Raw genomic sequence first — 71327 nt, 5'->3', positions numbered from 1 at the left:
TACAGATTGAATAGTTATGGTGAAAGAATACAACCCTGACGCACACCTTTCCTGACTTTAAACCAACCAGTATCCCCTTGTTCTGTCCGAACAACTGCCTCTTTATCTATGTAAAGTTTCCCCATGAGCACAATTAAGTGTTCTGGGATTCCCATTCTAGCTCAATTTATACACAGTCAAATATAACCACTGGGTGGTTTAGGTCCAATAACTTGGATTTGAATGATAACCCATTGATTTGCTTAAACCTTAGAGATAAGTATTTCACTTGTACCTTGAAAAGTTATCATTAATATTCTTTAGAAACGGTGTCTGCTTGTCCTTTATCTTCATGACCTACGTAATGTTAGCCTCTGTCGTAGTTACCTAGTGCTACTATAACAGAAATACCACAAGTGAATGGCTTTAAAAAACAGAAATTTATTCTCTCACATTTTAGGTGGCCAGAAGTTCGAACTCAGGGCACCAGCTCCAAGGGAAGGCTTTCTCTCTCTGCCGGCTTTGGAGGAACATCCTTGTCTCTTCTGAGCTTCTGCTCCTGCTCAACATTCACGTGGCTTGGCCTCTCTCTTCCCCCATCTCTGCTTCTTTCATTAGCTTGTTTATTCTCTTTTCTGTCTCAAAAGAGATTGACTTACACACCCTACACTAATCCTGCCTCATTAGCATAACAAAGACAACCCACTCCCAAACAGGGTTATAACCACAAGCACAGAGGTTAGGATTTACAACACATATTTTGGGGGGACACAATCAATCCCTAACAGCCACCTTTAACATTCTGTTAAGAAGATGGTGGTTCATTTACTTATCACCATTAAGACAGTAAAGATCACCTCTTTGGGAATGATCTTTAGAAACTAAAGTAAAATCGTTTACAGAGTTGAGGCTTTGTGTCACTGTTTACCAAACAAATGCCATTTCATGCATCTTGAAAGTTGTCCATATAATTAGCAATTGGAAAACCAATATTATATGGGCCAGATGCATACCAATTTTAACTTTTTAAGTGTTTTTTTGTTTGTTTGTTTGCTTTTTCCTGGGATATTATCAGTAGATCACACAGTAGGAATTTGGACTTGCCCACTTGCAGAAAAAAAAAATTGATAACCATGAACTGGTGGTATTTTCTGTGCCATATTATTTTATAATGTTAAGTTTCTATTTTTTTTGGAGCATGGCTTAACAAAGTCGAGACAGGATAAGTAACGCAAGACACTAGTTTTACAAGAAAGAGTCATTGTCACCCAAGGTGTGTGTGAAGGTATACAGAGTCACCTGGAGTATTTAGGAAAGTTAGAATAGCCATTCACGAAAAACTAGAAGAAAGTGGGAAATATGAAAGGGGAAATTAGCAGCCTGGTGACATAGCACCAACAATCATTATAAGCATCCCTAATTTCTACCCTAGGAAAAACAATTTTGATTTAGTATGAAAACAAAATGATTTATAAGCTCTAAAACCCAAAACCCACTGTTGTCAAGTGGATTCTGACTCAGAACTGTCCCATAGGGTTTCCAAGGAGCGGCTGGTGGATTCAAACTGCCAACCTTTTGGTTAGCAGCCAGGCTCCTAACCGGTACACCACCAGGGCTCCTTGTAAGTTATATTCTCTGTATATTAACACACCTTAGGAGCAGCCTTAATTCCTAGTGTCATAAGCGGTCTCTTTCTCAGCACTTGACCAGGCAGAGCCACCACCTGAAACTAAGAGAATGTTTATTGCACAGGTCTTCAGTTTCAATTTCTGAGATCTAAATCTTTCTGCTTAGTAACTAATTTTCTGGTTTCTATTCTAAAATGGTTCCCTTTTTATTAGCAATGAGATGAGAAATAATTTTCATTCTTTACATTTTGGTTCTATTCAGTGTTTAAATTGTTGATATTGTATTGTCAGTATGTGGTTTATAACTTAGATTATATACTTAAGCTCTTTCTATACCTACAAACCATTTACATTTTCTAGGTAAGTTTGTTCAGAAAGGGCTTGTTTGTTTTTGAAAAGAGTTTGTTCTACCTTCTCGAGGGTTAGTTTTATGTGTCAGCTTGGCTAGCCTAGCCATTTAGTCAAACACTAAGCCAGAGTGGCTGTGAACGTATTGTGTACCTGTGACTAAGGTCTACCATCCATTACCCTCAATGATGTGGGTGGGCCTCATTCAATCAGTTGGAAGGCCTTAAGAGCAAATATTGAGGTTTCCCAGAGAACAATTTCAGATTTGAGATCACAGTGCCAACTCCTATAGTGTTTCCAGGGTGCTGCCTGCCCTGCAGGTTTTGGACTTGTTAGCACCCACCAACACTTGAATCAATTCCTTAAAATAAATCTCTGAAGACATAGTAATGAGATGTTATTCATAGAGATAGAGGTGAGAGATAAAAGATAGAGATGATAGAGTTAGAGACAAAGATGATAGAGATAGAGATAGAGATAGAGATAGAGATAGAGATAGAGATAGAGATAGAGATAGAGATAGAGATAGAGATAGAGATAGAGATAGAGATAGAGATAGAGATAGAGATAGAGATAGAGATAGAGATAGAGATAGAGATAGAGATAGAGATAGAGATAGAGATAGAGATAGAGATCGGTCAAGAAAGCAAGAAAGAGGGAGAGAGATGCTATTGGTTCTGTTTCTTTAGAGAATTCTGACTGATACAACCTGCTTTAAAAAACCAAGATTAACAAAGTCAAAATTTCTTCTCTAGAAAAACACTAAATAGACAAAAGATAAGAGGTAACTTTGGTGAAGGGTAAGACAGTCCACAATACTGAGGAAGCCATCACAACTTGTCCAAGGCAAGGTCATGGGAGCTCCATAGATACATCCAAACTCCTGAAGGACCGAATTTCTGGGCTGAGGGGTATGGGGACCATGGTCTTGGGGAATATCTAGCTCAATTGGCATAACACAGTTTATAAAGAAAATGTTCTACATTCTACTTTGGTGAGTAGCATCCAGGGTCTTAAATGTTTATAAGCAGCCATCTAAGATACTCCACCGGTCTCACCCCATCTAGAGCAAGGGAGAATGAAGAAAACCAAAAACACAAGGGAAAGATTGGTCCAAAAGACTAATGGACCACAACTACCACGGCCTCCACCAGACTGAACCCAGCACAACTAGATGGTGCCCAGCTACCACCACTGACTACTCTGACAGGGATCACAATAGAGGGTCCCGGACAGACAGAGCTAGAGAAAAATGTAGAACAAAATCCTAATTCAAAGAAAAAAAACAGACTTACTGGTCTGACAGAAACTAGAGAAACCCCAAGTGTATGGTCCCTGGACACCCTTTTAGCTCAGTACCGAAATCATTCCTGAGGTTCACTCTTCAGCCAAAGATAAGACAGGCCCATAAAACAAAATGAGACTAAATGGGCACACCAGCCCAGGGACAAGGATGAAAAGGCAGGAGGGGACAGGAAAGCTGGTAACGGGGAACCTAAGGTCGAAAAGGGGAGAGTGTTGACATGTCGTGGGGTTGGCAACCAATGTCATAAAACAATATTTTGTTTTAAAACAGTAATTTTTTAATGAGAAGCTAATTTTGCTCTGTGAAGCTTCACCTAAAGTACAATAAAATAAATAAATACATAAAATAAAATAATAAAGTATGGAGCTATAACACACCCCATGGAAAAATTAAGTAAAATAAAATGTGCCAAAAAAAAAAAAAAAGTCTTCCCTAACTAGTTAATGAGTATGTACTAGATAGTGTCCTCTTCGCTCTCTCTCTCTTCTTTCTCTCTCTCTGCATCCACCCAGATAACACCCCTCAGATCTTAAGGAAGTTCTCCATGGGGAAGTCCCTTCCTTCCAGAAAGGAGCAAAGGCTGGGGCGCAGCTGGCCCCTCTCCCCATTTTCTAACAGCCAGGATGTGGGCACGTGACCCAGACTTTGCCACTCACATGCTTCTGTCCATGGCTTTGAAATGTTAGGCAGTGACCATAAGAAGCAGATACACCTCAAGGTCACTTAGCACAATGGCAGCCCAGTTAAGGTCTAAGAGTGGTGATGGGCTGTGCACAGTGGGGGAAGTGCCAAGGGTAGCCCGGCACACCTCCCTGTGGCGTGATCTTTTGTTCCTACCTTCCCATGCCTGAAATTCTTGCGCACTTTCCAAGACTGTTTTACCAGCCTCCTCATCGGTTCTGTGAACTGTTGATGCCCTGTCAGTAAATCCCTGCCCTCTTAAGTTAATCAGAACCAATTTCTGTTGTTGATAATCAGAAATCTTGATTGACACCGTGTGTGTCTCAGCTCAAACTTGAAATACAAATAGTGAATTTCTCAGTGATCGTGTCTATTAATAGGGAGCAAATTTGAAATTCAAATTCAGTAAATATTTGTTGAGGAACTGTTAGGTTGAAGGCATTATTCTGAGGAAGAAAGGCAAAATCTAGCATAGACACATTAACATCGCACTGCAAGGCAAATGACACAAAATGCCACAACTGAGGCATGAACCCAGAATGCTGGGCCTCTAAACAAAAACAAAGGAGGTCTGGTGGCTCAATGGTGAAGTGCTTGGCTGCTAATTGAAAGGTCAGTGGTTCAAACCCACCAGGTACTCCACAGAAGAAAAGACCTAGTGATCTGCTCCCATAAAGACTACACCCTAGGAAACCCTCTGGGGCACCTCTACTCTGTCATATAGGGTCGCTATGAGTCAGAATCGACTCGATGGCACACAACAACAGCAAAAAAGTTACCACTGAGTCAATTTCAACTCATAGCGACTCCATGGGTACAGAGTAGAACTGCTCCATAGGGTTTTCAAGACCATGAACTTTTGGGATCAGATCACTGGACCTTTCTTCAGAGGTGCTTCTGGGACATTCGAACCACTTAAGGGTTAGTAGTTGAATGTTTAACTGTTTGCACCCACCCAGGGACTCCTATGGGCCTCTAAGAAAGGGGGGGAAAGTCACTCTGACTTGACTGATCCAGAAGGATCTCTGGACCAGATGAGGTGTGAATGGGGCCATATCTCTCCAGGTTTGTCAGAAGGTGTCTTCACATTTTCATGTCTACTACAACAATGAGCTGAGAACTCACGTAGTGTTAAAAAGAAATATTGTCTTGATGTTATAGACTAGTAGTAGATCAGATAACTCTTGAGCTGACATGCTGAGTCTCACCCAAAAGTCACTAACCAATTGCCATTGAGTCAATTCTGGTGTCAGAGTAGAACTATGCTTTATGGGGTTTTCAATGATTTATCTTTTAAAAGGAGAGTGCCAGGCCTTTCCTCTGAGGTGCCTCTGGGTGAATTCAAACCTCCATCCTTTCAGTTGTCAGCTGAGCATGTTAACCATTTGTACCACCCAGGAAAACTGGAAGTCACTAGGAACAGGATCATACCTGCTGCGTGGTAGGTGCCACTGTCCCATGGGGGTGTGTCCGCCCATAAATGCTCCCCAGTATTCAGTTCTGTGCCTTTCCCAAGCTGACCGCAGACGTGACAAGACCAGAACCAGGTGTCCTATGCCATCACGTGAGGAGAGGAACCTTCTTTTCGTGGGAAGACAAGGTGAAGTTATGCAAATGTAGGCGGTTTTAGAAAAATATTTTGTTGATTTAAATGTAAAAAGTTTTCAGGATGGACTTTGAGATTGAGTTCACCATTCTTGTGCCATTCCTTTTTTCTGGAATCACTGACCTTATTTTCAAAGTTCTCAGAATCCCCCAGAAACCTAAATATTCCTTTGTCTTGTTTTACTTGCTCTAAAAAAATTACAGACATAAATGAAAGAATTGGAAATATGGAGCGTGAGCAGCTGTTTTGGTTACAGCTGGAGCCTCCTGGGTCATATATATCTCATTTCAACTGACCGTTTTATATTTGAGCTTGGTAAAGAATGAAGCCATTTCTCAACTCTAATTTACTATAGCAAGGGATAGAAATGCTTTGGAATCATTTGGAAATTATTACTATATGTAAGACAGACCAAAATGAGGTCTATCATCTTTGATATTCTGTACTTAAAAATTTGATAGTCTGCATTTAAAATTTATTTGCTTGGGAAACCTGGGCCTTCTTTTGCATGCCTAAAGGAAAAATTTAAATGCTTGCTTTCAAGAGATGCCTTCAATGGGGACCATGTGCCTACAACTTAGACACAGAAGGGCTGTGGGGGAGTTAGCAGGAAAAATGGTGGTGAGCAGGCACTCAGGAGCCACAGAGTCCTGGATCCCAACCCAGGCGTCTCCTCTTACTCACTTTACGGATGTCAAAGCTGAGACCCAGAGACTTAGGTGACCCTTAGCTGGCAGAAGGAGGGACCCAGCAGAAACCAAGGCAGCTGGCCTCTCATCCCATGGCTTCACCCTCCGATGTCCATGCCAGGCAGGATCGTACATGGACAGTGGGGGCTCCTGTTGGGCTTAAGGGGTAAAGGGACATTGCCCCTAGGAGCTTTTACTTGATGTTACTGGAAGAAACGAGCCACTTAATTAGGGGGAGGGACTAGTCCTACTCGTTCCCCCCCCCCAACTTGGCCCCTCAGTCCTTCCTAACTCAGTACCTGGCACTGCCAGTAGCACAAGCCAGATCCCTGCATTGCCCAGATGCTTCCCTCACAGCCAGGGCAGCCATGTCCAGGTGTTCAGGCAATGCACTGCACCACATCTAAAGTAGCACCATTCACGTCGTAGATTAACGTCCGTGAGAGCACACAGGGGCACAGAGATTCAGGGCTTCCTCAAAAAATCCTGGAGCAGCCCACATCTGCCCACAGCACCCTGTACACCCTAGGGAGCACATACACACGTGCACTGTCTGAAACACACATATACAGGAGGCTGCTGCCCCACCCCCACCCTCACCTGACTCTGAACCTGCCTTGGTTACCCCTGAGGAAGAAAGAGGGAAGGAACCAGGTTAAGCAAGAACTATGAATGCTGCCCCTTCTTTCTTCTTGTTCCTAAACACACACACACACACACACACACACACACACACACACACACTGAGTCCTCCAGACCTCAGGGCCCTCAGCCCCACTATCTTCTCTCCTGAAAACTGTTCTTCCTGCTGGCCAGGTGGCTGAATGCTTTTAATTCCTCAGATCTCATGTAAGATGTCAGTCACCTGCTCGGGTAACTGAGTCAACCCATCTAGGTCACAATCTGCATCTCCCTTCATCTCATCCTGCCCACAGTCATCCTCGGTTTCTTCACCTTTTTCCTACCTCTCATGACTATCACACTTTGTAATTAACAACCACTTTTCTCTTTAAGAACTTTTCTGTCCTACCAGAGGGTAAATTCCCTGAGGTCAGGTGATCCTTAAACTCTCCAGTTGACGCATAATAGGTACAAAAAAAAAAAAAAAAAATTGCTGTAGAGTCAATTCTGACTCATGGCAACACCATGTGCTACAGACAGAGTAGAGCTGTTCCATAGGACTTCCTTGGCTGAGTCTTAGGGAAGCAGATCACCACTGCGTGGGTTCAAATCACCAAACGTTTAATAGTCCAGCGCAACCCATTCATGCCACCCGGGGATCTACATAGTAGGTACTCAGTAAATACTGGCTGATTGAACAGGGTGGTTATCTTAGGAAATTAGAAAACTCCAGACAAACCAACTCTTCAGAGATTCTTCCTACCTCTTCAGAACTTTGTAATTCTTCCAAAGAAGTCTGCTTTTGAAAAAGAAAGAGTAATGGGTGCCCTCTTCACACAGAAAAGGTGTTTATAATGACAGCAAAGTTGAATAACGCTAATATCAGGACTTTCATAAAGCCTCCCTCACATAAATCCATTAGTGTCTCCTCTCTTCCGTAAGCATGATGGCTCTGTGTCTCTGGTTTTCCCCTTTTGAAGCATTATTGCTAAAAAGTAAAATGCCCCCTTTCCACCCTGGAAGAGAAAGCTAAAATGGAATTTTTCACACAAGTGTTTTAAACAAGTGAGATGGAAATTGTTGCAAGCCACTAAGTGTGAATCAGTCTTAATTATTTAGGGTTCTGTTTTTCTGTTCTAATACCTTCTCGCTGAAAACCATACGTCAAAGTGAAAAATGCATCATATGATCCCTTCAGGCTCTGTGGGTTCGAAAGGGATGGAACAAGTGAAGGCACCCAGGTCTTTTCATGCCCAGACATCCACATCTTTCACATAGCGATTTTAAGAAATTCAGTATTCCAAAATTACCCAAAATGTCTTGTGTGTACTTAGAGAAGAAATGAAACCATTTTCAAAATTGTAGGTGAATACAGAGTCCGGTTTTTCATTAGGGCTTTACAATGGAGGCTGCTTATCAAAAAGATCTTAAAATGCATTCCACAGCATCCTGTTAAAGTTAGGAGTGCCCTCCTCTAGTTCCCAGGGAACTGCCAGATGGGGTTAGGCAATTGACTGCATTTTCCTGTGATACTATTGCTGGTTTAAATGATTGACAGCCTGGCCATGAGTCATTTGTTGTGGTCAAGATAACTTTCTGCAATACAAACGTTGGGTCCAGTTTTGTTATTATGGAAAACTTCTTTGAAACTCTATTGCCAGTGTTACTATGAGTCACCCAAGTTGGATACTTTATTTCAGTAAGTACTGTGAGTCATTTGAAATTATGTATCATTCATAAGCAGAAAACTTTTTAAATTCTGTTGTATCCCACCTACCTGTGACATTTTCATTCTCTAGCAAGCGAATAAGAAAAAAAAAAAAAAACAGTATACATTGTAATTTGGTGTCTATTTTTCAGGTAATTGACTTATTAAGTTGAAATGAAATCATGCACCGCCCGCTTTGCCTAAGAGATGTAGAATTAAGCATTAACTTTCTGAAACTGGCATCGAAGTTCAGCGTGGTAATTCTGAAAGTTGGTTTTTTTTTTTTTTCTTGGTGTGTAAAAGTTGGGAAGATAGGACTATAGCTGGTAGGTTTTTCTGTCTCAGCCCAGCGACTGAGCTGATCAGAGTGAAGTAGGTATTATACATTTATATTTAATTTTAATCATAAAAATCATTAAGTAAAATACATTCTGAGTGTCAAGTAAGTGATGGGCATTTTATGTGACCCTTCATTTTAACCCATTTCCAGTTTCCTTACAAGATGCATGGATGTACCAGATCACTGAAAGGCACTTGACTTTGATTCTTATTTTTAAGAATTCCTGGGATAAATAACGATGCCCTCTAGGTAGAAGAAGGAGCCCTGGTGGCACAGTAGATAAGCACTCAGCTGCTAACTGAAAGGTCTGTGGTTTGGACCTACCAGCTGCTCCATAGGAGAAAGATGTGGCAGTTGGCTTCTGTAAAGATTACAGCCTTGAAAACCCTATGGGGCAGTAGTTCTGCTCTGTCCTGTAGGGTCACTATGAGTTAGAAAAGGTTTAGTTTGGGTTTTTAGATAGGGATCAAGAGGAAAGGGACCCCACATTTTCAGAAAAGTATTTCTGAACTGATCTTAACTGCCCTTTATTTGTTTCTGAGAGGCAGAACGATGCATACATTACTTTCATGTAATCTGCATTACCTACGGACTTGTTTGTATTTAGTGCCTGTATATGTCATCATTGTCATTACCAAGTCCTAAAATCTCTCCCATGCCTCCTCCTATCCATAACTTAAGGTATTAATCCCTGGAGCCTCCCTCTTGCTCCTTTACAAACTTATGTTTATCCTTGATGGAGGAATTTTATTTCCGAAGCCCATCTTTCCCTGCCGTTGTCACCCCCACCAATCTTCCCAATAACAGAGGCTTATGTACTCCTGATAGCAGTTTCACATACTCAACAAATTGCTGTAAACTCCATCTTTTCCCCATTTTTCTAAATGGCAGCAATATGAAAGATCAGACCCTATGTGACCAAATGATAAGAAAGTCCTGAAAGTCTAAGAACATCCTGTTCGGAAGACACTACTAAATAAAATCAGAGGAAGATAAATTAATCTTCTTTCAGTCAGGAAGCATTCATTGTTCTGTACCAGGAACTAGGCTTGGCCATACATGGACAAACAGAGGGACCTGTGGTGTCAAGGAAGAAGGGATCTGGAATCAGTACACTTTTGACTAGGGGGCAGTCGTGTTTCAGTAATAGAAGTCTCACCTTCCATGCAGGAGCCCGGGGATCCATTCCCAGCCAATGCATCTCATGTGCAGCAACCACCCATCTGTTAGTGGAGGCTTGCATGTTGCTATGGAAACCCTGATTGCATAGTGGTTAAGAGCCACAGGTGCTAACGAAAAGGTCAGCAGTTTGAATCCACCAGCTGCTCCTTGTAAACCCTATGGGGCAGTTCTCCTTTGTCCTATGAGTCGGAATTGACTTTACAGCAATGGGTTTGGTTTGGTTTGGTTTGGTTTGGTTTGGTTTGGTTTGGTTTGGTTTGGTTTGGTTCTGTTTTGGCATGCTGCTATGATGCTGAACAGGTTTCAGCAGAGCTTCCAGACTAGAAAGAAAGACCTGGCAATCTACTTCGAAAATCAGATAGTGAAAACCCTGTGAATCACAACAATTCAATCTGCACCTGATCGTGGGGATACCACAGGACCAGGTGGTTTTTTGTTCAGCTGTGCCTGGGGTCGCCAGAAGTCAGGGGCCAACTTGGCAACAGCTAACAACAATCTTGTCACTATCATTAACGCAGTCAGTCAGCAGGCTTGAGCCCCAGCTCTGTGTCAAGCCCAGCACCCAGTGTTAGTGACAAGCAAACACGACATAGCTCCTGCCCTCAGGAAGCCGGCCGTCTGTCTTAGTCTCCGAGTGCTGCTGTAACACAAATACCACAGTGAGTGCCTTGAAAGGACAGGAATTTACTTTCTCACAGTTCAGCAGGCTAGAAGGCTGAATTTAGGGCACCAGCTCTTGGGGAGTGGGGGGCCAGGGTGGACCCCTCCTTGTCAATAGCCCCAGCAGCTCCTTTCATTTTCCTTGGAATCTGTCTTTCGCCTTGTGTGTCTCTGTGTCTAATCTGTTCTTTTTGTAACTCAGAAGTGGTTAGGTTTAGGATCCACCCTACCCGGATATGGCCTCATTAGCATAACAAATAAAACAACTATTTCCAAACAGGATCACATCCAGAGGTATAGGGGTTAGGATGCCAACGCATAGTCAGGGAAACACAACTCAATCCATAAGGAACCCTGATGGGGCAACAGTTAAGGGATCAGCTGCTAACCAAGAAGTTGGCGGTTCAAATCCACTCAGGAGCTCTGAGGGATAAAAACCTGGTGATCTACTTCTGTAAGGATTACAGCCTAGGAAACCCTGTGGGGCAGTTCTACCCTGTCATATGGGGTCACTATGAGTCGAAAGTTGACTCTACAGCACCTATAGACAACAACAACAATTCAGTCCACAACACTGTACCCTGCACTCTGAGTCGAGGCTCCCATTGTGGACCCACCCAGAAGTTTTCTCTGCCCTCTTTATTCTATTCAAACCATCCTCCTTCTCATAGGTACAGCTCAACTGACATCCATCTCCTCCCGTGTGGCTTTGCGATGCTGCCAGGACCTTCACCCCCCCTGAACATGGACTGCACGCCTGAGCCTGGCCATCCACCTAGCCCTTGGCTCTAGAACTTCCTCAGCTTTGCAAGCAGGCTAACAATGAGTTCCATAAATTCACTGAGGTCAAAGTTATGTCTCGGTATATTTGTGTCCCCTTAGCACCAGAATCAGAAACTTCTCATCCAATTCCTGTTGTGTTTGATCAGGAATTGATGCTTTGTGCAATAGATGTGTTCTAGAACAATGTCCAACAATCAGATGTTTATAAGCCAAATCATTTCCAAAGGAACCCCAAAGCCCTGTTAAAGGGAATCATCACCCCAGGTTAGCGTTTCCCTACATGTAGATCTTCGTGCTGTGTTATGTCAGCCGGTGGCACCTGTGTGGAATGACTTCTACACACGGTTGGACCAGTTACTGGTGAGTCATCACCGACTCAAGGCAACTCCCTGCGTGTCGGGGTAGGACCCTGCTCCGTAGGGTTTTCAATGACTGATTGTTCAGAGGTAGATTGCCAGGCCTTTCTTCTGAGGCATCTCTGGGTGGGCTTGAACCACTGGCCTTTCAGTTAGCAGATGAGGGTGTTAACCGTTTATGCCACACAGGACTCCACAAATGGTTCTGGCACTTTAAAACTGTAACCAATCATAGAATGCAGATCAGGAGAATTATATTATTTTTTCTCAAATGGTAATTTGCTTTCATCAAATATTTTAACTGAATCCTCTTTTGAAAGTGGATTTGGAGTCTTAAAATGTTTCATTTTGTTTTTTTTAAAATGAGCCCAAAACATTTAGTTCCTTCCTCTTACTATTCGGGGTGTCAAAATGAGAGGCTAGAGGTATCTCTACATTCTGGCGCCCTCTTGGAAAGTCCACCAGTGGATGGCCTTAAAATATTAGAAGGCAGAACATCAGAAGGAACCATCCTTTTTTCTTTTTTTTAAAGTAAAGCCTCTTTTAAAAAATCAAAAATTTTGAATCAGGAGACTCTGAGAAGTTGGTTCAAGTGGGAGTTTGATTGACAGTTCTTGATTCGTTTTCTATCAGGAAAATTAGGATGCATCACGTCACCGTGGGGATTTGTAGGGTGCAGAGAGAGACAGCCATTACTGAGATCGCCCTATTACCAAGACAGAGCCCAGCTACCCCCAGTGCTCTGTCTCCAGGTGTCAGTGGGAGGAATCCGGAGAAACGTCTGGGGCATTTGTTGAAGCCAAAGATCTGAAAAGGGCATTAATACCTTTCAGTGGTAGTACCTGGGCTTTTTCACTTTAGATCAGAGGTGGGCAAACTTCTATAAAGGGCCAGGTAGTAAATATGTTCAGCTTTGGGTAGGTCTCTGTCAAAAAAGACTCAACTCTGCCATTGTAGCACTAAAGCAGCCATGTTGTCGTTGTTCTTAGCTGCTGACGAGTTGACCCCTTATTCATGGCAACCCCATGCACAGCAGAACAAAGTGCTGCCCAGTCCTGTGCCATCCCCAATATTGGAGGTAGATCAGACCATTGTAACCCATAAGGTTTCCATTGGCTGATTTCCAGAGGTAGATTGCCGGGCCCTTCTTCCTAGCCTTAGTTTGGATGTCCCATTGAAAAGTGTTCAGCATCATAGCAACGTGTAAGCCTCCACTGACAGACGGGTGGTGGCTGCATTTGAGATGCACTGGACAGGAATCAAACCCAGGTCTCTCAAGTGAAAGGTGAGAATTCTACCACTGAACTACCACTGCCACCATGATAGATAAGCCGATGGGTCTGGTTATGTTCCAGTAAAACTTCATTTCCGGAGAGTGAAAATTTGAATTTTATGTAGTTTTCGTGTGTCACAAAATATAATTCTTCTGATTTTTTTTTCCCAGCCATTTAACATGTAAAAATGGTTCTTAGCTTGGGGGCTATAAAAAAATGGGCAGCTGGCCGGTTTTGGCCCCGGGAATTTAAAGGATAGGTTTGTGTTCTTCTCTCAGCATTTCTATGCGGGGAGGTATATCGACTCCAAAACTTGCCTACAGCAAATAGGGAGGCAGGAATCCTAGCCGTGTCTATTGTGAGCCGGCAGAACAATTTGCAGAGATTCATCGTCTCAGGACTCCCACAGCCCTGGCGACCTTGACTTTGAAAGGAAAATAAGTCCACAGGAGCCTCTGAATGGTCGGAAAATTGAAACGCTGAAGACAGTGTAGAAACCTGGGGAAATAAACGCCCCCTTCCACTTAAAAGGCTAGGCTATCATATTTTCACATCAGGTAGCTGAAAAGGTTTGGAGGGGAAAATACATGATATCTTCCATCTGAATGCTGCTTTCAGAGAGCTGTGTCTGAAACGAACAGGAAATTCAGCAAGTGAAATAGCCATCAGGAATCTTTTATGTGAGCTTTTTTGCAAGTGTGATATCCTGCATTTTGAGTCTCTAATGAAAGCAATAAAGGGAAGAGCTTCACTGTTCTCTGGTTACAGGGGTGAGAGATAAAGACACCCCCTGTCTGGGTTTGAAGGCTTTTTTTTTCTCCCTTCTCCGTCCCTGTCTGGGCTGATAGATGAGATGGAGTCAGACAGTTCCTACTGCTGCCCTCACTCCTGCCCTGCTCCCATTTTCAGTCACTACAATTATTTAACTGGTTGCTGACACATGCAACAGCCTGGGCTCCTAGCAGGAATCTTAACAAATCCATGCTAATCAATCCATCAGGGTGTCTCACTGAATAGTTACCTTTGACCAATGTTTGGCATCATGATGAGACCAGAAATCAACTGCCAAATTTTCAAACAGCAGGATTTCAACAAAAGTATCTTGACCAGAATAACTTTGTGTCCATTTTGGGGTCCTCAGCAATTGTTTTCCTGTTTGATTTATAGCTAACATCAAAGATAATTTAGGGAGATGATCCGGGTCCTAAAACTGCATTTCTCAGTAACTGAAAAGAGATTAGATTAAACATTTTAGCATTTTTTAAAACTAAAAGACAATGTTAGACCCCTTTGGAACAGTTTAACACTCAACTAAAAATATCTTCCAAGATTTTATTTGACTTTTCTTTTCTTATTGAGGTATTACTTACATACAGTACAATGCTCAAGTAACCATCACCCCATCAAGATATAGGACATTTCCAACACCCCGGAAAATTTCCTCATGCTTTCTCCCATGGTCTCTGTAAACCTGGCTTCTTCTAGCACTATAGACTAAGTTTGATGGTTTTTGAACGTCACATAAATGGAGTTGTACAGTATATTCTCACTTGTGTCTGACTCCTTTCATTCAACAGTCTATATATAAGGTTCACCCATGTGATGGCATATATCAGTAGTTGGCTCTTTTTCATTGCTTTATAATATTCTTTCATCTACATGTGTGTTCAAGGAGCCCTGATGGTATAGCGGTTAAGCACTCAACTGCTAACCAAAAGGTTGGCAGTTCAGACCTACCCAGAGGAGAAAGGCCTGGTGGTCTGGTTCTGTGAAGATCACAGCCTAAAAAACCCTACGGGGCAGTTCTACTGTGTCACATGGGGTCATTACGAGTTGGAATTGACTTGACAGCACCCAACAATAACAACAACAACTAACCTTTAGGTTGGCAGGTAGAACCCACCTGGCAGCACCACAGAAGAAAGGCCTGGTGATTGATTCCATTATAACCAAGAAAACACAATGTTGTTGTTGTTGTTCTTAGGTACCATCGAGCCGGTTCTGACCCATACAGACCCTATTTACAACAAAACGAAACACTGCCCAGTCCTGTACCATCCTCACAATCATTGCTATATTTGAGCCCACTGCTGCAGCTTCTGTGTCAATCCATCTCATTAAGGACCTTCCTCCTAGAAAATCCTACGAAGCAGATGGTTACTACGTGTCTGAATAGACTCGACAGTGCCTAACAGTGTGTGTGTGTGTGTGTGTGTGTGTGTGTGTGTTGACAGTTCATTTACTCGTTCTTCTATGGATGGAAATTTGTATCGTTTCCAGTTTGGGGCTACTACAAATAAAGCTGATATGAACATTTGATTCTTTGTCTTTTGGAAACATAAGCACTCATTCCTGTAAATTTAGTTTACCAGTTTACACACACACATACATACACAGTCATTCACACACACCTGCTGAGATTTTCATTTAATCTATAAACTAAGGGGAAAATTGACACCTTAGCAGCCTTACAATCCATGAACAAGTTATATCATGCATTTATTTATGTCATATTTAAATTATCTTAGTAATACTGTACAGTGTTCAGGCACATCTTTATGTTTAGTCCTAAGCATTTGATTTTTTTTTATGCTATTATAAAAGATTGTGTTCTTAATTTCATCTTCCAATTGTTTGTTGTTATATGCAGAAAGAAATTGATTTTTGTATATTAACCTTGTGTCTAGCAACCTGGCTAAGTTATTACTTAATAGTTTATCAATTCTTTTGTGTGTACAGCCGTATCATTTGTGAGCAGTAACACCTTTATCTGTTATTTTCCAGTCTAATTCCTAGCTGTTTTGTTTTTCCTTGTAGCACTGGGTAGGCCCTCTAGTACAATGTTGACTAAAGTGGTGATGATTCATATCTTGTTCCTGACCTCAGGAATGATGTTAGCTAAAGGGTTTTTGTAGTTCATCTTTATAAGATTAGGAAAGGCCCCTTCTAATCCTAGTTTGCTGAGGGTTGTGGGGTTTTGTGGGTTTTGTTGTTGTTTTGTTTCTAAATCATGAACAGGTCTTGAATTCTTCAAATGACTCCTCTGTGTCCTCTACGCGGTAATGTGGTAAATCAACATTTGATTTTTAAAAGTTTAATCAACCTTGAATGTCTGGAATAAATCTCATCACTTCTTTATGATATATTACGATTTACATACACTTTGGATTTTATCTACGATTATTTTGTTTAGGATTATGTAAATAACCTTGAGTTTGAAGTCTGCTGGAGACAAATTCTCTTGGCTTTTGTTTGAGAACATCTTTATGTCACATTTATTTGTAAAAGATAAGTTTGCTGGTATAGAATTCTAGGCCAGGAGATTTTTCTTGCCTGTCTTGTCATTGCATTGTCTTCTGACTTCCAGAGCTTCTGTTGTTATTCCCCGAAAGAAATGTCTTTTTTTTTTTTCCTCAGTGATTCAAATTTTTTTTGTTTATCTTTTCTCCTCTCCACCACTAGCTTCGCTATAATGTACCTAAATGTTGTTTTCTTTGTGTTTCCTCTATTTGGGCTTTACTGCAATTTTTTAATCTTTGGGTTTTTCTCTTTCATCAGATTTGAAAAAAATGCTTTAAATATTGCTTCTGCCTCATTATCTCTCCAAATACATGTATGCAAAGATATTTTGCCTGTTGCATCTCTTACCACTTATCTCTCCCCACCCCCATTCTTTCTTCTCTGTTCTTCCATCTTGAAATGTTCTATTGATCTGTCTTTACATTCAATAATCCTTAATTCTGTTGCATCCATTTTGCTGCTAAACCCATCTGATTAGTTATTAATTTTAGGTACTGTATTTTGCAATTCTAGAGTGTCTAGTTGATTATTTTCATATATTCTAATTCACTATTGAATTTCATCTGTTCTGCCCGTATTTTTCTGTATTTTCTTTAATATGTAAATCATAGTTATTTTGAAATACTTGTTTGCTAACTTCATTATAGGGATTATCTCTGTGTCTACTTCTATTGACTCTTTAATCTTCTTGATTATGTCACTTTTCTTGTTTCTTCTTTTGTCAAGTAATTCCTTATTGTTTGCCAGATATTATGGATGACACTTTGCAGTTTCTGAATCATGTTATCTTCTTCTAATATGTGTCTTTCTAAATATTCCTGATAAATATTTTATAATCATGAAGGTAAAAGTATTAATCTATTATACAGGTAATAGATTAATTGTTGTTTATCCTGAGCCAAAATGACATTTTTGGCAACATTTAAGGTTGAAAACTTTCTTCTAATATATAAACTCATTTGTTCAGAAGATCTTGGAAAAAATGCAAGGTTGTTCTTAAGAATATTTTATTTGTAGATCATTCTAAATTTATCATTCTATTCCTCTTCTACCAAGGCAATAGAAATCTTCCCATTACATTGCAGACTCCAGATTATTTCCATCCAATGACAGCCTATTTATCATAAATATGTTCTGTGCTCCCAAACTCTTCTAGCAGAAAGGGGCAATGCTCTTTCTTCTGCAGTTGTGACACAGAATGTGGCTTACCCTGAACAGTCACAGGAGTCTGTCTGAATACAGAGTTATCTTTCTCATTCCCCTAGAACATTACAAATTAGCTTGCTGGTGAATACAGAATTAGAGTCAAAACTTCCAGTTATGCAGTCAGATTCTTTACTACCTTTCTTGATAACTACAAAGCTTTCTTTAAAACTTTCATCTCAACCTAAAGTCTTCTAGGTTTTTATATTCTTATCATTTTGTAACCCCAATGTAGATTTCCCTTATGTGTTTGTACCATGCTGTATGCCGACGGCACTTGAATGTCTCCACAACAGTTTGCTGGCATACTTTTTTGACATAAATTATTAGAACGGTGCCAAACAGCACAAATTGATCACTGTGGCTGGCTCTCACTTGCGATTCATGGGTAGCACAAAGTGCTATCGGATAAAATAACATCTTGCATTGTTTAACAGCTTGAAAATACATAAAGACTAACAACGGGAATTGGAATTAACTCTTTATTATTATAATTATTAAGTTGCTTCAGGTTATTTAAGAAAAAAAATAGGATCTCTAGTCTCATACTATTTATCATTAAAATATTTATTAAAGTTAATTTTATAAAAAGACAAACTTAAAACTATACTTTAAGGAACTGCAGTATTTAATGATTGGCTTTACTTAGTTCTCCTGAGTAGAATTTTTTTTTTTTTAATTCAATGGGTAAATCCTATTTTTACTTTTATTACCCCAAGCTTGTGAATCACTAAAAGAAAGCAAAAAGTTTTATTCCTACAAGTGGTTGTTTTTATTATTAATGTTGCAGAATTGATTTTGAATTTAGAACTACAGATGCAGTCTCATTACTTATTTGGTATTTACTAAGTGCCAGCTCTGTGTCCAGCTGTTCTATACACTGATAGTATTTAAATGTTATTTTTTGGTGATTATATTCTTACATAGAATCAATCACTGAAGAATTTAGCCACCTCATTGTATAGGATCCACAAAGACTTTCTTGTGGGTTGGGGGGGGTGGGCCAGGACACTTGGGGTAGTTGACTAATAGCCTTCTATTTTCCATCAAGGGAAGGAAACCATTTACATTAAATACTGGCATATTAAGTATATGTGAATAAACAGCCTGGACTGTTCAAGCCTGGGCAAGTTACACAACCCTAAAACATACTCAGATCCATTTTTCTTTGGAGTAATAAGCTCAGACAGCTTCAGCAACAAATGCTCCCTGGTCCCTACCCTCGCGTGCTCGATCCTGCATTATTTCTAATAAGGATCCACAGGAGACATATGTTATTTGCTGTAAAGCAGAAGCTGGTAATCTTGCCCACCCAGGTTACTGCAGTGGGGAAAGGAGCCAGATATATTTGCTGTTGGCTAGTTCTACCAGTTTTCTCTCGTTGTTATTGTGGAGAGCATGGCACATTCACTCGGGCTGTTTTGATGTGTTTCTGACTACTTAGACCACTTCCGATTCTATTTTGATTCGTACCTTTTGTTTCTCTTGAGATGGAGTATAAATTACTTTTATTTCCGGAAGCAATAGAACCTTCCGTCGCAGGTTTTGTTCTCCCCCATAGCATCATTTTGACTCACAGAGGGGGTTCACTGGTCTCAAAGCCTGGGCTCAGGGCTGACGTCACCATGCCTGACCTGCAGCATCTCCTGCCTCGGAGCTCAGCCCTTTTCCATTTTCACCCTCCTACACATCGCCCCTAAATCTCAGTGACTCATCCCGGCCATCGGGTAGCAGTCATTAACCACCCACACCTCTGTGGGGCCTAGGGGAGTCCGGCACAAAGCTTCCTGCCTATCTCCTGTCTCTGGAGAGGTGAGAATCTGCCAAAGCAATTTAAGAAGCCGTGTGGGGAGAAGAAGATAAAGCAGCCAAGCAACACTCCAGATAAATTACCAACCAAATAGAAAACAGTGAAATTATGTAAGGCGGCAGTGTCTGTGGCCTGGGCATTAGGGAGGCTGTGAGAGGGATATCTACGTGCCCACCCCCATTTTGGAGGAAAGCAAGGGGAAGGATGAGGCCAGAAACAAGGACAGGCCTCTTTCCAAATTGCCCCTTCACCATTGCCACCTTTTCCACGTTCCAAATAGTGGTCTACCATTTGAAAGTGGTCCTTCCAGCCAGGTTTTCTTGGCTGCTTTGTTTGTCCTGCAGAAGGGAAACCTGAGGTTATGCATATTATTTCGGTGGTGTCAGATCTGTAGTTATACATCCTGTGTGTCCTCATTCTGAAGTGCTTTTCCTCCATCCGGGCCTTTTAGTAGAAAAAGGGAGGAAAAAAGTTGGCTGGCACTGTTTTCATTCGAAAAATCTGCCAACTTCAGAACTCCATTGAAAAAAACGGGCTCTCCACGCTGCACTTTATTTACAACAGCTTATCTTTGCAATGGTAATGCCAGGCTATCTTTCTGCAAGATAATATTGTGTTAATTCATATCCGCCCTCCAAATAGACACCAGAACTATTTTTCCCATTTAAAACCACCTGCTTTTAATGTCCTATAAATCCATCTGGGTGGAGGTTAAGCAAGTGCCTACATGAGTAGAGATTCATCAAACTGCATTTAGATGAACTTGGTTGATTGTGAGCCTTCCACAACAATAACAAAAAATCAACGCCCCTATTTTTCTCGCTGCACAGCAGCCATTTTCTTACTTTTTTGTTGTTGTTGCTGTTATTTCATTGCTAACACAGTATTCTTGAATCATTAAAGGGACTTTTTTAAGTTCACCCGCAGGCCCCACCTCTCCCCATAACACAAATGTTTACTTCTCAGTATCCCCTCTCACTTTGGACCATAGCTGTAATTGCGAAGGATGTGATATTTTGTATTCTGTTTTTGTTCCCCATAGAATATTGCATCAAGCATTTTTCAGTTTTTCATGATCCTCGTAGTGTTCCATTTTAATGGCTGCAAACTCTTCTACTGAATGATTATACTGCCATCTGCTTAGTCCCTCCTCTTGTGTTGGACATTTAGGTGACTTCAAATTGTTCATTACAACAAATTACACGCCTTTAAACATTCATGCAGACACTCGTTCATCCACCCAATACGTAATTATTTGATCCCCTATTCTCTGCAGGGAACATAAGGAGAATCATGAATGTGGAATCTGTCTGGCACAGTTGTAAGTACCACCAGTTACTGTCCAGTTGACTCCAACTCATGGCGCCCCCACATGTGTCAGAGTAGAACTGTGCTCCATAGGGTTTTCAATGGCTGGTTTTTTGGAAGTAGATCACCAGGTCTTTCTTCCGCGGCATCTCTGCATGGACTCCTTTTGGTTAGCAGCCTTTGGAGAGATGCAAATCAAAACCACGATGAGACCCTGAGATCAGAAGAACTAGATGGTGCCCAGCTACCGCTACCGCACATCTGATCAGGACCACAATAGGTGGATACTGATAGAAAGGGAGAAAAATATGTAACAGAACTTCAAATTTTCAAAACAATCCAGTCTTAATGGACCCCAAGACTATTACCCTGGAATATTCTTTAAGCCTTGAACTGAAACTATTCCCTCAAGTCACCTTTTCACTAAATAGCAGGTTAGCTCATAAAGTAATGAATATCACCCTTGAGTACTGCACTCTTTTCAAAAACCATCTATTTGAGACCAAATGGCCAACAAGTACTCTAAAGCATAGATGAGAAGGTTGGAAGGCTTATGGGAATGGAACAACTAGAATGGAAATAATGAGAATGTGAAGAATGTCATCAGTGTCACTGAACAATATGTGTAGAAATTGCTGAATGGGAACCTTTTTGTGTGTGTATACTTCCACCAAAAATGCAATATTACTAAAAAAAAAAAAAAAAAGGCAAAAAACACAATGAGATACCATTTCACTCCCACTAAGAAGGCTAAGATTAAAAAAAAAAAAATGGAAAATAACAATTGCTGGTGAAGATGTGGGGAAATTCCTTATCCATTGCTGGTGGGAATGCAAAATGGTATAGCCATGGTGGAAAACAGTATGGTGGTTCCTCAAAAAACTAAAAATAAAACTACCATATAACCCAGCAATGTCACTGCTAGGAATATATCCAAGAGACCTGAAAGCAGTGATGCAAACAGAGGTATGCACACCAATGTTCACTGCAGCACTACTCACAATAGTCAAAAAGTGGGAACAACCTAAAGGTCCATCAACAGCCGAACAGATAAATACAATGTGATATATACATACAATGGAATACTACTCATCCAGAAAGAGAAATGAAGTCCTAACACATGCTACAACATGGAAGGAGCTTGAAGATGTTATGCTGAGTGAACTAAGACAATCACAATATTACAAGACCTCACCTATATAAAAAGACAAGAATAGGCAAATGTATAGACACCAAAGTTTAGTGGTTACCAAGGGCGGGAGGACCAAGGACAGGAGGGAGGGGTGAAGGGGTAGTTGCTGCTTATGAAACACTGAATTTCTGTTTACCGTGATGGAAAACTCACATTAAGAGTAACGGTTGCACAGCCAATTAATGTAATTGATGTCACTAAGCTGTACACCTACAAAAAATTGAATTGGCAAATGTTGTATGATAGATATACTTACCACCACAAAAGAAGATGAAGAGTAGCTGCTGAGGCTGCTTATGTACAACCAAACACCTCATGGGACTTGGTTCCTTGGTCTGGAGGTTTAAGGTCATGGTTTCATGGGACATCCCAGTTAATTGGCCTACTATTGTTTAGGGCTACTGTTCTACCTCCTAGTTCCTGGCGTAGCACCTGGGGTTTTAAAGGCTTGCAAGTGGCCATCTAAATAGATCTACTGGTCTCCATTCACCTGTAGCAACAGAGGAAAGAGAGTCAAGAATAGGAGGAGGAAATGGAATGTGTGGCTAATTACTTCCATGAACAACTGCCTCCTGTGTCATGAGACCAGAAGAACTGGATGGTGCCTAACTTCCATTACTGAACATTTTAATCAAAGATTCTATAGAAGAATCTTGATCAAAACAGGGGAAAATGTGGGACAAAATTTCAAATTCTCATGGAATCCAGATTTTCTGGAGCCACTAAGATTGAATGAACCACCAAAACTATTGCCCTGAGATAACCTTTAAGTCTTAAACCAAAATATCCCCTGAAGTCTTCTTTAAATCAAACAATAGTTTAGCTTAATTAGTAAAGAATGTCTGCCTTGAATATTGTGTTCTTTTAAAGAATTCACTGCATGGGATCAAAATGACAGCGGCAACTGGAAAGGTTAGATAAGAAACTGGGGGCAGTGAGTTATGTTAACGTGGGAGGAACAACGCAGAAAAGGAAGGTGAGGAAGGTTGCTCAACTTGAGCAATGTAATCAATGTCACTGAATTGGTGCATGTTTTACTGTGTAGATTTTTTATGTTTATCTCGTTAGTTGATCTAGAATTGATATAGGACTATAACCTGAGACATACAACTTTATGTTTTTTTCAAATATCTGACTATCCCAACACCATTTATTTAATAATCTACCCTTTCCCTTAGGAAATGAAATGCCAACTTAAATCACACACTAAAATATCGTGTACACTAAGGTTTATTTTAAGGCTATCCATTTCTTTCTACCCATTTTTGCTCAGTAAATCACTATTTTAGGTATGAGAAATGGATAATATACTGTAATACCTGGTAAATCAAATTCTCCTCTTTTCCTTTTCAAAATTTGTTGGATATTCTCAGCACTTTATTCTTCCAAATGAACACTGAAATCACATTGTCAGGTTCCAAAGCCATTCTATTGGTATTTTGATTGAAATTTCATTAATCTAATTTGGGAAGAACTGACAACATCAAAACATTCACTATTCCTGTTTGAGAGCGTGATATGTCTCCACTTACTTGAGTTACTTTTTATGTCTCTCTGAAAAAACTTATGATGCTCTTCATATAGATCCTATCTGATTCTTATGAAGATTTCCACCTATGTTTTGGAAACCCTGGTGGCGTAGCGGTTAAGTGCTACAGCTGCTAACCTAAAGGTCGGCAGTTCAAATCTGCCAGGTACTCCTTGGAAACTCTATGAGGCAGTTCTACCCTGTCCTATAGGGTCACTGTGAGTCAGAATCGACTCTACAGCAAGGGGGTTATTTCATATTTTAATGTACTTTTCATTATAGTTTATAAATGACAGTGCTATATGAAAGAAAATTATAACTTTTTAAATTAATGTTGCATAAAATTTTAAAGATTTTATACTAACTTTTCAAATTAACCACAGTTCCCCAACGTGCAATTTTAATAGATATACAACCAATAAACCCATTGCCATCGAGTCAATTCCAACTCATAGTGACCTGATAGGACAGAGTAGAGCTGTCCCGTAGGGTTTCCGAGGAGTGGCTGTTGAATTCAAACTACCAGCCTTTTGGTTCGCAACCAGGGCGCCATTTACAATGGGCTCAATATGTAAATACATGAATGTATTTGTACTGAAGTACCACCTGGCTGGAGTAAACAACGAAAGCTCTTTGAGGATTTCATCTTATTTAGAATTAGCTTCAATGCCTTTTGAAGAAACGTGAAACCACTGAAATTATTTCTTGAGGTAGACTTTTTCTACATTACTACTTTTTTTTTGGTACTCTTAGTGACAGAGCCCTGGTGGCACAGAGGTTAAGAGCTCAGCTGCTAACCAAAAGGTCAGCAGTTCAAATCCACCGACTGCTCCTTGGAAACTCCATGGGGCAGTTCTACTCTGTCCTATAGGGTCACTATAAGTTGGAATTGACTCAGCAACAACGGGTTTGGTTTTTTTGGTTTACTCTTAACAACGGTTCAGACAAACCCAGCAGCTCTGAGGGAGAAAGAGCTGCTTCTGTAAAAATTACAGCCAAGAAAACCCTATTGGGCAGCTCTATGAGTCTGCCCTGTGGGGTCTCCATGAGTCCAAATCCATTCCACGGCACCCAACGACAACAACACTCTTAGTGAAGGAGCTCCTGGGTGGCACAAACAGTTAAGTGCTTGACTACTAGCTGAAAGGTTGGAGGCACCTCGGAAGACAGGCCTGGAAATCTGCTTCAGAAATGTCACAGCCTTGAAAACCCTAAGATTGTGGGTCGACTCTGCACACTTGAGGTCGCCATGAGTCAGAATCAACTCAATGGCAACCAACAACAACAATTCTTAGCGAACAGACAAGTCAGAAAAGAAAAAAGACTGGAGACCTAGATTATGATCTTATTTCACTCAGCACATGGATCCTTGTGCCTCTTTTTCCCCATCTGTGAGGCGTCTGGAGTGTTTGGAAGGAAATTCTTACAGGAATGTAGGATTCCATGATCATCTAACAGCTCGCAGGTGCTCGTAACATTTTCACTATTGTTAAGGTAGCACAGACCCCATAACAGGCGATGGTTCTGTTGGAGCTCACACTTCACGTGTCAGTACTAGCTCTTAAGAAAGTGTCTTACCTTCTTCTCTTCTCCATGGGTTACAGTACATGGACTTATGGACAACTTTTTTGATGAAAAATGGAAGTAGAAGGAACAGGGTAAATTTGAGTGCATTTTGACATTCAAGAAACTTGCAGCACCCAGCAAGTATAAGCAATATGCAGGGCTGGCTGGTTATCTTCTAATCCCTCATTACTACGCTTCTTCTAGCAGGGCCAAGCACTGATCCACTAAGGATATGCGGCTCAACATTTTCTTTCCCAGCCACAGGCCCAAGCCAACAGCTTTTCTCTCAGATGAGGGCCGTTTGGGCAACAGGCACATCCCTCCCTCCAGGCCTGCTTTGAGCTGCCCACCAGAATGCTGTCCTGCTTCACTCTGGTCTTGAAGACCAGTCTCCCCAGATACAGCCTTAGGACCCATAGAGGGTGCCAGGGCACTGCTCACACTTGGGCAACTTCTGGCCTTCTCCCCGTCCCCTTGTGTTCTCTGTGGCTCTGGGACCTTCATTTTGTGCCTTGCAAGTTCCAAATTCAGGGTATTATCAAGGTTCATGAACCTGTCCACATGCCTGCTGACCCCCATTGATACATATGGCATGTTGTTAGGGAGCCCTGGTGGCGCAGTGGTTAAAACACTTGGCTGCTAATCAAGATGTCTGCGGTTGGAATCCTCCAGCTGCTCTGCAGGAAGAAGATGTGGTAGTCTGCTTCTGTGAAGATTTACAGCCTTGGAAAGCCCATGGAGCTGTTCTACTATGTCCTGTAGGGTGGCTATGAGTCAGAATCAACTCGACAACCCACAACGACAACAACGTCCCAGAGTCTGTGTCTAGAATCCAGCATTTCCATCTCTGTTCAGAATGTAGGAACCCACTCTTCTTATTACAGGATGAAGAAGGGTGACCCAGCAGGTCACACTCTGATATTACACAACCAAGCTTGGGGCTGCTGCCCTTGCTACCTAGGCCTGGAGAAACAAGGACGCACCTTAAACAAGGCTTTGTTGGGTTGCCCTCAGCCCAGGCCCAGGATCCATCCACAGGAGAATAATGCTGGGAATTAGAAAGCCCAGGGGACAGAGAAGGCCCTGACATCTCTTTGCTTCCACTTTCTAGCTGTAAAACAAAAATAATAGTTCTTCCTCTCTTTACAGGTTGTAGCACTGGCAAATGAGAGAAAATATGGGAAGCGCTCTGAGCTTCTTCGGTGAAAGACAAGATATTTATTAACCTCTGAATACTGCCCAGGCACTTATTACTGAGTGGGTTGGCTGAGTCGAACCCCAGGGAATTGAAAGAGGTGGCAGTTTGATCCTTTGAAACTGTAGCTCAGGTCAACTGCTTTCAGGAAGTGGGTTGCGACTCTAATTGTTCTCCTCTCCCTCTTGACACTGTCTGCCCTGAAATGTTATATCTGGAAGGTCACCGAGATAAAGGTGAGCGAGAATAGTCCATCCAAAAAGAAGCTGTCTGGATCCATCCCCAGCCAACGTGTGGCTGCAGGTGTACCTCCATTTCCAAGGCCCCCTGTGGACTGGGGTGCTGGGAAGGGTGGCCCCCGCAAGGCCCGGCCTGTTTCTGGATGGGCTGCTCAGCCTCCAGCAAAGATGGAAAAGTAATCTGCCTGCTGGAAAATGGAGGGAACTGCCACGCTGCTCGCAAAGAGCCAGGTGCTATCCCCTTTTGTAAACCATGAACTGCCAAAAGAACGAACAAATCTGTCTTGGAAGAAGTACAACTAGAATGCTCCTTATAAGGGAGGATGGAGAGACTTTATCCTGCTTACTTTGGACATGTTATCAGGAGGGACCAGTCCCAGGAGAAGGACTTCATAGCTGGTAAAGTAGAGGGTCAGCGAAATAGAGGAAGAGATGGATTGACACAGTGGCTTTAACAATGGGCTCAAGCATACCAGTGATTGTGAGGATGGCACAGAACCAGGCAGTGTTTCTTTCTGTTGCACACAGGGTCACTATGAGTTGGAACCAACTCAACGGCACCTAACAACAACAATTACGGCTCTCACGAAAAGGCCATCAGACAGATGTCAGCCCTGCCTATTGATTAAATGAAACGTAGGTGATTGCCCCACTATGTGGCCATGGTCAAAAGACAGCAGGTCACCAAGTGGGTGACTTCAAATAAGAAATGTCTTCTACATGGGGAAAGAAAAGCGTAGCTTATATCTAAGTCCACACCAGTGCATGGTGAACCTTCTTTGGACTTCAGGTGCTAGGCAGTTGGCCAGGGATGGCCTGTTCATCTGGAGGCACACAGCTGATGGTGACATTTTTATTTTCCCAGTAAGGATTCCTGGCTGGGTTTTTTACTGTATGTGGGTGGGTGGGTGTGGGTATGGGTGTGAGTGTGTGTGTCTATGAGAAACATTCTTTTCATAGTGAAAGCTTTTAGCATAGAAAGAGAGTCAAGCCAATTCCGATATGGGCTGCCCAGCTGTGGGAAGATTGCTAGTAAGACAAATTGATTTAGCTTTAAGAAATTACCCTTAATTTATCAAGACGAGGAATTACTGGAATAGTCAGAGTCCTCCCAGGAGAAGAGATTCATTTCTTATGACAGGAATTTAGGGATAACTTGGTTAGAGACTTAGGTAAACAGAAAAAAGAAAAGAAAAATATATAGATAGGAAGTTCTGGAGAATTACCCGAAATCTTCAATCATTAACGGGAATTAAATTGAATTTGACTCTGGATACTTGTTAAATTATAAGTAAGGTGAGATTCCAGAAATGTGTAAGGAACAAGTGGGAGGTGGGCTCCAGGCCTAGAAGGCTCAGCCAGCCCTTCTGGGCCCCTGCTACTTTCTCATCTCTCCTTCTATGGCTGGTTAAATCTCCCAGGTAGGAGAAACCACAGTGGTGTTGATGTCTCGGCTTGAGCTGTGCAGGTTGCGTTGCTCTGGCTTATTTTACGGCCCCAGCCAGTGCGCACCAACTCAGCTCTCCATTTTGTAAGGGCTTCGGGTTAACGCAAACGGTTAAGTATTTGACTATTAACCAGCAAGTAGGCACAGGTGCCTGAGAAGACAGGCCTGGCAATCTACTTCTGAAAATTCACAGCCTTGAAAACTGTATGGAGCACAATTCTACTCTGCACACATGGGGTCGCTGTAAGTCAGAATCCACTCCATGGCAACTAACGACAACAAATTTGGTCAGAGAGTGGAAAAGTAAGAGCACACACACTCAAACTTTTCCATCCCCTCTGTCCAACTGTGCCCTTGCTGTTTCTCACCCTAAGTACTTATTGCATCTTCTCTTTGATGATCTTCATACCCTCAACCGCCACCCATCCCTGCTCTCAAGCCCCTACTCCATGGCCCAGCCACCTCATCCAGCCATTCCCCACCTACAGTTTCTCCCAGGCTACTCCCATTCTTCTTGGCCATGTTCATGTTACATAGCAACCGGATTATTAACGACTGATTTTTTTTTTTTTTAACTTGGCTCATTTTGGTCACTGTGGTAGACTGAGTAATGGTCCCCCAAAGATGTCCACATCCTAATTCTCAGAACCCACAAATAGGTTACCTTGCCATGCAGCTGTGATTACTTTGGGGCTCTTGAGATGGGAGATTATCTGGGTGTTTCAATGAAATCACAAGTGTCCTTATAAAATGAGGTGGGAGAGTCATGGACAGGAAAAGGAGATGTGGTGACGGATCTAGAGTTTGGAGTTATGGAGCCAAGGAAAGTAGACAGTCTCTAGAAGCTGCAAAAGGCAGGGAAACAGACTCTCCCTAGCACCCCCAGAAAGGAACACAGCCCTGATGATACCCTGATTTTAGTTTAGTAGACCCATTTCAGACTTCTGAACTCCAAAATACGATGAAATAATAAATGTGTGATGTTATATGTCACTAAATTTGTGGTGACTTGTTACAACAGCAATAGGCAACTAACCCAGTCTCTTGAATTGATGTCATTGGAAAGCCAGTATTTTCCTAAAGAACATTAAACTAAATAATCATTACTAAAATAAAAAATTTGAATATTCAGCTCTGAATACCACTGAAATTCACCTTGATTGCCCACCAGGGGTACAAATGCTGTTTTTTCTTTCATTTTGTTTTTTTGGTTCTCTATTGTCATGTACATAGACCATGAGGAAGTCATTCAAAAGAAACAAGGGGATATTTAGTGATTTTAAGTCAAGAAAAGTGTATGGCAGGTTTGTATCGCTTCACCATACTTATCCAGTCTGTATGCTGAGCAAACAATCTGAGAAACAAGACTACATGAAGAAGAACGAGGTATCTGGATGGGAGGACGACTTATTAACAACCTTTGTTATGCAGATGACACAACCTTGCTTGCTGAAAGTGAAGAGGACTTGAAGCACTCACTGATGAAGATCAAAGACCACAGCCTTCAGTATGGATTACACCTCAACATAAGGAAAACAACAATCCTTACAACTGGACCAATAACAACATCGATAAACAGAGAAAATATTGAAGTTGTCAAGGATTTCATTATACTTGGATCCACAATCAATGCCCATGGAAGCAGCAGTCAAGAAATCAAACAACGCACTACATTGGGCAAATCTGCTGCAAAAGACCTCTTTAAAGTGTTAAAAAGCAAATACATCACCCTGAGGATAGTATCATGCACCTGACCTAAGGCGTGATATTTTCAATCACATCATATGCACGTGGAAGCTGGACAATGAATGAGAAAGACTGAAGAAGAATTGATGCCTTCAAATCATGGTGTTGGCGAAGAATATTGAATATCCCATGGACTGACAGAAGAATGAACAAGTCTGTCTTGGAAGAAGTACAGCTAGAATGTTCCTTACAAGAGAGAATGGTGAGACTTCACCTCACATATTTTGGACATATTACCAGGAGAGACTAGTCTCTGGAGAAGGACATCATGCTTGGTAAAGTAGAGGGTCAGCAAAAAAGTGGCTGGAACAGTATATTCAAACATAGCAATGATTGTGAGAATGGCACAGGACTGGGCAGTGTGTCATTCTGTTGTACATAGGGTCGCTATGAGTCAGAACCAACTCAATGGTGCCTAACAACAACACTGTCGTGTGGCAGGAAAAAGATGTGGCAGTCTGCTTCCGTAAAGATTACAGCCTTAGAAACCCTATGGGGCAGTTCTACTCTGTCCTATAGGGTCGCTGTGAGTTGGAATCGACTAGACAGCAACGGATTTGGTTTTGGGGTTATTATCACATGACAAACCCCACCAAAATCTAACGGCTTCAAACAATGGCAACAATTTATTTCTCTCTGCTGATTCTGTGATTTGCCTTCTGTTCCACATGATGCCAACTGGGGCTGCAGTTGGTGGGAGACTCAACTGGGCTGCAGCATCCAAGACGGTGTACTCACACAGTGGAAGTTAGCGCAGTCTGTCAACTAGAAGCTCAATTGAGGCTGAACACCTCTGTTCTACCCCACTTGGCCTTCCCATCTGGCTAGGCTTCTCACAGCATGGCAACTGGGTTCCAAGAGGGAACATTCTACTGCACAAAAATGTAACTGTCCAGAGGGGAAATAGACCCCACCTTGCAATGGGAAGAGTGGCAAAGGACTTTTAGCCATCTTTAAGCTACCACAAAATGCATTCTGGGAAACGCTAGTCTAATTTAAACTACAGCTCCAATCACATCGCTCCTCTGCTTAAACGCCCTCCATGGCTCCTCATTGCTTACAGGATAAAGTCCACACTCCCTTAAGGTGTTGGCCAACCTGGCCCAGCCTATCTTTCAGCTTACTGCCCAAGGACCTTATACTCAAGTCAATAAAACTACTTCCTGATACCTTTCTACTACCAAGCCCCAAGGTCTTTACTTTTGCCATTCTGCTTGGAATGCATTTTTTTTCCCCCCTTTTCTCTCTCCCTAGAAAATTCCTATTCATCTTTCAAAACCAAGTTTAGATCTCAAGAAAGCTTCTCCAAGAAGTTAGCCATTGCTTTCTCCATATAGTCCTAGCTCTTGGGGTTTAAGAAAGCTCTCATTTTCAGTGTATAATGGTGCTCAATAAAACCCACTGAAAGAGAACCCTTTAAAAACAAAGACCAAAATTTCATATTAAATAATGGGGTGAAAAGTGGCCAAATCTTTATCTGAAAAAAGAAATGTGAAATGATGATAATAAGTTTAAATAGATATTAATAGACAAACATATGGTATATAGAGAGAGAAACAGGTTAAAATTGTAACTCTGAAAATTCTTATTACATGGCATAAGTCGAGTGCTATTTTTTTGGCGTAATTTTCACCACCAAACTGTATGCTAGTACCACATTTCATGGTTGAATTTCACAGCCCAATCCTGGTGATAGACACCTTTTCAGAAATATTCAAGGACTTCATTAGTTTTCCTAAGCACCTCTCTCAATCCTTGGCTATTCAAATCATTGTCTTTTGACATCTTTTTTCATTGGGAAGCATCCCTTGTTGATTTTCTCAAGTGTTAACTGCCTTAATTCTATATGAAGTCACCTGCCAGTGGCTTAGGCTATGATCAAAGAGTTCTTGAACATCACTCTCATCAACTTGATGAAATCCTTCATCTTTCCAGGAACTTCAGTTTTACTTTTCAAACCATTACTGTTACACTTTCATCCTTGGACCACCAGTGAGAGACCAACCAGCAGACAGTTGGTCTCTACAGACAAGGCTCTATGCTGGTGTTTTTGCAGGCACCAATTTTAAAAGTATTTGGTTCATAGTGAATATTTGCATGCTAGGATGATTCTTATTTCCCTGTGTTGCCCCATTATACTGAGGGCTAAAAGAATGAAGAATTAAATAAGGATGACTACTTACACAGGAAGCCACCACAGAAGTCACCATATTGTGTACTAAATGGCAGTTGCAAACACACACGTCAGTTATACTGCAATGTGTCATTATAAAGGTCGATATGAAATGCCAACAGGAACATAGAAGCAAAAGCAAAGCATTGTGTTGAGCTAGGGGAAAGGCCTATCAGTGAGGAGCTCAGAGGGAGTGGAGTATTTATTTGCTCGGAGTCTCCAGAGTAAGACTTTTCACCATGAACCAGGGGAAAGTGCACGCTGAGCAGAGAGAATACCGTGTACAGAGTCAAGGGTGTGAAATTGCATGGCCTCTTGAGGGACAGCAAGGAATTGTTGTAGCTATAGGGGTCAGCTGAAATGGGGGCTAGGAAGACAAAAGATGGAGCCTGTTAGCCCATGGTTTCTCCATAACAGCACTTTGTTGTGGGGGCTGCCCTGTGCATTGTAGGATGTTGCACAGCATCTCTAGTCTCTACCCACTAGATGTTAACAGCACCCTCCTCCACTCCTGACATCAAAAATGTCTCCAGAAGTTGCCAAATGCCCCTGGGGGGAAATCAACAAGGCTGAGAACCTGTGGTTTAAGCTCCATAGGACGCTTGTTTTGTGCCCTCAGGTTGATTCTGAACCAATTCCGAGTTTGATTCCGAACCCTATAGTGGCCCTATAGGACAGAGTAGAACTGTCCCCAAACGATTTCCTAGGCTGCAGTCTTTATGGGAGGGAGCAGATCACCAGGTCTTTTCTCCCTCAGAGCCACTGGTAGGTTCGAACTGCTAACCTTTTGGTTAACAGCCAAGCACTTAGTTGCTATTGCACCACCAGGGTTCCTTCCACAGGATAGAGATAATCCCAAAGAGATGATGAGTAGATATTTGTTGAATGAATAAATGAAGGCCTCAAAGGCAAAAGAATTGGAAAGGAGAAAGGATATGTCTTCTGACACAAGAAGAAATACTCAAAGGATTGATGAGAATAGAAGGCGTTTTAAGAAGGAGAGAGAAGTTGCACAAGTTTGCAGTGAATTCAGAAATAAATGTTGTGAGAAGTTCAGAGGAAAAAGTGGATTTGGGGTTTGAGAAGAATGGATAAGCCTCAAAAAAATGCAGCTGGGAAGCTTAGAAACTGGCCCCAAAGTGAGACACGCCCACTGCTGGAGCATATGATAAGGTGTGAGGGGACCCATGGGACTCCCTGTCTTATTTTAATGACTATGTATTTCATGAAAAAAAAATACTGTTTTTTTATTTATAGTGGATAAAATTTCCATTTAAAGTATATTTGTAAAGGAGCTGATGTAAAAAAAAAAAATGAAGTAATGGAACAGGTGGAACATGGATAGGGCATTTTTGAAAACGGTGTGTGAACCACTGAAGTCTGCAAATAGGAGCTAGAACGGGCTAACTTTGGAGCACGTGGCAGCTCCCAACCAGCCAGGCCTGTCTCTGGAACCCACTAACATTGTCAATGCCCCCAGCCTCTTCACAAACCAGCCCAGATCTCAGCCCCACACCAAATCCTCTGCCATCCAGGAAAGTGACCCCCTCCCCCCACCATCTTCCACGAAGCCTCCCCAAGGGGCTGCATGCAGCTCATAGTCATGGGTCTCTCTGCTCCGAGCTCACCACTCTCAGTAAGGTCAGCCTCACTGTGTTCAGCTGTTATACAGCCTCTAATTGTTGCATCTTGGTTCCCCAGCCAGATGTGATGCTCCCTGTAGCTAGGAGTCATATCTGCCTTCTTCCTTGGTCCAGACATAGGGCTGGGTGAGAAGAATCCCAACTGGAAGGGCATGAGGACCATATGGTGTGTCATCCTTCAGGCAAGAGCCATTACAGCCAGTCACCTATTTAATTTCAAGTCAAGTTAATGACCTGTTAATGACTCGGCTGTTTGAGAGACAGTGTCAGTGATACAAAGCTTAGGTATCTAAAAACCATTCATTTGCCTCCTCTGTGTGTCTCTTGGTGCGTCTCCAGGAGATAATATGTGTGAAGGTCTTGCTCTTCAAATCTAAGTACCAAAAAAAATCAAACCCGTTGTCATTGAGTTGATTTTGACTCACAGTGACCCTATAGTATGGGGTGGTATTATTACCACGTTGGAGAGATGCATGGAAAAGATACTTGGGTCATAGATTCCCATCCTTCCATGCCTGCATTCCCATTATTGCAGATATAGCAAGTCAAATCAATAGACTGATAAAATGTGTGTGAGTGCTGGGGGTAGGTGTCATTTAATTTTGACAACTTTAAAAAATAGAAATCTTGAACTAGGGGCAGAATAACATTCTCTAAAATAAACAGAATAGGAATCCTGGATGGTAACAGCTTTACCGAGCTCCAGGAATAGCAGGGACAGGCTGTTCTGTGCTGATAGTTCCTGAGCCAGTGTTTTTTACACCCAGCAACGTTAGCTTAGCATCTTAACCAAGACTGTGGGCTCTTAGCAGCCCTTAAAGCTTACCTCCCCAAGAATTCACTGTAAGTACTGTAGGTTTTTGGTTTTTTTTTAAGATCCTAGGTACCACAAATTGCACTTAGCAACTACCCAACCGTATTATTTCCATCCTGTCTAATGTAGTTTTTCTGTTTTTTCTATATAAAGGGCTTCAGCTATTTTAAAATTTTAGCCTCCCTCCTAAATTAACCTGGCTTTTTTTTTAATTATTATTTGTTTTTAACAATCAAACAAGCTAAGAACAAGAATGAGGTACTGTTTCTAACCAGCTTCTAAGTAACCAGATGTAAAGGCGTTTCCTCCACAGGCATCATTTAAAATGGCAAAGTGTTCCCTTATGAGATACAAGGTTGGGGCGGGTGTGGGGTGTAGGAAGGCAGATTGGGGGAAGGGGGGGCTGGAAACCCTGGTGGTGTAGTGTTTAAGAACTACTGCTGCTAACCAAAAAGTCTGCAGTGTGAATCCACTAGGCACCCCTTGGAAACTATAGGAACGTTCTACTCTGTCCTGTAGGGTCACTGAGTCGGAATCCACTGGACCACAAAGGGTTTGGGTTTTTTTTGCTACCCTAGGTAAAACAAGGCCAGGCAGTTTGTCCAGTAGACAGGGTTCATCTCTTCCTGTTCCTCCTTTGTCAGTCATTCACTGATTTCTGCAACAGGTAATTATCATGGAAGTACAGAAAGACTATTGAACAAGTCCGGTAAGAACCTCGCTCTCAGGGGCTTACATTCTCGTGGAAGTTAAACTAATAGACTAGTTTATTCCATTTATTAATTCATTCCACAAATAATTATTATTTCATCTGTCAATCAGTCATTATTTGAGCCTTCACAGTATATAAAAACATGACAGTATATAAGGCATTGAGAACCATTATTGAGCAAGACAGCAAGATTCTCACCGTCAAGGACTTATGTCTGACTGGAAGTTAAACAAATAAACAAGATGATCTCAGAGACTGATAAGTGCTAAGAAAAATGCAGCCGGACGTTGTGACGAGCTCTGGGGCGGGATGATCTGCTAAAAAAACAGGGGTCACAGAAGGCGTCTCTGGGGGGTCCATCTGAGCCAAGCTCCACCACTAATCTAAGGGCAGTGCAATGCCAGCCTCCCCGTTCTTGGAGTTTTCTGTCCATCCAACACCCATCCCTCCCCTTTCTACAGCCCCCTGGGGCATTAACCAAACTATCGTTGGCCCCGCCATGTGCTTTGTCATATTCCCACCAAAGGGCATCATCTCTTGGAGGGCAAGTTGAACGAGCACAGAGCTGACTGGTTGGGCGGTTGGTTGGTGGGTTAACTGGTTGACCTTGGACCCACCACAGCCTGAGCTGGAACAGGACATTCTGCTAGGGGCGCCAAGAAACTTTGCTGAAGTGAACACGACGGGGGTTATGTGTGCAAATGGCCTGCCTGGACTCCTCCACCGGCCTTCCCACAGAAGGCAAAGGCGAGCTAAGCCAGAGCCCACAAAAACCGGCCAGACGGTCCGCCGGCTGGGACAGCCCCAACTCGGCCAGAGGTCGGCGCTCCTGTAGACGCCCGCGAGGGGGCGGAGATGCCGCGTACCGCGCCTGCGCAGCACAGCGCCTATAGCGGCGGCCCCGGGAACTGCCCCAGAACTGCGCCGGCGCAATCGCGCGGCGCTAAGGGGAGGGGTTTCGTTGCGCCACGCGCAAGGACGGGGAAAAACCAGACGGGATAGGGCGTGAGTCCGCGCGTCGGGGACGTCCAGGCGTCGGCCCACTGCGCCTGCGCGCTGCCCGCCGGCCGGGGCGGCTGGGGGGTGGGGCGGGGGCAGGTGTTGCCTCTTTGCATTCTTGTACCCTAGCGCGGCCCGGACATCGCCCAGGTTGCCGGCACCATGAAGATCTGGACGTCTGAGCATGTCTTTGAGTAGGTTTGGGGGTAGGTGGGCAGGTGCGGTTAGGAGTCGGGGCGAGGCAGGAGCCCCTTCAGGAAGCTTCCAGGCGTCAGGCCTAGTGAGGAGAGCTGAGCCTGGGCCCCACAGGGTTCTGGGTGCGGGGGCGCCAGGGTCACGACCCCGTGGGCGGGCCAGTAAGGACGTCCCGGGCTCACAGGCCCCTCCACGGGCGCAGGGAGCGAGAGAAGAAGCCACTTCCGGCCCCCCAGCCCGCGGAGGCCTGGGGGGGGTCACGGGGGCGTCGCGGAGCACGTGGGCTTGACAACGCTTAAGGTTCCGGCGGAGGCTCCTGGTTGTGACTTCCGGCCTTGCAGAACCGTGCAGGGAGGTGGCCCCGAGGGTCCAAGAGGAAGGTATGGGCTTAGTGAGAGCCGAGCTGCCTGGCCACCTTTGCGGTGGAATTCTTAGCTCGGAATGTGAATTTCGGGTGAACTCAGGCCACCAGGATGCGAAACCTTTCCCATAGCTCGTTGACCTAGGGAACCAGCCTTGAATTCGGAGCCCAGAGTTTAGGTCTGGCTCCCCACGAAGTGTGACCTTGGGTTACTCATTGTCATGTCAGAGATGGAGATGATGGGATAGTGTCGTGAGGGCCTACCAGATGGTGTGAGGGATCTTGGGCGCCACGTTCAGTCATAGCTTTTGGTTTGTGTGAAAGGTTTCATAACAAAAATAGGCCCTAAGCCAGTGGATGTTAGGAATCAAAGCCCATTCAGGTTCTATGGTTCCATGTACAAAAGAATCACAAATATAAGCAGCTATATTGTTTTTCTCCTAAATAAATAGTTTCCCATTTAATCCGTCATCTCACTGATTTGAGATGCCACTTTTGTCGTAAACACTGTTGTGACTCAGATGTACATAATTTTCTGAGCTATCTGTTGCGTTCTACTGATCTTGCTGTCATTGCCACACTCTTTTAATTATTATAGTTTTGCATTATAGTTTACTTGAGTTTTAAAAAGTGTTTTTGAGAGCAATTTTAAAAGAAGTTGAAACGCTTTTACATACTGGGTGAATCAGACACATCTGAGAGTCCACTGTATACTAGAAAGTATAGAATATTAAGATCATAAGGAACCCTTTCCTCCCTAGTATTTGCAGCCTTAGGTGGGGGGTAGAAAAGAGGGACCTTAATTTTGTAGTCTTTCTGATGTTCTTTAACCTTAGCACTTCCTTCTCTACTCAATTTCAGTGCCTGGGACCGTAGAGGATTTCTTTCAATCTTGGTCTCGCTGGGAAGGCTTCAGGGGTTCTTGACATTTTGTTTCCTTAGAACTTTCTTCTTCCTTCTCTTCTCTAACCCTCCTCAGTCTGCCTTATGCCTTACCCAACTCTACTGTCTTTGCCTGTTTCACTTTTTCCTCTCTTTCTCCCCTTTAGTGTAAACATCCAGTAAGGCCTGTTGTTAACCTTCCGTCTTAAGTTTCATTAGTAATTCTTAATCCTTTCTCTCTTTGTCTCTCTCTGTCTCTCTCTTTGTTACAGATCTCTCTGAGATTCGGCGAAGCTTCTGGGATCCTCCCAGAAGATAGACATACTTACATGAACATAGTCCATGTACATGTATGCTTTCTCCCCAGATAATCTGGGCTATTTGGTCCAGGTCCCAGCTGATACTCATCTATGGCACCCACATCTGTACCTTAAGCTCTAGCCTCTCTTGAACTTCAGATCCTTATATTTGGGTGCTATCCAGGCATCTTTTACCCATACGTCTCACAGGCACGTCACACTCAGCATCCCTGAAATTAGGTCCTTATCTCCCCTTCCAGCTTACAGTCTCCTGTGTTTTCATCCTGAGGAAGTCGCTATCTAGCAATGACTTCTAAGTGGTCATTCTGTGTCTTAACCAACTTTGATTGGGTAAGAAGCCTAGCGTGTAGTTGGTGCCCTGCTGAATTCATTCATTGAGTCCTTCATGTGTTCCAGGCATTGTGCTATGAATTGGTTGCGTTTTGATAAATAAAAGAGACATTGTTCTGCCTCGGTTGCATTAACAGTGTGCCTGCCTCACTTTATAGGTGAAGAAACTGGGCAGGTTAGTAATCACTAAGCCACAGGTGGGTTCTTCTGACTGCACTTTGATCCTGTGGCCTCCTTGGCTGGGGCTGTTTCATTGTGAGATTTTTTTCACATAGCTACGTAAAAGTTAATTGTTAATGAAGTTAGTTGCTGGAAGACTGTTAATCGCAATATGCATCCTTCGTAATATTTGAGCTAGTTAACATGTTTCCTGAGAAGTCTGAGTCCAAGCTAAGTCAACGTCGCTATTTTCAGGTCACCTCAGAGAGGAGAGAGGCACTAAATTACAAATAATATGTAACCACCCTGAAGCCATGCAATTATTAATTTTTCCGAGGGGGTGAGGGAAAAGATAAGTGCATGGAAGTCAGCTACCCAGGGTATATGGCTGGATGAAGACCAGGAAAAGGTTCACGTGATTTTCATTTTAGATAGTTGCCTTGGTAACAGAGTGCTAGACCTGTGTGCCTTTTTTTCGTGGGACTGTTTAGATTTCTGAAGCCGCTCCGTGTATATACCTGTGTTGATTGCTGAGTAAGGCTTGAGATGAAGAACAGAATGAGGTTCATTTGTAGACTATTAAAGAGCATGTGAAAATATTAAAAACGGTGTCACTGGTTGTCCAGAGTTCTGGGAAGTGAACAGTGCTGAGGTTTTCCTTCTGTTGACAAGATGTGGTTGTCGGTCTGAGTTCTCTGAAAAGTTGCAATACAGTATTGTCTACCTGTTTGCTTTTAGAAAAATAAAAGTATTGCTGTGGTTTCTCAGTCAGTGTAGCTCAAAACATTCTCTCCAGGTCTGGTCATTTTCCATTATATGAATAAGGACGGCGTGAGCACACGGGGCCAGAATCTGACTTAGGTGGACTGAGTCACCCTAACACTCATTATAGTTAACTGGGGGCTCTTTCAAAAAGGCTGTCTTCTGTACCAGCATCTTCCTCACATAAGCTGTAGAGTGAACACATGGGTATCACATTTTGAATCGCCCAAATCCGTGCACTTTTCCAAGAAAATAAATAGGCTGCAAGTTCTCAAGTGGACGTGAGAGCATCTCAATTTCAGTCTTAGGTGCTAAATAGGTGCTTAGTATATCAGGAAGGAATATTAGCAAATAACACATGAGGAGTGCCGTAAGAACATGTTATTGTATTGAGTGACCTTTTGTAAAACAAATCAGAATCACTCCTTTGAGAGAAACAGTGGATTAAAATGGGCTTGGAGGGGCCACTGTTGTTTATTACCTTAATAGAGAGAAAAATGTGTTTTTAATATCATGGTATTTAAATCAGTAATGTTTTGGACCTTTTTGCAATACCTAGGAGAATTTAAAGTGCCTGTAAGTTCTCTTACTCTTGTTGCTTCCTTATATCTTCATAGAATTGGGGTCAGATGAAAGAATAAACAGTATAATAACCACAGTTTTTGCCGTTTATTTCTACAGAATATAATTCTTAAATGTATTTTTATGAGTCAGTGACTATAGGAACAAAACTTACTCGTGAAAGTTCATAATGGTAAACAGGAAGTACTGTTACAGAAACTACTATAATGCTCTGTAAGCCATTTTAATCATTATAGACATTAGTTTTACCATATAGCCCTGAGCTGCAGAAATACATGTTGAAAATGTAGACTGATCCCCCAAAGTCTTCACTCGGCTGATGTTTCAGAAAGTAATTTTTCCTAGGTAAACTAATTAAACTTCAGTTTGTTCAATTAAAGTAGTTCACTTCTCAAAAAAGAATAACTTGATAGGTTATAAAAATCGTGTAAGTTGTGTGCATATTTTAAAATGTCTCGTCTTTCTGGTTCATGCTGGCAGCCACCCCTGGGAAACGGTCACGACAGCTGCGATGCAGAAATACCCCAACCCAATGAACCCCAGTGTCGTTGGCGTCGATGTCCTGCACAGACACGTGGATCCCTCTGGAAAGCTGCACAGCCACCGGCTTCTCAGCACAGAGTGGGGCCTGCCCTCCATCGTGAAATCTGTGAGTGGGTCTTCTTGCCTGCACAAACGTGGCTGCCGTGGAGAAGTTTCTAAACCACATTAGAATTTCAAATAGGTTTGTGGGAGCACATTCTGAATGTCATTTTTGCATCAGTCCAAATTATATTATAATAAACTTGAGTTATGAGTGTATAATGAATTGGAAATATTATTACAGTCTTCATGAAGGCACCGATAAAACCTTCTGAAGGAAGCCAGCTAATGCTGTATAATCTGAAAGGAGTTAAATCTGCTTTTCCTGTTTTTGCCAGCAACTTGAGATCAAAAATAAGATGTAGAAGGAGTGTCTGGTCCTGCCTGCTAGCTCCTGTGGTCAGTGGTGGGTTGTACACATTAAGTAAAGAGTATATTCTCAGACCTTGCTGTTGACACATTCATTCCAAATTCTGGTCCTCCTTCCCAGTGAACACAACAGTTGAGTTACGAGCGAGCAGGCTTTAGTAAGCTGGTTTTTAACCACCAGGAAACTGGAATGCCAGTTTATCATCATGTGACAGAAAGACTGGTGTGATTAGTGGATCCAGTTTTCTGTAAAGGTTCTCTCTAGAAGGTGGGTCCACTCAGAAAACACAAGTGCACATTTCTGAGCAGGAGTTCTCCAGTTGCTTCCTCTGCACAAACCACTGCATTAGATAGTGGAGGCACAGAGCTGAGTGGGCTTGGGATGCGCCTGTGGTCAGCGCAGGGTGTCCTCCATCATGACATGGCTGTTTGTCTGAAGCATGGAGCCCCCACACCCTGTCTAGGAAGATACTGGCGGTCGCTCTTGGGCTCTGGTCTTTTTTAGGTGCCATGTGTGCCCGCACCCTTGGTTTCTGTAGTTCAGCTTCACCATAGCAGTCCCTGCATGCTGCTCTTCCTGCATGCCTTTGCAGTGGGCTGGCTCTTCATTGCCTCTGGGAAAGAGTTTGTAGCTGGCGGTCTCCACTCCTCCATGGTGTGAATTCCCATTGCTCTCAGATGGGCCTCCTTTCTGATCTTTGTTTCCTCGTGTTTTTTATGAAACAGGTTTTTGATTCAAGACATAATACATTTTTACCCTCAGAATAAAATATTGGTATACTCGGTAGGAATTCCTTCTTCTGGTTGCTAATTCTGAATGTTTTACTTAGCTTATTGGTGCAGCAAGAACCAAAACATATGTGCAGGAACACTCTGTGGTTGATCCTGTAGAGAGGACAATGGAACTTAAATCTACTAATGTAAGTTTTGGCTCCCTTTTGTTTTAATCTGAACTTTGGACTTAGTCTTTCATCTCTTGTAAAGTTGTTTATAGGTGAATATACCTTCTTCCACATGGTTTAGATAATCAGTACTTAGCGGCTGTGTGTTGCTTGTAGCTGCCTTCCCCTCCTGCTCCCATGGTCCCAGCTAGCTCTAGGGGATAAAACCCACAATAAGATGAATTCAAGGAATGCATATAGTCTTAGTGTCACTATATTCTTTCTCAAATTTATTGATTTTATTAAAAAGTTGACAGTCAACAGATTTAAATTGTTTCTGTAGCAATATCAGTGGTTTATTTATTGTTGAGTTTTTGTTTTTGTGTGTGTGTGTGTGTATGTAGCTAGTAAGATTTTGGTTTCAGGGTTAATTTTGAAAACATTTTTCATCTTAGTTTCCAAAATGGTTTAACTATGTTTGTTTCGTTTTTTTCATTGTATAGATTTCGTTTACAAATATGGTTTCAGTAGATGAGAGACTTATATACAAACCACACCCTCAGGACCCAGAAAAGTAAGTAAAAAGTGTTTTTAACAAATTCATTTCACAGTTGGTTGAATTTTTTTTACCAAATACTTCTTTTAAAAAATGAAAATTGGGTCATTCTGGAGCTGTGTAAGTGTGTTCTCTTCTAGAACTGTTTTGACCCAAGAAGCCATAATCACTGTGAAAGGAGTCAGCCTCAGCAGTTACCTAGAAGGCCTCATGGCAAGTACCATATCTTCAAATGCTAATAAAGTAAGTAAGCTGCTTTCTCAGCATGCAGGGTTCCCTCGTTTCATGTCATGGAGGAGCTTGGTGCTGAATTTGTGCTTGTCCTTGTCTGCAGACTCTTTCAACCACCATGCGGCAAGAGCTGTGTAGCATAAGGCAGCTGTTTGCACAGTCTCTGGGTCTGACCCTTACCAGACTGTCAACCTTGGGCATTTCAGTTAACCTTTCAGTGCCTCAGTTTCCTGTCTGTGCAGCGAGGATTAATTACCCATTCTGCTGGGTGTTTGTGAAGAGTAAACGAGAACATACAGAAAGCTTGTGGCCCAGGGCCCAGCATGTAGGAAATGCTCTGCTGGCGTGTAGCTGTGTTGTCATCATTTAAAGCAACCTTGTTCATTATCGCACCCTTCCCCCAGATCTGTTTTAGACATTTTTTCCTAATTGTCCTCCCCATGAGATTTTAATACCACAGAATCTGTCCTTTATACATAAAAAAGAGATTCTTTTTCTCTACCACCCCTGAGCTAATTTTTGTCCCATTGGTTTAAAGCAAAAGTAAACTTAGAGAAAGAGATGCTTAATGCACTGTTTATAATACATGCTTATTTATAATTATTTATAATGCATGCTTATCTATAATAAATTCTTCAGCAGTCAAAAGAGACTCAATAGATGCTTCTCCATGTCAAGCAGAGTGTTAGGCTAGGCTGGGGATGTGGTGGGGAGCAAAGGAAACGCGGTCCCCAACCTCGTGGATCCAAACACTGAGAAGCGTGTCATTAGGAAAGGAAAGGAGCACAGAGGTATGAATGCTTGATGAAGCCATGGCTGGGTGGTCAAGGGGGTTTTTCTCCCTGTGATGTTTCTGGTGAGCATGAAGGGGGAGTGGGTAGTCATGAGAGGGCCAGAAAAAGTAGGTCAGGCAGAGGAGCTGTATGGGCAGAGCTTCTGAGATGGGAAGCAGGGGATGCTCTTCTCAGTCCTTCTCCAGGAGGGAGGGGCAAGAAGAACGTCAGGGGCCAGATCCTGCAGGGCCTTGTAGAGGATTTTGGTTAAAATGTAGACAGTTCTCACCTCCAGAAAATCATGAAATAAGACATCACTGTCATTTAATTGTAGGTTCTTTTTAGAACATCTTTTGCATACAAAATAAAAATCAGTTCATAGGTCAGGCCAGTTGCTCAAGGCATTTGATATTGGTAGATAGCATTAGGGAAGAAAAAACCAGTACAAGAGTGACTGTTCATGAGGCTTCGGTGGTTATCCCTGTGACACTCCTTGTTACTTCCTGGTGTGCTGTTGATTTGATTTGCTTTGCTCTCACTTGGTAACAGTAAATGAACTGACACTTTTTTAAGGGCCGAGAAGCCATGGAATGGGTCATCCGTAAATTAAACGCTGAGATTGAAGAACTGGCAGCCTCAGCCAGAGGAACCATGAGGACCCCGATGGTGGCAGCAGCATTTGTAGAGAAATGACAGCAAGAGTGGTGTGCGGCAGCAGGTCCCAGGTCTCCATGCTGACAGCATATTTATTTGTTATTTAAGAAATACAATTGTATTTTAGGTAGATCTTTTTTTGTTTTTAATAAGCTGGAGAAAGTCTGTGTGACTTCAGATCCAAACAAAGCGGTGCAGGGCTTCTAAACTAAGAGGGATCATCTGAAAATAGTATTATTTGAAATGACCTTCTGTTTTGAGGGCTCCAATATTTATGTGAAAATTTAACAGTTTTTGAAAAAGGACTTTGAAATTGATCTTGGCATATAGAATCTCCTGAAGGTAGAATGTGAAAGCTTTCCATGCATTGGAACTCTACCTGGCTTTGGACCAACCCCAGAACAAAGCAGAGCCACTTTCGGGTACACAGGCGGCCCTGTTGCACTGGATTTCAACATGCTTGTACAAAGAAGCTCACTTTAAAAGGAGATAGTGTATACTTTTAAAAAGCCATATTAATTTGTATAAAATACCTTGCTCTGCTATAAACCACCGTTTAAAAAACCACAGTGCTTTGATTAGGTACTTAAATGATATTTTTGGAGTGAAAATTATTATTAATGTATGATTCCAACAAAAATATGATTTTATTGTATTAAAGAGTACTGTATTGATTTGCCAAAGTTTTGTAACTTAGTAGAAGTATTACCTTCCTTGGATTTGTACTTGGAAAAGTCTCTGTGATTTAGTATGCTGTACTGTGGGCTGCCTCTGTTCACTGACAAATAAAGTCATTACCTGAATTTTGCAGCACTCTAAACAGAAGAACAGCTGTTCACATCTTTTAGCATTTCACATTTGCCTAACTTATAAATTGCCATGTGTCGAAATCATGGGTCTGTAATTGCTAAAGCGTGATATGTCAGGTTATTTGAATATAATTACTTTTTGAAGTAATTCTGACCACAAAACATTTTTACATGAAGAGCTGTACATCATTTGAAATTGATCAAATGATGTCTTGATCTGAAGCATAAATTCCAGGTACTTAATGTTTTTAATAATACGGTGCCGCTGCGGGGTGTAGGGGGTGGTGGGGAAGAAAAAAGAATGTAAGAAAAATAAAAGGATTGACCTAAGCTAACCACTGTTTGAATTGCACTGCAGCTTCTGTCTTTGGGAAGTCCTTATTTTGGATGCCAGAGGGCAGCTGCAATCAGAAAAACACCATCCAGTAAATGTATTTTATTTCATATTTTGTAGCAAGTAATTATCAGCACTAAATAATATCTTCGATACTTTCAGTTGTTGCGTTCAGCGTGTTTCTGTTAAAAGGTGATTAGCTGTTGCCTTGACTTTAATACTTCTAGTCAGATTTCCTATAAAAGAGACCAGCTAGTATATGTACATAAACCACAGAGACAGTATACCAACCTATTAAAAAATAACTTTTTTTCTACTTAAAATATTGTTTAGCTTGAGATTTCTTAGGATATTTGTAAAAGCAGGTTAAATCCAATAAAGTTTCTGATTATTTTTTGTAAGCAGAGATGGTTTTTACAACTGAAGTAACATTTCAGCTAAACAAAAAAATAAACAAAGCATTGTTAAATATTAATATTCGATAAAAAGTTGCTTTGTGTAATTTACTTAAATTAGACTTGTTCTGGAACAGGTATAATGTCCTAATGAGAAAAGATTTCTAAACAAATTCTTTATCCTTTGATTTTTTTTACTCTGATCTAGTGGTAAAATTCTACAAATTTTCATTTTCTGATATGTCACCTTTTTAAAATAGCTAGTAATACACAGGTTTTACTTGTTAAAATACACAACAGGCGATTGCATTTAAGAGGACAAACTGGAATAGACTGTAGATTAAACGCTTGGACTGCTGAGCATCTTATCAGCTATTTAATATTAAAAATGTAAGTTACAGGAATTGAGGGAAACCTTTCTTGTTAATAAAAACTTTCTATTAACTGTGATGTTTTTCCTGATTACAATCTCTTTTTTAATAAAAGTGGAGAGCAAAAAAAAAAAATTTTTTTTTTCCAGGCAAGAAAACCCTAATTGCTACAGGCCATACATACGCCTGTATTGCGAGGTTAAGGTTTCCTTCTCTAAATTAGAAACATTGAGGGTTTTTCATTGCCGCTGTGGTATTTCTCTTGTCTGTCCAGCTTTCCGGCCCTCGCGTTTTATTCCCGCTCTATCTCTGGCCACTGTTTTCCCCCTCCTGGGTTACACCCTAAAACTAGAGTGTCAGGAAGAACCGGCATGCTTGCTGGCTGAGGTTCCACTTGTGTTCCTACTATGTGTATTTTTAATGTAATTCCGGGGAAGTAGATGCTCAACTGGTTTCTGAGTTTCAACCACCAGGACCCGGTTGTCTTCCTACAGTAGAGGGGCCAAGCCAGCTGCCGCTCCCTGTGAACGAGACATAGGGCGACTTAATAGGGCTAGCCGCCGCGGTGAAAGGCATCTCGGATGCGCGGCGGGTCCCTGTCCCGTCGCCCGGCCGTAACCAAGGCGGCGGCCGACTCGGCTGCTACGGCGCTGGCTTCGCAGCCCGGCTCCAACACCACGCGGTGCCTCGCTCGCGCGGGGCGGGAGACGAGCGCGAGCTGCTGCCTTCCTGCCCCGGCTGCCCCCGCCTGGGGCACTACGGAAGCCCGAGGGGCACAAGTGCGTGGCCTCCGCGGAGCCAATCGGCGGCCGCGGGCCACCGGCCCGCCCGGGGATTGGTACTCGGGCCCGGGCCGCACGCCCCCATTGGCTCCGACGCCGGGGAGCTTTCCCGGCAGGGCGGCAGGGGCTGTTATTGGAGGGAGGGGCAGGGTAAGAGCCGCGGGATTGGCAGTTCCTGAGGCCCCGCCCCTTCCGCTCGCAGGCCTGACCTTCCGTCGCTGGGCAGCCGGCTGATCCGACATTGGCGGTGTCCTCGCGATTCGGACCGACGAGCGCCTCCCTCGCGACATCATGGTGGCGTATTGGCGACAGGCTGGGCTCAGGTAGGTCGGGGGCTGCGGGGGGCGGCGCTGGGCAGGCCTGGTCGGGGGTCACGCCGGGCAGGCGCCGGCGCATGCCGCCCTCGGTGCCCCGACAGCCCGCCAAGATGGCGGCTCTGCACAGAACTCGGCCTGCCCTCGGGGGGAGTGTGCTCAGATCTCCGTCCACTTCCCCGACCTCGGGCTGGGGACGAAGCCCATCGCTCTTTTTGGCCTCGTCTCTAAACTGGGCCGGCAAACCCTGCCCCTTCCTACCTTGTAGCATCAGACAGAACATCAGCGGAAACCTTTGCCAGATGTGTAGACTTAGCAAGGAATGAGCAGTTCTTGTCTAAAGCAGTCTTTTCTTTCTGAATTATGTGTGGTTTATGTTGTAAAAGCACTATGGTTGCATACACTTTGGGAAATCAAAAGGGTGATCAGATTCGCTGTGACCACTGTTAGCAGTTATCGGCTTTCCAGCACGGAGGTGGGGCGTTCAATGTTGCGGATACTGACTTCTGTTGGTCTCAGATTTCCTTGTATGTAAAGTGGGTGAAGGTAAAACAGGTGATAGCCCTGTTGCACTGTAGAGAGCGCTGTGCAAAGGTGAGTGGTGGCCTTTGGAGAGATCGAGTATGGAGCCCTCTCGAGGAGTAATGGGAAAACCATTGGTCTAGGTGTCACACCTGATTTCTTTACCTGCCCACTGACTGAACAGGTGACGTAATCTATCGTTTGACTAGGTGGAGTAGAACTTTCCAGTGGCAACATCCTTTGAGCATATGACTACCATACACAGCCCGATAACTCAAGAGCTTCTTGGCTTGCAGAGGTCAAGCATAGTTTTGTAGAGTTGAAGGGATGATGGTCCTGTGGTTAGATGCCATGTGTTGAGCACCAGCTCGACTTTCCTTTGTAGTGACAATTATCGCGATCCACCAAGGCAGCTGTTACTCTCCGTTTGTTTTATTCTTTTGCTCTTACAGGTAAATAAAGAAGCCAGAAAGGTTGCAGCTCGCCCAGTTAGTAAGAGTGGAAGCAAGCATTAGAACTCTCATCTCTGACCCCCAAAACAAACTAAAGCATGAGAAGAGACAGGATTCCCCTCCCCTTCTTGTTTTCAAAAAGTGTAAAAAAGTTAGCTGACGTCTTTTGGGAAATAAGATGTTCATGGGAGTCCATCTCCCAAACAGGAAGCAGGCTTTTAGATATTTTACAAGCATTGATGATGTTCTCCAGGGACTTTTTCGTTTAGAAACCTTGATGAGGAGCTGTTTTGAGTGGCATACTTGTGAAGCAAAATCCATTATTCTCAGGAAAGCTTTTAAATGATCAGAGTAAGAACTGTATTATTTCAAAACACTTTTTTGTCTCTTAATTATATTTACATCACCTTATAAGAATAATATAAAGATTTTAAATAGAGGGGAAAAAAGTCCTGTTGTAATCTCTATATTAACTTTTGGTGTATTTTCTTGCTTGCACTGGGGGATTTTAAAAAATATTTATGCATCTTTTATTTTAAATTAGTAAAACTTCATTAAAGAGAAAACACAGTACAGAGGAGAAAAACCAAAGATCACCCACCCAGACATCAGTTGCTACTCTAGCACGTTTCCTCCTAGTGTTTTTCCTTCTGCTGTTAGTCATTTATAAAGCTAGTTCTGCAGTAATGTACAGCCGAACCAAAATGAAAGGTATAGGGAGAAAAACAAGAACACAGTAATGCAGCAGTCTGTTTGGATCGTTGATAATTAATTTTCTCTTTGTTCTCATTTTTTTCCCAGCTACATCCGCTACTCCCAGATTTGTGCAAAAGCAGTAAGGGATGCAATGAAGATTGAATTCAAAGCAAATGCCGAGAAGACATCTGGGCACAGCGTAAAAATTGTAAAAGTGAAAAAGGAATAATCTGTAAGTCACTGGTTTACATAGAAGAAAAGTTGCATCTTAATTTTTTTTTAGAGCACCTTAAAACTCAAAGCATTTTTAGTCTTGAATTCTCTTTTTTTTTTTGGCCAGTAAGTACATTTAAAAGTTAGTTAGTGGGATAATAACTTAAAGCACACAGGTTACAGAAGTCTGGCATAATCAAGAATGTTGTTTCGGCCCTGACAAGTGGAAGTAATTGGCACATTGGTTTTCGGTTCATTTAGCAATGCCTAGGTACAGAGCCATCTTATTGTAATTAAACTTGTTTCATTTGTCGGCACAAAATCAGATACTTGGGAGGATAAACTCCCCCACTTCTGTAATTGCTATTGGAGTTACATAAGAACCAGTGGCATGAAAAATTACAGTTCTTTTCATTTTTATTTCCCCCACATTTGCTAGTGTTCTCACAAATCTCTGCTTCCTGAAAATAAAGGCTAGAAGTACAGGCAAGGGTCCTACTGTTTTATCAAGTAACAGAATCTGCAAGACCCTGTAGTGAGTAGTATTTTGCTAAATTTATGCTTTCAGAGGGCTTGGTTCATTTTACTTCTTCAAAGATGTTGGTGATATAAAGTTACAGTTCTCGTGCAATAAAAAGACAGTTTTGTACAGCTTGTGAGTTAAGACTTTTATGCTCCAAACTAAAGTGATTTGATCTCTAAACTACTCTGTTGACATTGTTACTTCAAAGATAAGCAAGGCAAATTATCGGAGAGATGTTTTTCAGATTTAATTTTCTTGTTTTGCTTTAAGAAAGCCTCAGACCTACAGTAGCAAGACAGTGTGATAAATATTAATCCTTCGGCAGCTTGTGGTTATGAGCAATTTTACTTATCGGAACTGTCTCCCCTAAGCACTTTTCATTTTCATTTTGAATTAGTAAATATTTTATTACAAGTCTAGAGATGTAGTGTTTTGAATTTAGCCCTTGTTTTAGGGGCTCTCTGTCTTATCTGATATGTTGGGTTGTTTTGTTTTAACAATGAGCTAACTGAGAAAATCACTTAGCTTCCCTCTGCAGCGTCACCAAGCCAGGCTCTGCATCCAACTCTGGTAACTTTGTGATGTCCTTGGAGTCATGAAGTAATGTCTGGCTCCTGTAAACAAAATAATGACCCCTGTACGTTACATCCTACAGGAGATGGGACCCTACCCCATTAGCACAGAGGATTTTTGTGTCTTTTGAAGGCAAAGTGATTTCTTTACTGTTAGGGGAGGGTTTGAGTTTACTTAGCAGGGAGATGCTGTCCGGCTAAGGCTGTACATGTGAGCCAGCACTCTGTACAGCCGAGTACCAGGGCTCAGCCCCAGCCAGGTGAATGGATGCCACGGTTCTATTGCTGAGTTTATTTCCCATCATTGTCTTGCATTTTTAAGAGAAAACAAAGGACTGGCAACTGTTGCATCTTCTTTTTCCTCCTAGACCCTGACTAACACTTGAAATGCTGCATTCCCAAGGTGAAGACCTGTGGGCAGCGTTGTGGCAGCTCCATCCGGGGGAAAAATGCCTGTCTTGTTCACAGATTGACAGTGCCAATAAATGGAAGTATGGTTCACTCTTGCTCTTGGTTTTTTGTTTCCGTCAGACTTTCTCTCCTTGTCGGAACTGTCTGCACAACTGCACGATTATGACACACAAACGGGGTTTTTGCAGAAGGGAAGGGAACACACTTAACATCTGGTGACCAAAGGGCAACAGAGAGCATTTTGAAAATGTCTCAAAATGGAAAGTTCTGTTTCTCATGACATTAATTGGTGGTGTCAGTTAGCCACTGTCATTGGGACCGTCTCAGCCCCTTATCTTTGAGTCGCAGAGGTCTTGTCCGGGTAGCAGATGGGTCATTATCCACTGTCCTCGTCCTTTTGTGTAGGCTGCAGCATCTCCAGATAGCCCTGCTTTTAGGTAAAAGCCGAAATAAAAGTTAAGTGCTGAAAGCACAGATTAGAAGCCCAAATCCTAAACTAGCACTGTTATGTAGTGTACACTTCCAGCCTACAGAGGAGTGCTCCTAACATCAGTCTTTACAGCAGCACCAGATGCTTTCATATTGTTTGATAAATGAATCTATATTCTGGTAGCATCTCATAGGAAATGAGGCAAAGCTCTTCAATAATTTGCTTATTGAGTTGACAGCCGAGCTGAAATTGAAATTGAAGGTTCGTGCTTGCCGGCTGAGCGTGATGATCACAGCTCTGTGGCGTTTGCAGGGTGATTCATTTAGTCATTAAAAGTTTAGTGATGAAGAATTGTTACAAGGGTTTTGGTTTTCTCTTCCTCTGAAACTTGGAAGCACTTGGCCGAGTGGAACACCGTGGCAGAGTTTAACTGCTTAATGTTAATTCTGTTTGTGAAGAATGGAGGAACTTCGGCAGGAGGTTTGGAAGCACCGTGCAGCTTCTGCACTAGTGGAGTTCGTACTGTGGAACTTAAGCTCACAGTAATGGGTCAGGGCAATTCCTGGCAGTGCTGAGGATGAGCTGAAGGAAATGTCTTTGCCCGGGGCTTCCAGAGACGACCTCTTGTCCCAGCCCCAGCCTGACACTTGACATCCAGGTTTTATTCATTCCAGGTTAGGGCATGGGTGGGCAGTACCCCAGCTGGACGGGAGAGCAACGCCCCCAGGCCCTGGCAGGTCCAGAGCCCCCGGAGTCCTTTGCCTCAGGAGTGTCTTGCTGTTTTGACGTCAAAGCACCTCTGTGTTGGGGCTGTGGTCTCCAAGACTGAGGTTCTAGGAAGCACCCTTCATTACAGGGAACAGGGATAAATGAACCCCAAGGCTACGGGGCCTTTCTGATACCAGACGAAGACAGTCGCTAATAGGCAAAGGGCTAAGTTACTTCCAGGCAAGTAATTAGAAGTCATTTATTACCAAGGCAGATGGGATAATGGGAGCCGAGGGTTAGGGACAGGGCTTCTGATACAGAAAGAAAGTAACTGAGTAAAAGGCAAATGTATTGCCTAGCAAAGGCCCTTGGAGCCTATCTATCTCTCCGATTTAAAAAAGTCCCGATAGCATGCTGAAATATGCTCCCTGCATCCTGGCCTGCAGGCTGTCTGTACCCAGTACTGTGCCCAAGTTTCCTGGGGACCCTGGTCAGACCTAATCGTGGGTCTCTTAACTAGTCCGTGATCTCTGAGGCAGTGAGGTAGTGCCGTTGTGAGTGGAGCGAAGGAGTCGAACAAGCTCCAGATGCTGTGAGTCTGTCCTCTCCACTCAAAGCCGTGTCGCCGTAGCAACCATACCGCTCAAGGAATGAGCGTTTCCAAACCAGAGGGGACAGATCTCTCTGGGTTTCTAGTTAATGTTTTGTTTTCCTTTGTTTTAATCTATTTCTACCATATGAAAGAGTAGGATGGTGAGATGCGTTTTGAAATATTTTTAACTACTTAAATTAATCAGTCTGGGCAGTTAGACTCCAAGAAAAGGAATTTATTTAGTCTGAAATAAAGCAGTTTAGCCATTTGAAATTGAATTTCTTGGTACTTCAATGATTACTATTGAGCAAACAAAAATGTTTGCAGCCATATAAATCAGCAGGTTTTTTTTTTTTAAGATTTAAATCCGTGTCTTCCCTTGCATCTTTGTAATTGCTTTTTTAGATTTGAGAGAGAAAGTGCTCAAGGAAACAGTGCCTAAATTCTTACATAATCCGAGGTTGTAAATCAGCCTCTAAGGAACTTAGGAATGTCAGACCCAGAGTGGGTAGCTGCAGTTCTCAGTACATGTGCTCTTGGGTTCGGTGCCTCTTGAACTACAAGTACAAAGTGTTTGAAACAATGGGTTTTGCTTGTAATTTTTTTTGTAGGAAGTGTTTAAAACTGGGTTTTTGTTTGTTTGTTTTTTAATTATTATTTTAATTTTGTCTATAGGAGGCTTGTCGGTGCTCCCGATGACAAGGCTTTCTCTCTCTCTGTGTGTGTGTGTGTGTGTGTGTGTGTGTGTGTGTGTTTCAGCTATTCCCTTGAGATGAATTAGTGAAGAGTGAGATTTCGCAGGGCAGCCAGGTGACATCTAGCTGCTTTATTATTGTAGATTCCAAACACAGGTCAGGACCTGAGAACCCAGGTGCCCACACGCACCTATCTGCCCATCCCCTCTCCTCATTACCGGCTACCCACGGGCGGCATCCGAGAGCCGAGTAGCAATTCTAGAAGGCCGTTAAAGCCCTCACGGTTACCGTGAGGCAAGGCGGCTGTGCGTCAGAGCTGGGTAAGCTGTAATTACGAAGTATGGGTGATTTATTTGATTGCGCGCTTGTGTATTCGGTCGTGCTGTAATGTGTGCAGATTAAAACCGTGTAATGGCTAATGCTGTGTCATCGTGCAAACATTTACGGCAACTTCTGCAAATTAATTTGAACTAAAAGTTCCCTAATGAGATGACGCCCTCCATCCCCGGGAAGGACACTGCAGCTGCCACTGCTTAATTCCAACTTGTGAATGGTTGCTGAGGGCAGCCGGGTGCCCTTTCTCAAAGAGCAAAGAGGCTGCCGAGCATTTTCGGGGGTGATGGCAGAATGAAAGTAAAAAGGCATTTCAACAAAGCCTGTGCAAGGAAAGGCAAAGACAATCATTAATGAATTCCCAGAACCCAGCACTGACCAGAAACTTAAAATACACAAATATGTTAAAAGCTCAGCTCTTCAGAAATAAAGATCAGACCACCGGGCTTCTTTAGTTTTGCCTGTCTCTGTTTTTTCTTTTGTGACCGGGTGTTTTTGTGGCACGGGCACCTGCTTTCTCCTGTGAACGTGCTGAGGTCTACACAGCGTCCACACATTTTACTAGTACCTGTTGACTCAGTGCATGTTAGTTAGAGCACCTCATCTATTCGTTAGTCACCTGAAATTTCCGGAGGCCAGCAAGCACAAGAAAGAGGTAGGAGGCTGGGTGCCGTTCACAGAGTCTTAGCCACCGGGGTGCCAGGCCAGGATTCCAGGGTGTGTGTAAGTGCCACTAAAGAGTTAAAAATCAGTGTTACCCACAGTGGCTCCCCACAAACCCACATGTGCAGCCCGATGCCTGGCACCCTGCTATGCAAACAATGAATACCCAAGACACTTTTTTTTTTTTAAATAAAGAGCACTTTATGATAAATTCACTTTGCTATTAGAAGAAAAGTTAACAGAGTGCACTGGCAATCAAGCCCTTCAAGGTGACTAAATGCCAGCAGAAGACCCCAGTGCCTATCAGTTCTCCCCCCACCCCTCTCCAAGCAAATAGTGAGTTGTGTCATTCAGGGCGTTGCAGTGCAGAACAGGCTTCGGATGCTCGAGGGAAAACACTAATCTTCAGAGAGCTGCTTCCAAACGTGGCTGTGCTGTCCCTCCAGCTGATGGCGTCCGCCAGGCAGCTTCTCTCTCCTTAACGTCCCTTGTCTTCTGGCCCGGCCTCCTCCCCCTCTGCAACCCCTCCATCTTCCTCCAGAGCCACCTTGGCGTCTTGAAACTGTTGGTACTCGGACACCAGGTCATGGGTATTGCTCTCCGCCTCTCCAAACTCCTGGACGTCCATGCCCTCACTGGTGTACCAGTGCACAAATGCCTTCCTTCTGAACATGGCCGAGAACTGCTCCGAAACCCTGCGGAACAGCTCCTGGATGGCCGTGTTGTTGCCTAGAAAGGTGGCGGCCATGCTGAGCCCCCGGGGCGGAATGTCGCAGACGGCCACCTTGACGTTGTTGGGGATCCACTCCACGAAGCAGTCGCTGTTCCTGGTCTGCACGGCCAGCAGCTGATCATCCACCTCCTTGGTGGACATCTTTCCCCGGAAGATGCAGGCCACCGTCAGGTAGCGGCCTCGGCGCGGGTCGCAGGCTGCCATGATGTTGCGGGCATCAAACATCTGCTGGGTGAGCTCGGCCACCGACAGGGCGCGGTACTGCTGGCTGCCGCGGGCGGTGAGTGGGGCGAAGCCAGGAATGAAGAAGTGCAGGCGCGGGAAGGGCACCATGTTCACCGCCAGCTTGCGCAGATCGGCGTTGAGCTGGCCCGGGAACCGCAGCGATGTGGTGATGCCGCTCATGGTCAGGGACACCAGGTGGTTGAGGTCCCCGTAGGTGGGTGTGGTCAGCTTCAGGGTGCGGAAGCAGATGTCATAGAGCGCCTCGTTGTCGATGCAGAAGCAGGCGTCGGCATTCTCGATGAGCTGGTGGATGGACAGCACGGCGTTGTAGGGCTCCACCACGGTGTCGGAGACTTTGGGCGATGGCATGACACTGAAGGAGTTGAGGATGCGGTCGGGGAACTCCTCCCTGATCTTGCTCAGGAGCAGTGTGCCCATGCCTGAGCCCGTGCCCCCGCCTAGGGAGTGCACAATTTGGAAGCCCTGCAGACAGTCACAGCGCTCGCTCTGGCCCCTCACCACGTCCATCACGCTCTCGATCAGCTCGGCCCCCTCGGTGTAGTGGCCCTTGGCCCAGTTGTTGCCCGCCCCGGAGTTACCTGTGGCAAAAACGAGGCATCAAGTTACCTCAGGAGCCCTGGTGGGGCCACCGTTAAGGGCTTGGCCGCTAACTGCAAGGGTGGCGGTTTGAACCCATCCAGCAGGATAAAGGCCTGGCGATCTGTTCCCGTAAAGATTACAGCCTAGAAACCCTATGGGGCAGTTCTACTCTGTCACATGGGGTCACCATGAACTGAAATCAACTCGATGGCAACGGGTTATATCAGTCCTGAAGGAGCCCTGGTGGCAGAGCAGTTAAGCGCTCAGCTGTTAACTGAAAGGTCGGCAGTTTGAACTCACCCAGCAGCTCCACAGGAGAAAGGCCTGGCAATCTGCACCTGTAAAGATTATAGCCTAGAAACCCTATGGGGCAGCTCTACCCTGTCACATGGGGTCCCGATGAGTCAGAATACACTGGATGGCACCCAGTAACAACAAACGACAAAGCTGCCTTGCCCAGAGTAAGGTGGTGGTGTCAGAGAGAAGGTACCACTAGGAGGCATCCTCATCTCTTCCTGGTAGAACCTTCTGGAAACACCTACTGTGGATAAAACTATCAGGCTGGAAAAGGGCTCCGAGTCTGCTAGATCGGATGCTGTCCATCGTCCCAGGCTCCAGGTCCACCAAGACAGCTCGAGGCACATATTTCTTACCTGTGTACAAAAATAGGAAGAAGCCAGCGAGATTGTTTTTCTGAAAGTTAATGTTTCATCCAAATAGAACTTTGTGATACTGGTCCAAAAAAAAAGAAAGAAACCAGGTGTTTCAGAAGGGGATCTTTGGTACGGTGGGGATTTTACCACCTTCCATCATATCCTTCCCCATCCACAGTCACAAAAATCTATAAAATACCTTAAAAGTACTTTTTTCACTGTTGCTTTGTTAGTTGCATGGCCAGTGATAGAGATTCTGATCCTTCCTATTGGAAATTATTCTGGTTTTCATTTAAAAACAACCAAAAAAAAGGGATCTTAAAAAAATACTTAGGAATAAGTCCAACAAGGGACGTAAAAGCCCTATACAAAGAAAACAACAAAATACTATTGCAGGAAACCAAGAGACTATATAAATGGGAAAACGTACCATGCTCATGGGTAGGTAGACTCCACATCATGAAAATGTCAATTCTACCCAAAGCAATCTACGAATACAATGCAATTCTGATTCAAATATCAACAGCATTCCTTAATGAGATGGAAAAATTAATCACTAACTTTATATGGAAAGGAAAGAGACCCTGGAGAAGTAAAGCAGTATTGAAGAAGAAGAATAAAGTAGAAGGTCTCGCACTACCTGACCTCAGAATCTGCTCTACAGCTACAGTAGTCAGAACAGCCTGGTACTAGTACAACAACAGATGCATTGACTGATGGAACTGAATTGAGAACCCAGATATAAATCCATGACCTATGGCCACCTGATCTTTAACAAAGGCCCAAAGTCCATTAAATGGAGAAAAGACAGTCTTTTCAACAAATGGTGCTGACAAAATTGGATGTCCATATGCAGAAAAAAAAAAAAACAGGACCCATACCTCACACCATACACAAAAACTAATTCAAAACGGATCAAAGACCTACCTAAATATAAAACCAAAAGCTAAAAAAAATCATAGAGAAAAAATAAGGTCAATGCTACAGGCCCTCGTACACGGCATAAATAGGATACAAATCGTTAACTAACAACACACAAATTAGATAACTGGGATCTTCTAAAAATTAAACACTTATGCTCATCAAAAGACTTCACCGAAAGAGTAAAAAGAGAACCTACAAAGTGGGGGAAAAAAATTGGCAATGACATGCCCACAAAGGTCTAATCTCTAAAATCTATAGGAAAATCTAACACCTCTACAACAAAAAGACAAATAATCCAATTTAAAAAAGGGCAAAGGCTATGAACAGACACCTCACCAAAGAAGACATTCAGGTGGCCAACAGACACGAGGAAATGTTCATGATCACTAGCCATTAGAGAAATGCAAATCAAAAATACAATGAGATACCGCCTCACCCCGACATTACTGCTGTGAATAGAAAAAACAGAAAATAGCAAATGTTGGAGAGGCTATGGATTAGATTGGAACTCTTATGCACTGCTGGTGAGAGTGCAAAATGGTACAACCATTTTGGAAAATGATATGGTGCTTCCTTAGAAAGCTGGAAGTAGAAATACCATATGATCCAGCAATCCCACTCCTAGGAATATATCCTAGAGAAATAAGAGCTGTCACACGAATACACATATGTACACCCATGTTCATTGCAGCTTGTTCACAATAGTAAAAAGATGGAAACAATCTAAATGCCCATCAACAGATGAATGGATAAATAAATTATGGTACATACACACAATGGAATACTACACAATGATAACGAACAATGATGAATCTGTGAAACATCTCACAATATGGATGAATCTGGAGGGCGTTACACTGAGTGAAATAAGTCAATCACAAAAGGACAAATTTTGTATGAGATCGCTATTATGAAAACTCATGAAAAGGTTTACACACAGAAGAAACAATCTTTGATGGTTACATGGCAGGAGAGGGATGGGGAGAGAAAAACACTAACTAGACAATAGGTAAGTGGTAACTCTGGTGAAGAGTAAGACAGTACACAATACTGGGGAAGTCAGCACAACTTGACCAAGGCAAGGCCATGGAAGCTTCACAGACACATCCAAACTCCTTGAGGGACTGAGTTACTGGGCTGAGGGCTGGGGACCATGATCTTGAGGGACATCTAGCTCAATTGGGATAACATAGTTTATAGAGAAAATGTTCTACATCCTACTTTGTTGAGCAGCGTCTGGGGTCTTAAAAGCTTGTGAGCGGCCATCTGAAATACTCCACTGGTCCCACTCTGTCCAGAGTGAGGGAGAATGAAGAAAACCAAAGACACAAGGAAAGATCAGCCCAAAGGACTAATGGGCCACACCTACCACAGCCCCCACCAGACTGAGTCCAGACCAATTAGATGATGCCCAGTTACCACTACCGACTGCTCCGACAGGGATCACAAGAGAGGGTCCTGGGCAGAGCTGGAGATAAATGTAGAACCAAACTCTAACTCACAAAAAAAGACCAGACTTACTGGTCTGACAGGAGAAATCCTGAGAGCATGGCCCCCAGACACCCTTTTAGCTTAGTACTGAAGTCACTCCTGAGGTTCACCTTTCAGCCAAAAGCTGATACTAACAGTCAGTAATACCCATACCTCAACCATGTATATGAGACCAAATGGGCATACCAGCCCAGGGGCAAGTACAAGAAGGCAGGAGGGGACAGGAAAGCTGGACAAATGAAAATGGGGAGCCCAAGGTGAAGAAAGGGAGAGTGTTGATGCATCGAGGGGTTGGCAACCAATACCACAAAACAGTATGTGTGTTGTTTAATGAGAAACTCATTTGCTCTGTAAATGCTACAGCACAAATAAATAAATAAAACAGAATCAAAACAAAAAACAAGGCTTAAACGAAGTGCCTAAACTAGGAGTCCTGGTGGCAAAGTGTTGGACTGCTAACCAAAAGGTCATGGTTCGAATCCTCCAGCTGCTCCAGGGGAGAAAGATGTGGCTGTCTGCTCCTGTAAAGCTTACAGTCTTGGTAACCCTACTCTGTCCTATAGGGTCGCCATGAGTTGGAATCGACTCGAGGGCAATGGGTGCTTCATCCGTTTTGGCCAAGAAGTGTGCCCTCCCTCCCCGGCCTCTCCCCAGGCCATCACCGCTGGGCCTCTGTGTGTCATGTTCGTGTGCGTGCCTCCTGGGCCTCTACTCTTTCTCTGGCCCGCCCTCTGGCTATCAGACGGCGCTCTAAGCTGAGCCCCCAGCCCCCACACACCTACCATGGGCCTCGTTGTAGTACACGCTGATCCTCTCCAGCTGCAGGGCCGAGTCGCCATGGTAACTGCCTACAGGGTCGATGCCGTGCTCCTCGCCAATCACCTCCCAGAACTGAAAGCAGGAGGAGGTCAGTGTCGGGACCCGAGAGCCTCCAGGAGCTCGCACGAGCCCCCGAGAGGCAGCAGAAAGAACACCAGGAAAGGAGTCAGCGCCCGAGAAGCATCTAGGCCAGCCAGACCCTCCCCAAGAGCGTCTGTAGGACCTTGTCCTAAGTGGCCTTGCTGCACCATAATTCTTTTTTTGCCTTTACTAACTGCGAATGCAGGTCTCTAGGTGGCACAAAAAGTGTTCGCTCCTCAACCGCTAACCTAAAGGTTGGGGATTCCAGCCCATCCTTCGGATGAAAGGCCTGGCGATCTGCTTCCGTTAAGATTATTGCTGTTGTTAGGCGCCCTCGAGCTCGACAGGATGAAACGTTGCCTGGTCCTGCGCCATCTATTAAGATTACAGCCAAGAAAAGCTTATGGGGCAGCTCTACTCTTTAACACATGGGGTCCTTCCTGTCCTGTGGACAGGAAGGCTGCTTTTTATGCCCACCTGAGTTCCTTAAATAAAATGTCAAACACATAAAATATTAAATTGGCTTTTGCTCCTGTTAAAATTCAGGCCGTGGTCCTCATTAAAGCTGTTGTTTCAGAATTTTTCATCAGCCAATGTTTCTCTAATTTCGCCATGTACTGCTCCAAACCGGGGAAGTGCAGGCCCCACTACATGAAAATCAGCTGTATGTTTATCTGCTTCCACGATAATAACTAATTTCACTTTGGGGGATTATTTTTATGCAGTTTTCCCACAAGCCCATCAAGAAGGACTCTCTGCAGGATTTTCGGGGATGTGCATTTTGGTAATCAGGTGTGCACACGGTACAGAATTATGCCTCGCTCTCCTCTTGTAACTGTGAAAAACATACTGCACTCTCAGTCACATATCTGATATTTATTATATAGATATGCTCCAAGCGCTTAATATGGAAGCAGTTGCTGGGATGGCTCCTTTGATTGCCCTGAAGAAGCACATATTCGAGTGCAATGAAAATATATTCACTTATGTTAAAATCCCCAAGGGTGTTTTCCCAACCATAGCTTGCAAGTGAGGGCTCCACTCTGGCCACGGTATTAATAACAAGTCTGTACTTTATAGTAAATTACCACCACTGTTCAAGGAGCCAGAGAATAAATAAGTGTAGGTTCTATGACACCACCAATTAAATGTCTTAAAGTTTTGATGGCCCCAAATAACAAGGAGCCACCAGGGCTTTAACCACTGGGCCACATGACTGGGGCGGAAGCTAAGACCCTATGTAGGCCCTGCACTCTTTTCTGTTGTCCTCACTCTTCTAAAGCTGGGACATAATACTCGGAGAGAGGACAGTGGTGGTAATTTACTATAAAGTACAGACTTGTTATTAATACCGTGGCCAGAGTGGAGCCCTCACTTGCAAGCTATGGTTGGGAAAACACCCTTGGGGATTTTAACATAAGTGAATATATTTTCATTGCACTCGAATATGTGCTTCTTCAGGGCAATCAAAGGAGCCATCCCAGCAACTGCTTCCATATTAAGCGCTTGGAGCATATCTATATAATAAATATCAGATATGTGACTGAGCGTGCAGTATGTTTTTCACAGTTACAAGAGGAGAGCGAGGCATAATTCCGTACTGTGTGCACACCTGATTACCAAAATGCACATCCCCGAAAATCCTGCAGAGAGTCCTTCTTGATGGGCTTGTGGGAAAACTGCATAAAAATAATTCCCCAAAGCGCGTGCGTTGTCATTACCGGCGTCTTATCACCGTGGCATGAAAGGAGGATGGCTTCTTCTCAAGCAGTAATAGTTTTTGCTCCAGGTTTAAAACACACCTGTATTAACGACTCTTAGCTCGCTCAAAGAACTATCTAAAAGGGATCAAATCAACAATGGTAACCAGAAAGATTAGATAGGAATTTTAGGGGGCAATGAGTTTATGTTAATGGAGGTGGAACAACCCGGAAAAGGAGAGTGAGAATGGTCGCACAACTCGAAGAATGTGATCAATGTCACGGAAGTGTACATGGAAAAGCTGCTGAGTTGGTGTATGTTCCACTGTGTAGATTCTCAACAACGACAAAGAAAATAAACTATTAAAGCAAAAATTAAAAATAAAGCAAAAGATTTCGTTCTTCCAAAACAAAAGAAGCCAAGCCCACTGCCATCAAGTCAATTCCAACTCATAGCAACCCTATAGGACAGAGTAGAACTGCCCCATAAGGTTTCCAAGGTTGTAATCTTTACAGAAGCAGATGGCCACATCTTTCTTTTGCAGAGTGGCTGGTGGGTTCCAATTGCAAATTCTCTATAATTCATACCAGTAAAAAGTAATTTTCAAATAGCCAAGAGAACAAGTCAGATAGATGTTACATTATAAATTATTGGTCATCTTCAAATTAGGGCTGAAGACCTTGAACTCTGTCACCTGTTTTCTTGGTATTACCCAATTCAGTTAGGCACTTTACAGAAAAATTTAGGAGGAGGATATTCACTCATTTCTATTTCAGAGGGTGTGCTTCAGTTATTTCTGCTACTGTACAAGAACCTTGTACCTCTTAAATTTTTCTTGCATACTAAATAGAACAGTAGTTGACTTGTCTTAAAAAAAAAAACAGTGCTATCGAGTCGATTCCTATTCATAGCGACTTGTCTTAGTTTATAACAAACAAATATACAATAACAATTTTGCTAATCAGGTGTGCACACAGTACAGAATTATGCCTCGCTCTCCTCTTGTAACTGTGAAAAACATACTGCACGCTCAGTCACATATCTGATATTTATTATGTAGATACGCTCCAAGCGCTTAATATGGAAGCAGTTGCTGGGATGGCTCCTTTGATTGCCCTGAAGAAGCACATATTCGAGTGCAATGAAAATATATTCACTTATGTTAAAATCCCCAAGGGTGTTTTCCCAACCATAGCTTGCAAGTGAGGGCTCTACTCTCGCCACGGTATTAATAACAAGTCTGTACTGTATAGTAAATTACCACCACTGTTCAAGGAGCCAGAGAATAAATAAATAAGTGTAGGTTCTATGACACCAGCAATTAAATGTGTCTTAAAGTTTTGATGGCCCCAAATAACAAGGAGCCAAAATTGTCTTAGTTTATAACAAATAAACAAATACAACAAATGTGGGAGAGGAAGGAAAGACACTTCAGTGATATGGCATACGGAGTTTCTCAACAAACTATGGAAAACTGTTTTGGGATAAATTATTGTTTTTAGATATGGAAAGTTCCTCACTAAGATGATGAAAGGAAAAGTGGTTGACTTGTGTATTATACAGATGTGATTATCAGCAAAATTAAGGTTAATTAAATTAACCCCCTGAGCCTTTACTATTTCCTGTATCTCTAACTAAGAGTGTTATTGCTTACTAAATTAGATTTTAACAAGCGCACCCAATCTGCTGGGCCCCTTGTCTTCCCAGCTAATTGATGGCACTTTCTTCGTTGGCTACACCTAAGATCATTGTGAAGCTAGCCCGAGTCAGCGGACGTTTCTTACCTTGGCTCCGATCTGGTTACCACACTGGCCAACCTGGATGTGTACGATTTCACGCATTCTTGCTCGGTGCCCAAGTCTAAGCTTTCCACCGGGTCCTCAGGGTCTGGGAGAGCCACTCGTCACCCGTGTGAGCCTGACACCACTCTGGTCATCCCAGTTGACCAAGCCACCCACACAATGTGACCCAGGGTGTGTCCCGCCCAGTCAGGCTCTCCCACCCCCAGGGCTTCCTTACTCACTGCCCATCATGGTCTGGAAGGGGGTGTGTTATCTGTTCCTCACAGAACATTGCCGGGTCATTTCCTAGAGTGCAAGACCAGAGGCAGCCTGTGTGCACAGGACCCCCTGGAGGCCTGGCCATCCTTGGTGGTCTGGGGCACCAGTGTGGACTCTGGGCTCCTGGCTGGTGAAGTGTGTAGGTACCATAACTGCCCCTAGCTTGCTGGGTTGATGGGATCCACCTCCAAGAGCTGTCCCCATCCAAACCAACCATAAACTAACTACTTTGGCCAGCCCCATCACTTGGCAGATGAGGCCATGATTCCCCAGAACTTGACGAGACTTAGCCAAGGTCACCCAGCCAGTAGGAGTGTCCCATTGTCTTAAGCGTGCTTCCTACAGATGGCATGTAGCCACTGGGACCACAAGATGACCTTGGGTGGAACATGGGTGGACAGTTTTTATTTTAAGGTGTGTGCTTCATTGTTAACAGGAAAAAAAAATCAAACTAGTGTTTACGTCAGTCTAATAACAATGAAGCATCCTTGGGTGGTGCAAATGGTTAACATGCTTGGCTGCTAACAGAAAGGTTGGAGGTTCAAGTTCACCCAGAGGTACCTCGGAAGAAAGGCCTGGTGATCTGGTTCCAAAAGGTCACAGCCTTGAAAACCCTAGGGAACACAGTTCTACTCTGACACATGGGGTCACCATGAGTCAGAATCGACTCCATGGCAACTGGTCTTTTTTTTTTTTTTAATAATTTTTATTGAGCTTTAAGTGAACGTTTACAAATCAAGTCAGTCTGTCACATATAATCTTATATACACCTTACTCCATACTCCCACTTACTCTCCCCCTAATGAGTCAGCCCTTCCAGTCTCTCCTTTCGTGACAATTTTGCCAGTTTCTAACCCTCTCTATCCTCCTATATGCCCTCCAGACAAGAGATGCCAACACAGTCCCAAGTGTCCACCTGATACAAGTAGCTCACTCTTCATCAGCATCTCTCTCCAACCCACTGTCCAGTCCCTTCCGTGTCTGATGAGTTGTCTTCGGGAATGGTTCCTGTCCTAGGCCAACAGAAGCTTTGGGGACCATGACCGCCAGGATTCCTCTAGTCTCAGTCAGACCATTAAGTCTGGTCTTCTTATGAGAATTTGGGGTCTGCATCCCACTGATCTCCTGCTCCCTCAGGGGTTCTGTGTTGTGCTCCCTGTCAGGGCAGTCATCGGTTGTGGCCAGGCACCAGCTAGTTCTTCTGGTCTCAGGATGATGTAAGTCTCTGGTTCATGTGGCCCTTTCTGTCTCTTGGGCTCATAATTATCGTGTGACCTTTGTGTCCTTCATTCTCCTTTGATCCAGGTGGGTTGAGACCACTTGATGCATTTTAGATGGCTGCTTGTTAGCATTTAAGACCCCAGATGCCACATTTCAAAGAGGGATGCAGAATGTTTTCATAATAGTATTATTTTGCCATTTGACTTAGAAGTCCCCTTAAGCCATAGTCCCCAAACCCCCGCCCTTGCTCCTCTGACCTTTGAAGCATTCAGTTTATCCCGGAAACTTCTTTGCTTTTGGTCCAGTCCAGTTGAGCTGACCTTCCCTGTATTGAGTATTGTCCTTTTTTTCACCTAAGGTAGTTCTTATCTACTAACTAATCAGTAAATAACCCTCTCCCACCCTCCCTCCCTCCCCCCCAACCACGAAAGTGTTCTTCTCGGTTTATACTATTTCTCAAGATCTTATAATAGTGGTCTTATACAATATTTGTCCTTTTGCCTCTGACTAATTTCACTCAACATGATGCCTTCCAGGTTCCTCCATGTTATGAAATGTTTCACAGATTCGTCACTGTTCTTTATCGATGCGTAGTATTCCATTGTGTGAATATACCACAATTTGTTTACCCATTCATCCGTTGATGGACACCTTGGTTGCTTCCAGCTTTTTGCTATTGTAAACAGAGCTGCAATAAACATGGCTGTGCATATATCTGTTTGTGTGAAGGCTCTTACCTCTCTAGGGTATATTCTGAGGAGGGGGATTTCTGGGTTGTATGATAGTTCTATTTCTAACTTTTTAAGAAAGCAACTGGTCTTTTAATGATAATGATAGGAAGCTTCCCTTCTGAATTTGGCCAATGTTGGTCATGTGGGAAGAAAAGTGCTGGTTTGGGGGAGGGGAAGCTGAGACGTGCTGCCCCCGGCTCATTCAGCTCAGGAGGGGCGGGGGGAGGCAGGATGAGGACACAGTCCTGAACCCCAGGGACGTGGGCAGCCATCACCCCTACCCGCACCACCCCACAGGACATGGACCCAAAGGCAGGTGGGGTGACCTGGATTTGGGCTCCCCCTTGCCTCAGTGGATGGTGCGCTCCTGAGGACCGACTCCTCTTGAGTCCTCAGCCCAGACCTGAATCTGCACTGACTCCCACGTCCCATGCTCTTTTTCAGCCTGTTGAGGCCAGAGATGTGAGGCCCGTGATGCCAGCAGGATGTTATGGAAAGTGGAATATTGGGAGGGAAAATCACTTCTGCTGACCCAACCACAAACTGAAGGGGCCTGAGCTATGCAAGAGAAAGAGCCCAGACGTGGGATAAAGGCTGGACCCTTGCATGATCCTGGATTGGACCTGGATGGGCGGCTGTGGGGTGGGGCACGTTGGGAGGTGGGGCGGTGTGGAAAGCTGCTATAGCAGAGTTATCTAATGCTGCTGTAACAGAGATACCACAAGTGGATGGCTTTAACAAACAGAAATTTATTCTCTCACAGTCTAGGAAGCTAAAAGTCTGAATTCAGAGCGCCAGCTCCAGGGGAAGGCTTTCTCTCTCTGCCAGCTCTAGGGGAGGGTCCTTGTTGAGATCCCAGCCTCCAGGCACCATTACCAACCCCCAACTTGTACGTAGAGTAGCATGAGCCACCTCCCCTTCTAACTGGTTTCTCCAGATGTTTTTGAGGCAATTGGCCAACTTCCTGCCCAAGATAAAAAAACAAGAGGCTGGGGTTGCAGACCACAGAACCAGTTAAGACCAGCTCTGGCCTGCCTAATGTGCACAGAGCCATCAACCCCACCCTCTGGGTGACCCAGAACTTTTCTCCTGCCAGATGGAACCAAACTTTAGTGGCCCAAGATTGGGGGAATACTTTCAGAAGCCAGGGGTCCAAGCCTAAGGTTCATTTTGAGAGACACCCCACCTTTTGGACTGAGCAAGTGCAGATGATGGAACCACCCTGGGAACGTCTTTTTTTTTTTTTTTTTTTTTTATAATAACTTTTATTAAGCTTCAAGTGAATGTTTACAAATCCAATCAGTCTGTCACATATAAGTTTACATACATCTCACTCCCTACTCCCACTTACTCTCCCCGTCTTGAGTGAGCCCTTTCAGTCTCTCCTTTCTTGACAATTTTGCCGGCTTCCCTCTCTCTCTATCCTCCCATCCCCCCTCCAGACAAGAGTTGCCAACACAATCTCAAGTGTCCACCTGATATAATTAGCTCACTCTTCATCAGCATCTCTCTCCCACCCGCTGACCAGTCCCTTTCATTTCTGATGAGTTGTCTTCGGGGATGGTTCCTGTGCTGTGTCAACTGAAGGTCTGGGGAGCATGGCCGCCGGGATTCCTCCAGTCTCAGTCAGACCATTAAGTTTGGTCTTCTTATGAGAATTTGGGGTCTGCATCCCACTGATCTCCTGCTCCCTCAGGGGTCCTCTGCTGAGCTCCCTGTCAGGGCAGTCATCGATTGTGGCCGGGCACCAACTAGTTCTTCTGGTCTCAGGATGATGTAGGTCTCTGGTTCATGTGGCCCTTTCTGTCTCTTGGGCTCTTAGTTGTCATGTGGGCTTGGTGTTCTTCATTTTCCTTTGCTCCAGGTGGGTTGAGACCAATTGCTGCATCTTAGATGGCTGCTTGTTAGCATTTAAGACCCCAGACGCCACATTTCAAAGTGGGATGCAGAATGATTTCATAATAGAATTATTTTGCCAATTGACTTAGAAGTCCCCGCAAACCATCCTGGGAACGTCTTTTTAGGACCAGACCAATCAACGACCTTGTGCCTTTCCGCAGGACCTGTCCCCTCATAAATACTGTTTTGGCCATTTTTCAGGAAGCCATCCTGGTGACGACAGCCTTGGTGTGCTCATTTGCTTGGTGAATCAAACAAAGTTGCTTCTTTCACTTTCACCATTTCCTGTTTCTATGACCACGCTGAGCACACCTGGAACAGTCCAGTTATATTGTCCTCAATCTTCCCCGATCGAGGAGCTTCTCAGCACAGAGACCCTGGGTCTAAAGGACGTGCTATTCTCCTGGCTCTTGTTTCTTGGCTGTACGAGGTCCCCGTGTCCCTCTGCTTGCTTCTCTCTCTGCTATATCTCAAAAGAGATTGACGTAATATACAACCTAATCTTGCAGATTGAGTACTGCCTCATTAACATAACTGCCGCCAATCCTACCTCATTAACATCATAGAGGTATGATTTACAACACAAAGGAAAATCCCATCAGACGACAAAATGGTGGACAGTCACACAGCACTGGGAATAATGCACTAACCAAATTGACACACATATATTTGGGGGACACAATTCAATCCATAACAGCAGCAGAGCTCTTAACCACTGAGCAAACAGGGCTCTATAACCACTACTAAAAAAAAAAAAAAAACCCAGTGCCACTGAGTCGATTCCTACTCATAGCAACCCTATAGGGCAGAATAGAACTGCCCTGTAGAGTATCCAAGGAGCGCCTGGCGGATTTGAACTGCCGACCTCTTGGTTAGCAGCCAAGCTCTTAACCACTGCGCCACCAGGGTCTCCATAACCACTATAGGGGTTAGGATTTACAGCACATGTTTTGGGGGACACAATTCAATCCATAGCATGTTGCAAGATCCATATTCCTGAAAATTTCCCTGCTCCAATCCGAGCTCCCACAGGATTCCCAGATGCTTCCATCCACCCCCCTGAAGGGCAAAGAGAAGGATGAGCAAATCCCAGAAGAAGAAAAGCACATGATTTAAAAACACGCACAGGATGGGCCCCCAGCTTTCACAGAAGTACCCCATCTTCCATCCCGTGAGCCTTTGCCGCTTTCCTCCTCCAGCCCCTGCACCTCCACGAGCCCCCTGTTATGGACTGAATCGTGTGTCCCCCAAGTATGTGCTGGAATCCTCACCCCTCTACCTGTGGGTGTGATCCTGTTGGGAAATAGGGCTTTCTTTGTTATGTTAATGAGACCCTGACAGTGTAGGGTAGGTCCTAACCCTAACCACTTCTGAGTTAGGAGGAGCAGCCCAGATAAAGAGGTGGGAGTACAAACGGGGGATGGGGGGGGAGGGAGGACAGAAACACATGTGAGGACCACGCCGGGCTAAAGGAGCTGAGACAAGGACCTTCCCCCAGAGCCGGCAGACAGGGCGCCTTCTCGTAGCCGATGCTCTGAATTCAGACTTCTAGCCTCCTAAACTCAGAGTCACTATGAGTCGGAATTGACTTGACGGCAATGGTTATGGTTACAGTTAGCCTCCTTAACTGTGAGAAAACAAATTTCTGTCCGTTAAAACCACCCACATGAGGTATTTTTGTTATAGCAGCATTAGGAGACTAAGAAGGAGCCCTGGCAGAGCAATGGGCAAGAGCTCAACTGTAACCGAAAGGCTGGCGGCTCCAACCTGGTGATCTTCTACAAACGTTGTTGTTAGGTGCCGTCGAGTCGCTTCCGACTCATAGCGACCCTACATACAACAGAACGAATTATTGCCCGGTCGTTCACCACCTTCATGTCCTGTAGAGATTTCAGCCAAGGAAACTCTATATGGCAGTTAGGTCTCCCCGTCACATGGGGTTGCTATTAGTCGGAATCGACTTGAAGGCATCAAACAACAATAATTTGGAGACTCCCTCCCCAACTGTATTTATCAGAGAGCAAAGCTCAAAGGCAGCAGCCCTGCCCTGCTGGAGCTTCCAGAAGCTTCCATCAGCAGTTCCTGTGCCTCACCTGAGCCCAGCACTTTAGTGGCCGTTGTCACCCACAGCCGTGTTTGCTCATTACTTCTACACATGCCTTATCTCCACACCCACCTGGAACTGCCGTATCACTGCACCCCCGAGCCCCCAAAGTGTCTGCCAGGTACATAACAGGCCTTCCATTGGTGTTTGTCAGGTGGACACCAACAGCTGGACAAGTTTCAGCAAAGACACTCGGCGCAGCGCTTTGTCTTAAAGCCAGTAACATATTAACCCCGGGTGCCTCCAGCTCATGGATGGCTGAGAACTGAGTGCAGGGCACACGGATGCTCCGTCCCCTAAGCGCTGATTGTAGACTGGGGAGAGAGTAGCCCCAGCAAACTATGTGGGCCATGGCCCTCCCGGCCAAGCTGCTGAAAAAGGCCGTGTTGACCACCCACTGCTGGCTGCAAGCCGCTGGTCTGGGCCTGGGGACGCATTTGATTTGTGTTCATTCTTTGCTTATGAGCAGGACCCAGTGTGTGTCTGCCCCCCCACCTCACCCTGAAGCACATTCCTCGTGGCCGGCTCAGTTTGCTTAGGGAGGGAAAAGGCCAGCTTTCCAGATGGATGCTTAAAAGGTTTTTCTGTTAATGGGGCAGTTGGCAAAAAGGGGGGAAAGAGAAAACCTGTTTGCTTTGAGTTCCGTATCGCAGGCGGTGTTTACTTAGGCCCGCCGGGTGCTGAGCTTTGGACACCATGCTCTGGAGAAAGACTTGGGCAGATGCTGGAGTCTGGGGGGAGTGGAGGCGTCTGCAGACCCCCAAAGCGGACCTCCACCGTGTGCTGACCGGACCCATCACCCCCAGCCCTGAATTCTCTCCTCTATTAACTGGATAAGGGCCCCTGAGCTGCCAGCTTGTGGTGAGGACTGAGCGGGCGTGGCTGGCCCCCAGCACAGTCCCAGGCAGTATTTTCCAAGTTTGGCTTGCAGGACAGGAGAAGAGGTGGGTTTCTACACACAGGCCTTTCTGTTCAGCACCTGTGTGGTGAGAACCTACTGCATGGCAGGACTCATGTTGGGTGCCATCAAGTCGATTCTGACTCATACTGACCCCAAGTGACAGTAGAACTGCCCCACAGGGTTTCCTAGGCTGTAATCTTTATGGGAGCAGATCGCCAGGTCTTTCTCCTGTGGAACCGCTGGGTGGGTTCGAACCACCAACCTTTCAGTTAGTGGCTGAGTGCTTAATCGTTGTGCCACCGGGGCTCCTTCAAGACTGATATAACCCATTGCCATCAAATCGATTTCGACTCATAGCAACTCTATAGAATAGAGTAGAACAGCCCCATAGGGTTTCCAAGGCTGCCATATCTTTCTTCTGTGGAGCAACTGGTAGAACCCAAAACCAAATCCAGTGCCGTCGTCAATTCCAACTCACAGCAACCCCATGTACGTCAGAGTAGAACTGTGCTCCATTGGGTTTTCAAGGCTGTGTGACCTTTGGAAAGCCAATTGCAGGCCTTTCTTCCAAGGCACCTCTGGGTATGCTCAAACTGCCAACCTTTTGATTAGGAGCTGAGTGCTTAACTATTTGCACCACCCAGAGACACTATAGGGATGCCACCCAGACCAAAGCAAATCCATTGCCCTTGAGTCGACTCCGACTCATGGCTACCCCATGTATTACAGAGTACAACTGTGCTCCACAGAGTTTTCTTGGCTGTAACATTTACAGAAGCAGATTACCAGGCCCTTCTTCTGCAGTGCCACTGAGTAGGCTCAAACCGCCAGCCCTTTTGGTTAGTGGCCAAAAGCAAACCATTTGCACCACCCAGGAGCCTATAGGGGACACAGAGGGCTGCTGTTGGAATTTAAGATATCTGGGTAGAACATAAACCAAGCCCATTGCCGTTGAGTCGATTCTGACTCATAGGGACCCTATAGGACAGAGTAGAACTGCCCCTTAGGGTTTCCAAGGCTGTAATCTTTATCATAGCAGACTGCGACATCTTTCTCTGACAGAGCAGCTGGTGAGTTCAAACCACCGACCTTTCGGTTAGCAGCCGAGTGCTTCACCACTGCGCCACCAGGGCTTCTGGGTAGAACGTGGCGGTGGGAGATGAAGGAATGGAAAGTCCCCGCCCTTGGTCTTTCTGGATGAAGGTACCTGGTCCCCTGAGGAAAGAGTTCTCCTCCAACTGCCAATTTTGTAAAAGCCAGTGGAGGGGTGACAACCTAGGGTCTCAGTCCAATCCTGGTGGCCCCTCCTGGACCCAGGTGAGAGGTGTCCTTGGAGAGGCTGGCATTAACCCAAGGTCTGTTCTCATTCCAGGCTGAAGGTGACCCCCAGCCCTGAGCTGCAGCAAGTGATTAAAACTAGTTGCTGTGATGAATGACAAAGACTTCTGCTCCTCATGGGGCCCAGCCCCAGACAGAGGCGGGTTAGCAGGGCACGTCTCCAGTGGCTGGCAGCTCGGCTGCGGGGGCGGAGGGCAGCAGCGATGCTCCCTCTTAGCATGCACGGTGGATACTCCTGCACACAAGGCTGCTGCCAGCTACAGACAACGAGGTGATGAGTGACAACCGGCCCTCAGCCCCAAGCTCCTGCTCCTCCGCAGAATGACACGGTCAGCACCCATTAGGAGATGTGGTGGCA

General features: G+C 43.9%; 3 protein-coding genes across 3 annotated transcripts; 2 read left to right on the top strand and 1 right to left on the bottom strand.

Moving 5' to 3' along the window:
* Window positions 1-36097: 36097 nt before the first annotated feature.
* On the top strand, window positions 36098-44476 carry PRELID3B (PRELI domain containing 3B). The gene is made up of 6 exons (XM_003419923.4): window positions 36098-36230; window positions 40108-40276; window positions 41409-41498; window positions 41963-42033; window positions 42156-42258; window positions 43593-44476. Exons 1-6 carry the CDS (start codon window positions 36199-36201, stop codon window positions 43710-43712), a joined length of 585 nt encoding a protein of 194 aa, XP_003419971.1. The 5' UTR covers window positions 36098-36198; the 3' UTR covers window positions 43713-44476.
* A 2063-nt stretch (window positions 44477-46539) lies between these two features.
* ATP5F1E (ATP synthase F1 subunit epsilon) lies at window positions 46540-50157 on the top strand. Its single transcript, XM_023538778.2, has 3 exons — window positions 46540-46687; window positions 48454-48580; window positions 50025-50157. Exons 1-2 carry the CDS (start codon window positions 46656-46658, stop codon window positions 48575-48577), a joined length of 156 nt encoding a protein of 51 aa, XP_023394546.1. The 5' UTR covers window positions 46540-46655; the 3' UTR covers window positions 48578-48580; window positions 50025-50157.
* A 3347-nt stretch (window positions 50158-53504) lies between these two features.
* Window positions 53505-62685, bottom strand: TUBB1 (tubulin beta 1 class VI). The gene is made up of 4 exons (XM_003419952.3): window positions 62500-62685; window positions 58897-59005; window positions 55589-55699; window positions 53505-55045 (listed from the first exon to the last, which is right to left on the bottom strand). The coding sequence occupies exons 1-4, from the start codon at window positions 62554-62556 to the stop codon at window positions 53967-53969; spliced, it is 1356 nt and encodes a 451-aa protein (XP_003420000.1). The 5' UTR covers window positions 62557-62685; the 3' UTR covers window positions 53505-53966.
* Between the last annotated feature and the right edge of the window lie 8642 nt (window positions 62686-71327).

Source organism: Loxodonta africana, chromosome 24 (genome assembly GCF_030014295.1).
Source record: "Loxodonta africana isolate mLoxAfr1 chromosome 24, mLoxAfr1.hap2, whole genome shotgun sequence".
NCBI lineage: Eukaryota > Metazoa > Chordata > Mammalia > Proboscidea > Elephantidae > Loxodonta > Loxodonta africana.
This window is presented reverse-complemented; position numbering and strand designations above follow the sequence as displayed.

Excerpts from the sequence above, each read along its gene's own strand:
- PRELID3B (XM_003419923.4), top strand. The coding sequence starts at position 36,199 with ATGAAGATCTGGACGTCTGAGCATGTCTTTGA. Across the intron at positions 36,231-40,107 it reads ACGTCTGAGCATGTCTTTGA|CCACCCCTGGGAAACGGTCA; the intron begins GTAGGTTTGGGG and ends TCATGCTGGCAG. Across the intron at positions 42,034-42,155 it reads CACCCTCAGGACCCAGAAAA|AACTGTTTTGACCCAAGAAG; the intron begins GTAAGTAAAAAG and ends GTTCTCTTCTAG.
- ATP5F1E (XM_023538778.2), top strand. The coding sequence starts at position 46,656 with ATGGTGGCGTATTGGCGACAGGCTGGGCTCAG. Across the intron at positions 46,688-48,453 it reads TGGCGACAGGCTGGGCTCAG|CTACATCCGCTACTCCCAGA; the intron begins GTAGGTCGGGGG and ends TTTTTTTCCCAG.
- TUBB1 (XM_003419952.3), bottom strand. The coding sequence starts at position 62,556 with ATGCGTGAAATCGTACACATCCAGGTTGGCCAGTGTGGTAACCAGATC. Across the intron at positions 59,006-62,499 it reads GTAACCAGATCGGAGCCAAG|TTCTGGGAGGTGATTGGCGA; the intron begins GTAAGAAACGTC and ends TCCTGCTTTCAG. Across the intron at positions 55,700-58,896 it reads GTACTACAACGAGGCCCATG|GTAAGAAATATGTGCCTCGA; the intron begins GTAGGTGTGTGG and ends TTTTGTACACAG.